This window comes from Podarcis bocagei (assembly GCF_964188305.1).
Source record: "Podarcis bocagei genome assembly, chromosome: 9".
NCBI classification, from domain to species: Eukaryota; Metazoa; Chordata; class Lepidosauria; order Squamata; family Lacertidae; genus Podarcis; species Podarcis bocagei.
In genome coordinates, this window is record NC_138134.1 from 77,208,967 (window position 1) to 77,279,029 (window position 70,063).

The 70,063-nt window shown below is 48.2% G+C and overlaps 3 protein-coding genes and 4 long non-coding RNA genes across 8 annotated transcripts; 6 read left to right on the plus strand and 1 right to left on the minus strand.

Moving 5' to 3' along the window:
• The first annotated feature begins 8,241 nt into the window (after positions 1–8,241).
• On the plus strand, positions 8,242–12,586 carry LOC308594135. The gene is made up of 2 exons (XR_014011355.1): positions 8,242–8,604; positions 12,334–12,586. It is a non-coding gene; the product is annotated as an uncharacterized lncRNA (long non-coding RNA).
• Positions 12,587–18,508: 5,922 nt separating this feature from the next.
• LOC308594355 (uncharacterized protein) lies at positions 18,509–25,534 on the plus strand. Its single transcript, XM_081207481.1, has 3 exons — positions 18,509–18,630; positions 22,320–22,539; positions 25,255–25,534. The coding sequence occupies exons 2-3, from the start codon at positions 22,331–22,333 to the stop codon at positions 25,493–25,495; spliced, it is 450 nt and encodes a 149-aa protein (XP_081063607.1). The 5' UTR covers positions 18,509–18,630; positions 22,320–22,330; the 3' UTR covers positions 25,496–25,534.
• A 4,265-nt stretch (positions 25,535–29,799) lies between these two features.
• LOC308594376 lies at positions 29,800–33,429 on the plus strand. Of its 2 annotated transcripts, XR_014011401.1 has the most exons (3): positions 29,800–30,064; positions 30,175–30,266; positions 32,983–33,429. It is a non-coding gene; the product is annotated as an uncharacterized lncRNA (long non-coding RNA). The 2 variants fall into 2 exon arrangements; XR_014011402.1 differs by lacking the exon at positions 30,175–30,266.
• A 1,131-nt stretch (positions 33,430–34,560) lies between these two features.
• LOC308594362 (uncharacterized protein) lies at positions 34,561–43,297 on the plus strand. The gene is made up of 2 exons (XM_081207489.1): positions 34,561–34,714; positions 42,894–43,297. The coding sequence occupies exon 2, from the start codon at positions 42,904–42,906 to the stop codon at positions 43,264–43,266; it is 363 nt and encodes a 120-aa protein (XP_081063615.1). The 5' UTR covers positions 34,561–34,714; positions 42,894–42,903; the 3' UTR covers positions 43,267–43,297.
• Positions 43,298–51,007: 7,710 nt separating this feature from the next.
• Positions 51,008–53,234, plus strand: LOC308594358 (uncharacterized protein). The gene is made up of 2 exons (XM_081207484.1): positions 51,008–51,160; positions 52,798–53,234. The coding sequence occupies exons 1-2, from the start codon at positions 51,138–51,140 to the stop codon at positions 53,186–53,188; spliced, it is 414 nt and encodes a 137-aa protein (XP_081063610.1). The 5' UTR covers positions 51,008–51,137; the 3' UTR covers positions 53,189–53,234.
• A 641-nt stretch (positions 53,235–53,875) lies between these two features.
• LOC308594426 lies at positions 53,876–54,625 on the minus strand. The gene is made up of 2 exons (XR_014011467.1): positions 54,495–54,625; positions 53,876–54,061 (listed from the first exon to the last, which is right to left on the minus strand). It is a non-coding gene; the product is annotated as an uncharacterized lncRNA (long non-coding RNA).
• A 68-nt stretch (positions 54,626–54,693) lies between these two features.
• Positions 54,694–59,540, plus strand: LOC308594375. The gene is made up of 2 exons (XR_014011400.1): positions 54,694–54,851; positions 59,072–59,540. It is a non-coding gene; the product is annotated as an uncharacterized lncRNA (long non-coding RNA).
• Positions 59,541–70,063: the final 10,523 nt, after the last annotated feature.

Consider the following 70,063-nt stretch of genomic DNA (forward strand, 5'->3'; position numbering starts at 1 on the left):
CTCTGTTAATCTAGCCAGTTCAATATACTCTAACAGTTTGTCTTGCCATTCCTTTTTTGTTGGTCCCAGCTCACATAGGACCACGTTAGCCAGCGTTCAGGTTAAAAGAGTCTTTATTGGATTACAGCTTCCATTTCCAAACTGCAATATGCAGCCCTACTTCTTCTAGGTCAGACCGGCGAAGACCCGTCTGAGTCTCCGCCTCTAGCACACCAGCTTAATACCCTAGCCTTGCTCCACCTCCTGCGCCTTTCCCTCCGTCTCTGGGTCCTTCTGCCCCCCGGGGTCTCCTTTTTCCTACTCTCTTCTGACGCGGACCCCCCTGACCCTTCCGCCTCCTTGCGGCGGGCTTTGGGACCTGGTTCACTCTCTGGGCTGCTTACTGCGCCAGCTTCCGCTACATTTGAACTTGGCGCGCGCGCCCAACTCTCAACCTTCCTCTTGATCGTTTCGTCGCTCCCCGAGGTGGGCGTGACTACTCCTGACTCATGCCCTCCCTCCTTCTGAAAGCCTCCGGAACCCGATATCTGGTCCCCTTTCTCCCCGCTGTTCCCGTCTGGGTACGTGGGTCCCGATCTCCAACTGCTGCTCTCTGATTCCTCTCTGGACCCTTCTTCCTGGGGTGTCCCCCTGCTTTCCCCCCTTGCTCTGACTGCTGGCGCTCCCTTCTGGGAATCCTCGGACTCACTGGATAAGCTCGGCGATCTCGGTTCGTCATCCCCACTCATCTTTCCTTCGTATTCCTCCCCCTCGCTCTCTGTCTCCTCCCTTCTCTGCGTCTCTGCTTCTGAACCCCTGACATCCATCCCCCCCTCGAAGCCCCCCCTTCCCCCCTCCCCACTTTCAAGGGTGGTTGCAGGGTGCTCCATCATCACAGGAGTGAATGCCGGATACAGTTCGCTCCTCGTTGCTGGCCGCCAACTGAAGACCTCCGAGTCTTCCTCCTCGCGTTCGTCAACGGTGAGCTGCTCCGCCTCCATTTCAGTGCCGCCGTGCTCGAAACCGAGATCCTCCCCGCACACGTCCATGTCAGTCTCTGCGTCGGTCGCTTGACCTGGCATCTCCAGCCACCTCCGGCGCCACTGCTCCTCTGGCCGATCGTCCCACCAATACGAGGTGTCGGACGCCGAACCCTCCGGTGACCCCTCTGGGGAATGTGTGCGCTGTGCGGGCTCCCCGTCCGAGTCGAAGCCATGGAACGTGCTGGAGGAAAGTGTGGGCGTGAACAACCAGTCGTCGAAGAAGCCTGCTGGCATGGGTCTGTGTGGGAAAAGGGCATGAAACTCGTCCTTGAGCAGGGGTTCCTCCAAAGCGTAGTCTGGCACCCAGCTATTAGCACTGGCCCGGGTGCCCTCTCTGGCTAGGAGGTATTCCACTCCGTCTTCCCCCCATCTGGAGTCCAAAATCTCTGTGACTTCGTTGATGGGGTCCTGCTGTGGCAATCTTCCCGCCTCCGACCGCTCCTGAGACGGACTCGGTGCTGTTCCTGGTTCCTGGAACCTGTGAGGTGTCCTGTAGGGAGTGAGCACCGACCTGTGGAACACCGGATGCATCCTGGAACCCTCCGGGAGCACCAGCCTGAAAGCTACTGGGTTGATCTGCGCTTCGACTTGGTATGGACCGAGTTGCTTGTGCCCCAACTTCTTTTTGGCTAACGATCTGGTCGGCACTGCGTGGGCTGCCAACCAGACCCAGTCTCCCACTCGGATCTCTTCGCCAACCCGCCTGTGCTTGTCCGCTTGCACCTTGTATGCGTGCTTCGCTAGCTCCAGCTGCCGTCGGAGTTGATCGTGGACCTCCTGCAACTCAGACGCGAAAGCGTCCGCCGTCTGCGGTTCCCCTTCCCCCACTCTGTCCAGTCCCGGGAAGGTTCTGGGATTCCTCCCATTGTTGGCGAAGAACGGTGTCACCCCTGTGGACACGTGCTTCGTGTTGTTGTAGGCGAACTCGGCGAGCGGCAGGTAATCCACCCACGTCGCAGGCTGTTGATTGGCATAGCATCTCAGGTACTGCTGCATGATGGCATTGACCCTCTCCGCTTGCCCGTTGGTCTGCGGGTGTCTCGCTGATGTCAGGTTGATTTTGACGTTCAGGAAGCCCATCAGCTTCTGCCAGAAATTCGAGATGAACTGGCGACCGCGGTCGGACAGTATAGACCGCGGCAGCCCGTGCACTTTGAACACGTGATCTATGAACAGTTTGGCTGTTTGTTCTGCCGTGGCCACCTTCGCACACGGTATGAAGTGTGCCATCTTGGTGAACAAGTCCACCACCACTAGTACAGCCGTCTTGCCTCTCGAGCTGGGTAGATCCGTGACAAAGTCCAGGGCCACCCTCTCCCACGGTTCAAACGGCGTTTGCAGCGGTTCGAGCAGTCCCGCCGGTGGTTTGTGCACCGGCTTGGCCCTCTGGCAGGTGTCGCACCTCGCGACGTAGTCCGCGACTTCCCCTCTCAGTCTGGGCCACCAAAAGTCCCTTGCGACTAATTCCACCGTTTTTTCCGTGCCAAAGTGCCCGGCCGTGGGTGCGTCGTGCAACTGCTGCAGTACCTTGGCGCGAAGTTCATCTCCAGGCACGTAGATGGCCCCTTTACGTAAGAGCAAGCCGTCCCGTATCTGGAACTCGTCGCTCTTCGCCGTGCCCTTGTGCACCTCGGCCATCTTCGCCTGCGCGAATGAGTCGTCCTGCAACGCCCGCCGCACCGCCTCCAGGTCTACTGTGGCTGAAGCGCACGCCCACGCTGTTGGCGCGAAGATGTGCATGGCTGCCGCTGGCGTCGCCTCTTCGAGGTATTGCGGTTTTCGGGACAGTGCATCCGCCATGATGTTGGTGTCGCCTGGGACGTACTCTATTCGGAAATCGAAGTCAGCAAAGAACTCCGCCCAACGTATCTGCCTCTGGTTCAGGAACTTCGCCGTGCGCCAGTGCTCCAGATTCTTGTGGTCCGTGCAGACCTGCACCGTGTGCTTGGCGCCGATCAGGAAGTGCCTCCATGCTTTGAATGCTGCATGAATGGCAAGCAACTCCCTGTCCCAGATGGTGTAGTTCTGCTCCGACTTGCTGAGCTTTCTGGAGTAGAACGCTCCCTGTCTCCAGACCCCCTGTGGGTCCCTCTGCAGCAGGACAGCTCCCACTGCTCTATCGGACGCGTCTGTCTCTACCCGCATCGGTCTGCTGGGGTCGATATGCAGCAGTTGCTCTTCCGACGCGAAGAGACGCTTGAGTGCCTGAAAGGACTGCTCTGCCTGCTCCGTCCAGATGAATTTCTTTTTCTTGGAGCTTAGCGTGTCCGTAATAGCCGCCGTCTGCATCGCGAACCCTTTGATAAACTTGCGATAGAAGTTGGCGAAGCCGACAAACCGCTGGACCTCCTTCCGGTTGCGCGGGCTCTTCCAATCCAACACCGTTCGCACCTTGGCGCTGTCCATGGCTAGCCCCTTGTCCGACAACTTGTAACCCAAGAAATCCACCTCCGTCGTGTCGAACTGGCACTTCTCCAGTTTGGCGTACAGCCTATGCTGCTGCAACCTCTCCAGCACCTCCCGAACGTCTTGGTCATGCGCTTGCTGCGACTCGGAGAATATCAGGATGTCATCCAGAAAGCAGACGCACTTCTTGTAGAGGAGTCCCGCCAACACATGATGCATGAAAGCTTGAAAACAGTGAGAACCGTTTTGCAATCCAAACGGCATCACTCTGTACTCGTAGGTGCCCAGAGGCGTGAACATGGCTGTCTTCCACTCATCGCCCTCCCTCATGCGGATGAGATTGTACGCCCCTCGCAGGTCCAACTTGGTAAACACGCGTCCCTTGCGCACCGTCGCCAGTAGGTCGTCAATCCTGGGCATGGGGAAATCAGAGGGCTTGGTCATCTTGTTCAAGAGGCGAAAATCCACCACCAGCCTCTTTTGGGGCGTGTCCTTCTTCTTCACAAAGAAAACAGGACTGCCCCCTACTGCCCTGGACTCCCGGATGAAACCGCGCTCCAAATTGTGATCTATGAACTGTTTGAGTTCCTGTAGTTCATCCTCAGACATGGAATACAGCCTCCCCTTCGGTAGCGTCGCCCCTGGTAGGAGGTCAATCTTGCAGTCATATTGCCTGTGCGGTGGTAACTTGTCTGCCTCCTTCTCGCAGAAGACCTCCAGAAAGTCTGCGTATTTGTGGGGGACTGCTTGCAACGTTCCCAACTGCAGTTGTGATTCCTCCTCCTCTCCCTCCTGTCCGGGCAGGATGCAGTGTTCTGCGCAGTAAGAGGAGCCGAAGATCAGCTGTCGCTGGTACCAAGCCAGTGTCGGACTGTGCCTGTCCAGCCAACTCATGCCCAACACAATGGGTGTGTCCGACAGTCGTGTGACGTTAAAACTGATGACTTCCCTGTGGTTGCCAAGGCGCATCACCATTGGCGGCGTTTGCTTCACCACCTGCCCCCCCAGCAACTCTCTGCCATCCACTGTGACGACTTGCAGGGGCAGAGTGGCCGGCAATAGCTGTATAGCGTGCTGCTCCACAAAATCCTGTGCTATAAAGTCTGCGTTGCTTCCAGAATCCACAGAAAGCGGGACTTCGATAGTGACGCCATCGGGCAGCTGGAGAGATGCTGTGAGTTGCACTACTGGTTTGGGTGGGAGGGGGTCTGTGGGTTGCAAGATCGCTGGGGACTGCTTCAGTGATGCGTCTGGCTGGGCCCCAGTGCCTCTGTCTCCAGCCAGACATCGTCATTTCCCTGCTGGTGTTCGCTGTGTTGCGTGGCCGCTTTCACCGTTGCGGAGGCTGCAGTGTGCTTGGAGCTCCTCTGGGGACACTCTTTCGCCAAGTGTTGAGAGCTGTCGCATATATAACACTTCCTGGTCCCTCTAGGAGGTTTAGTCTTGACTGCCGCCGGTGCAGGGGCTCTGGTAGCTGACTGAGCCCTGGCTCCTCCCACCTCCATAGGTTCCACTCCCCCTCCTGGCGGAGGTGTAGATTGCGCACGCGTAGCGTCCCTGGGAACGAAAGAGAAACTTCTCGCTGCTTCGCGCCCTCCACGTCCTTCGTCTCTGCACCACGGACGTTCTTCCAGCCTCACCCCCACAGTCAGCGCCCTTTGGACCACCTCCTGCGTGCTCCGGGGCCTCTCCCTCCTCGCAATTTCGTCTTTAACAGCACTGCTTAATCCCTCCCAGAAGAGGTCTCTGACTGGGGGCGAATCCCGGTCCCATTCCAAGGCACTGACCAGCGCAAAAAAGCGGGCGTGATACTGGCGTACGCTCGCCCTTCCTTGTTTCAGTCCATGAATCTCCCGTCGGGCAAGATCCACGTCAATGGTAGATAAAAAGCACGCATCCATCGCTTTGATAAAGGCATCTGCATTCTGAAGCGCCGGATCTTTATCCCTCCACAAATTGCGTAGCCACGCTTTAGCATCCCCATGCAAATGGGATAGTATAAACCCCACTTTCTCTTCCTCATCCCTAAAGTCTTTCGCCAGCAGTTGCAGTGCGCACATTACGTCTGCTCGAAAATTGGGGTACTGTTGTAAATTCCCATCGAAGTGAGCCACAAGCCCTCCTGCTCTCCGTGCCAACCCAACCCCCTCCGGTCTGGGTCCTGGCTGCCCATGCTTAACCAATGCTTCAAACCTGGCGTGGAGATCTCTGTAGGCGGCTGCCGCATCCTCCTCCCTTTTCTTGGATGCCTGTACCTCCGCGTTCAATTGGGTCACTGCCTGTTGCAGCGCTAAAATTTTCTCTGCTTCCGTCATCTCTGCCAACCGTTGTGAGCTCGCTCCCAAACACCAAGTTCCTCCTCTCGCTGCTTCTGCCTCCGCTGCGAGGTATCAGGTGTCCGAAGCTTAAAAGAGACGGGTCTTACTGTCAGGGCTGCCACTCAGTCCCAGCTCACATAGGACCACGTTAGCCAGCGTTCAGGTTAAAAGAGTCTTTATTGGATTACAGCTTCCATTTCCAAACTGCAATATGCAGCCCTACTTCTTCTAGGTCAGACCGGCGAAGACCCGTCTGAGTCTCCGCCTCTAGCACACCAGCTTAATACCCTAGCCTTGCTCCACCTCCTGCGCCTTTCCCTCCGTCTCTGGGTCCTTCTGCCCCCCGGGGTCTCCTTTTTCCTACTCTCTTCTGACGCGGACCCCCCTGACCCTTCCGCCTCCTTGCGGCGGGCTTTGGGACCTGGTTCACTCTCTGGGCTGCTTACTGCGCCAGCTTCCGCTACATTTGAACTTGGCGCGCGCGCCCAACTCTCAACCTTCCTCTTGATCGTTTCGTCGCTCCCCGAGGTGGGCGTAACTACTCCTGACTCATGCCCTCCCTCCTTCTGAAAGCCTCCGGAACCCGATATCTGGTCCCCTTTCTCCCCGCTGTTCCCGTCTGGGTACGTGGGTCCCGATCTCCAACTGCTGCTCTCTGATTCCTCTCTGGACCCTTCTTCCTGGGGTGTCCCCCTGCTTTCCCCCCTTGCTCTGACTGCTGGCGCTCCCTTCTGGGAATCCTCGGACTCACTGGATAAGCTCGGCGATCTCGGTTCGTCATCCCCACTCATCTTTCCTTCGTATTCCTCCCCCTCGCTCTCTGTCTCCTCCCTTCTCTGCGTCTCTGCTTCTGAACCCCTGACAAATATCCACAAAGTCTCCTGCAGACATTAGTCAAAACAAGTCCAGGTATGTATTTTAGGATAATGTTTTGTGAAGTATTCTCTACATTTCCCCCATGCTTTTTGAAACTCTTGTCTAGTGTGGTCTCTAATTGCCTCTGTTAATCTAGCCAGTTCAATATACTCTAACAGTTTGTCTTGCCATTCCTTTTTTGTTGGCACAGTTTCTTTTTTCAGTTTTTAGCAATTAGGATCCTTGCTGCTCCTGTGGCATAGAGGAATATTTTCTTATCTTCTCTTGCTATACCTATGCCTGTTAGCCCTAGTAGAAAAACGTCTGTATTTTTCATAAAGTTAAACTTAAACATTTTTTTTAAGCTTAGAACTGTGTGGTTTTTGATCAGATTTTGAGCATCGTTTTTACTCCATCTCCCTCTCTCTGCAGTCTCCTCTGCCTCTCATGTTCCTCTCCGAATCTCTCCAAACAACTGTCTTCAAACAGAAGCCCATACCCACCAACATTCCTCCAATGAAAATGGGGACATCTTGGAGAAGGCAGGGTCCAAAAGGAAAGCAGAACAGTACGATGGGCACCAGCTTGGCTGCAGGAGTTGCCAGAAGGAGGCGTACAAGGCGCCACTCAGGGACTCTGGATTTGTGTGGTGACTACTCCTGAGACTCTTCTTCTCCTGAAGATATCCTGGGTGATTGCTGTGGGATGTGAAACACAAGAGCAGTCAAGTACAACATTCCTAGAGAGAACATGTTTACACATGGGGAGGAATGTTTGTCCAGCCATGGAAGGAATGTTCGTTTCCTTCTGGGCTGGGGCAGACTTTCTCTGCATGTGACTAGAGGTGGGCGTGGCCTCACCTGTGCAGGTAACGACAAAAGCACAGGGCAGGACAGTCACCTCTCTCTTTTTGACTACATGCATTGAAGAAGCAACATCTGCTTAGCCAAAGATGCTCTCTTGGCCAAGAGAGGACAAAGGGACTGTCTCCTTATGAGATAGTTTCCAAGTGTATGTTACTTTTCTAAGATAAGTCTGCCTTCTGGGATCCGATTGTGAACAGAATGTGAGTAAACTCATTTTATACTTTTATAGAAGACTGTGTTGTGTCTTATCTTTTATGAGGGAATAAGGGGAAAATACCAGAACAGTTATTATAGAGGCTTTAGCGAGCCTGAGCAAACGCATCCGCTGTGAGTTTAAAAAAGGGGAATGTTACTCTGCTAAATTGTGAGCTTGTTAACACGAGTTGGAAAGGCTATAATCAGACAATATATCCTTCTCCTGCATCCCTGAACATCCCACAATTGCCCTGAGCGAAGCCTCCAGAGGGCCACCATTGAGGCTCCCGCCTGGGTGTGCCAAACTGGGTCTTTGACCAGAGTAAAATAAAGCTTCGTTTCCGCCCTTTGCAAAGCAAAGGAGGTTTAGGGTCAGAGTTTTGCTTCTCCTAGCAAAACACCCCCTGACACGAACACTTTCAGAGAAAGAAAAAAGATTTAGGGGATTGTCCTGCATCACAGGCCGAGCCAGGGACGTTCTTCCTGAGTCCAAACCAAACCTGTCTTTTTAAGGACAGAAGTGGAGATGCGTTGCCCATGATGCAATTCCTCCAGTTTATGACATCAGAGGCAGACTCCCCACCCAATGCAGTCATGTTTCAAGGGGAAGGTTCACAGAACAGGCAGCCCCTGCCAGGGAATCCTGGGTGCGGCTGATGCTCAGCTTGGCTTGTTTACGCCAAATCTGGTCTGATTGCGGGGTCTTTTCTGCTCTATGAAGCCCGGAAGGTGGAGAGGGGTGCAAATGCTCAACTATCCTCTGCTCAAAGCAACCCAGTGCATCATCTCTGTGGGAGTCACCCAGAACCTGCTCTGGCACCCTTAAAATAAAGGCAACAAAACCTAAGGAAAGGAGGGGGTGATGAAGGAGTGGGCATGAGGCCAACTTGGCGGTGCAGGAGTTAAGGAAGGCACAGAGAAGATGCCCGGTTTCTGAAGGAGGTAAGCCCTGGGTTCTAGGCAGGTCCACAGATCCTAACTGCAAATATTTTAGAGCAAGCTGCAGCTAGCAGGCGGAGAGTCAAAAGCACTCTGCACATGTTTAGATGCCCTCTTTGTATTTGTTGTTGTTGTTTAGTTGTTTAGTCGTGTCCGACTCTTCGTGGCCTCATGGACCAGAGCACGCCAGGCACTCCTGTCTTCCACTGCCACCCGCAGTTTGGTCAAACTCATGCTGGTAGCTTCCAGAACACTGTCCCACCATCTAGTCCTCTGTCGTCCCCTTCTCCTTGTGCCCTCCATCTTTCCCAACATCAGGGTCTTTTCCAGGGAGTCTTCTCTTCTCATGAGGTGGCCAAAATATTGGAGCCTCAGCTTCACAATCTGTCCTTCCTGTGAGCACTCAGGGCTGATTTCCTTCAGAATGGATCAGTTTGATCTTCTTGCAGTCCATGGGACTCTCAAGAGTCTCCTCCAGCACCAGAATTCAAAGGCATCAATTCTTCGGCGATCAGCCTTCTTTATGGTCCAGCTCTCACTTCCATATACCACTACTGGGGAAACCAGAGCTTTAGATGCTCTCTTACTAATTTATTTCGCAAAATTTATATGCCGCTTAGTTGTAAATAAAAATAAAATAAAAACCTTAAAGCGGTTTACAAAAAAAAAAGATAAAAGAATAAGACAGGTTTGGTGCGATGGGTTAGTGCTGTTAACCAGAAGGTTGGTGGTTTAAGCCTATGAGAAGTAAAACACTGGTTCCTAAGATTTAAAATCCCAGGACCTTTTAAAATAAATTCTGGGTAAAATTGGTGAAACAGCAATATGTTATTGAGAATATACACTTCCCAGTGGGTGGCCCGAAAAAGCAGGCACACCCAATTTAATCAAAACATGAATATTTATTCCCTGTCTCCGAGCGCAATTAATAAGAGCAACATTTATTCTGAAAAGGCAATCAAAAAGCAACTTGAATTATTCCTCTCAGAGCCCAATCTGGGACAGCTCTGAGCAGGTTTCCTGCATTTCAGGGGGCTGGACTAGATGACTCTTGGGGTCCCATCCAACTCTACAACCCTATGAATAAAACTATCAATAAGAAAAATTGACAGCAATAATCTAAAACAGTCGAAAAGGTGAAATATCATCAGACTAGAAATAGATCACAACTCACAGCACCAACTTTCTTAACTTCTGGGTAGGCTGGTTTAAACAAAAGGGCTTTTTGCAGGTGCTGAAATGAGTACAGCCAAGACACCTGCCTGATTTCGATAGGCAGGGAGTTCCTGTGGGAATGTTGTGTAAAGTAGGAGAGGATACATTGATTAAATGTTATCTTTCCTCACTCACGCTAGTGAGTCATGTAGCAGAGCAGATTCCCCTCAATATAGCCGGAAGCTAGCTTGCAGGTTCTTTTGAATCTCTTTAGTTAAGCAATCCAGTCTGGCTTGCCCAGGTTGGATTATTCCTGGTAAATCCCCTTTTGATTCTTATATTCTTGTAAAGAAGCTGGTAAAATGCGGTCTTGACTATGCTACCACTCAGTGGATTTGTAACTGGCTGACTGACCAAACCCAAAGGGTGCTCATCAATGGTTCCTCTTCATCCTGGAGAAGAGTGACTAGTGGGGTGCCACAGGGTTCTGTCTTGGGCCCGGTCTTATTCAACATCTTTATCAACGACTTGGATGATGGACTCAAGGGCATCCTGATCAAATTTGCAGATGACACTAAACTGGGAGGGGTGGCTAACACCCCAGAGGACAGGAACACACTTCAAAACGACCTTGACAGATTAGAAAACTGGGCCAAAACAAACAAGATGAATTTTAACAGGGAGAAATGTAAAGTATTGCACTTGGGCAAAAAAAATGAGAGGCACAAATACAAGATGGGTGACACCTGGCTTGAGAGCAGTACATGTGAAAAGGATCTAGGAGTCTTGGTTGACCACAAACTTGACATGAGCCAACAGTGTGATGCGGCAGCTAAAAAAGCCAATGCAATTCTGGGCTGCATCAATAGGACTATAGCATCTAGATCAAGGGAAGTAATAGTGCCACTGTATTCTACTCTGGTCAGACCTCACCTGGAGTACTGTGTCCAGTTCTGGGCATCACAGTTCAAGAAGGACACTGACAAACTGGAACGTGTCCAGAGGAGGGCAACCAAAATGGTCAAAGGCCTGGAAACGATGCCTTATGAGGAACGGCTAAGGGAGCTGGGCATGTTTAGCCTGGAGAAGAGGAGGTTAAGGGGTGATATGATAGCCATGTTCAAATATATAAAAGGATGTCACATAGAGGAGGGAGAAAGGTTGTTTTCTGCTGCTCCAGAGAAGCGGACACGGAGCAATGGATCCAAACTACAAGAAAGAAGATTCCACCTAAACATTAGGAAGAACTTCCTGACAGTAAGAGCTGTTCGACAGTGGAATTTGCTGCCAAGGAGTGTGGTGGAGTCTCCTCCTTTGGAGGTCTTTAAGCAGAGGCTTGACATCCATATGTCAGGAGTGCTCTGATGGTGTTTCCTACTTGGCAGGGGGTTGGACTCGATGGCCCTTGTGGTCTCTTCCAACTCTAGGATTCTATGATCCCTCTCAAAAGAATAAAGACACAGCAGTCTTTCTTTGAAAGTAACAAGAAGTTTCCTTATATTTAGTTCACAGTATGATCCCTGAAGGCAGGCTTTGGCTTGCACAGTGGCACCTTGGGTTAATAATAATAATAATAATAATAATAATAATAATAATAATAATAATAATAATTTATTTATACCCCACCCTTCTGGCTGGGTTTCCCCGGCTACTCTGGGTGGCTTCCAACTGAATATTAAAAACAATACAGCATCACAGACGCTTCAGGTTACAGACGCTTCAGGTTACAGACTCCACTAACCCAGAAATAGGACCTCGGGTTAAGAACTTTGCTTCAGGATGAGAACAGAAATCACGCGGTGGCAGCAGCAGGAGGCCCCATTAGCTAAAGTGGTACCTCAGGTTAAGAACAGCTTCAGGTTAAGAACAGACCTCCAGAACGAATTAAGTTCTTAACCCAAGGTACCACTGTATTCAGCTTGAAGTGTGGGGATTTGGGAGCAGGTGGCAGGATGCTATGTGCACGCCAGGAAGGAAATGATGAGAATTCTGCCCCGATATGGGCTGAAAACTGCAACTTGTGCATGCATCCTGCAAGGGCTGGGTGAGGGTCCAAAGCTCTCCGAGGCAGACTGGTGGGCAGTGTGATTGTGATAGGAATTTTGAGGTCTTAGACATATGTTAAATGTTCATAAGTGTACCAACCAAGCACAGGAAGGCCGACCTGAAACCATTTTGATTCCCAAACTGAGCAAATGTTTTCTCTGCAAGGTCAAAGTGGGAAACCTCCCCATTGTCTCTTTCCTCACAAATCCTGTCTTAAAGACACATTTAAGATATGAATAGGGCGTGAGCCTGACTCTGTGAGGTTGGTGAGCCAAAAGGGAAGAAATAGAGCTTCCACATCCAGGGGCAGTCTACCCCTGAATACCAGGAGTGCGTGTGTGTTGGGACATACCATTTTCTCCTTCGCCGCAGGCACCAAGATTTCTTGAGCCAGCCCTGACTGCTGTGATCCAGGGGTCTTTCTTCCCAGACTCCTGGTCTTCCTGCTCCTCCTGCGGTGTTATGCCCAGAGCCTGAGGCGCCATCGCAGGCTTCTCACTCCAGCCTCCTCCCTGATCTCTCCACCTCCAGGGACGCCCCGACACCTTGAGAGAAGCTGCCCCCTGCCGCCTTCCCTGCCATGGACCTATTTGCCCGCTTTGAGGAGTTCCTGGACATCGTGGTGTGCTTGGGGTTCCTCTACTTCCTCTCCTACAGCTCCCTCTTCCTCTTCTACTTCCTCCTCCTCGTGCCTTTGGCCTTCATCTTTGAGGGAGAGGAGACATTGAGAGCAGCAACCTCCTTCCTGCAATCTCCAGCTCAATAAAGGGTGAATTTGAATACATGGCTCTTTGGGAAATGTGAGTTGCCGAGTCTGTAGTGCTGTCTGTCTAAAGCCGTCCAGCGGAGGCTGCTCCATGAGGGTGAATGGGGAAGGGTCTGGGGGCTGGCAGGTTAAGTTTGGTGGGCCAGGGAAATAGCCTGGTCCCATCTGTCTTATTGCTTTATTATTCATTTCATTAAAAAAAATGCTTGATTGCAAATATATGTACAACTAAAAGTTTTCTCCACCAGTGAGCGCCATCATTATTACAAGTATAAAAGCTAAAGTTAAAGGGACCCCTGACCATTAGGTCCAGTCGTGGCCGACTCTGGGGTTGCGGCGCTCATTTCACTTTATTGGCCAAGGGAGCCGGCGTACAGCTTCTGGATCATGTGGCCAGCATGACTAAGCCGCTTCTGGCGAACCAGAGCAGAGCATGGAAACGCCGTTTACCTTCCCGCTGGAGTGGTACCTATTTATCTACTTGCACTTTGAGGTACTTTTGAACTGCTAGGTTGGCAGGAGAAGGGACCGAGCAACAGGAGCTCACTCCATCGCGGGGACCTTTTGATCGGCAAGCCCTAGGCTCAGTGGTTTAACCCACAGCACCACCCGCGTCCCTAATTACAAGTATACATTCTATAAAATCTTAAATGAACCAGGCGTTTGCTTATACCGGTGAGACTGAGCGACCGTGTGCCTCAATATTTGTATAAGAAACGAAATTGTGCCACGCAGCCAAATAGCACTCATTTGAACTCTTCACTTCAGATACTTTTAGTTTATGAGAGACCTTTTCAAGGAGCGAAATCTGGCAAACGCTGAAGTACAAGCAGTCCAGATTACTGAGATTGAAAGTTTTCCAGGATTTGGTAATGGAGCCCTCTTCAGAGGCGAGAGAGAAGTTCTTCATTTTTCAGGTCCTTAGGAATATAAGCAGAAAAACCTGCTGGACCAAGCCAAGGACCCTTCTAGGCCAGTATCCTGTTCTCACAGTGGCCAAATACCCCGAAGAACTTAGGAATCCAGATAGACTGATTTGGACCTGGAGGTTCCATTAAAAGAGTCTTGCTGTTGGAACAGGCCAAGGGCCCATCTAAGTCCAGCATCCTCCCTCTTACAACAGCTGCCCAGGTGCCTGTGGGAAACAGGTAAGCAGGGTCCAAAAACAAGAGGCTTCTTCTCTCCTGTGGTTTCCAGCAATTGGTATCTGGAAGCATTTGCTGCTGTGGAGGCAGAAGATAGTCCTCTTGGCTAGCAGACATCAATAGACTTCTCCATGAATTTGTCCAAGATTCTTTTAAAGCCATCTATGTTCGCAGCCATCATTGGCTCCTGTGTCTGTGTTACTGAAGGGGAAGGAAAAGAAGCTCTTCGGCCCCTTAGTGCTTTATTATTATTACAAAAAAAATTATTAACAATTTCAACATAACAAAATTTCAAAACATATCATCTTCATTATTTCCCACCTCCCCAACGAACCCTCGCCTCACAAGACTTCTCTCAGCTCCTCTCTCTGATTTCTCAACACATTTTGTTCTCTGCATACTGTAAAATTGTATAAATCCTTATATTATCTGTCTACTATATTAGGTAAAGGTAAAGGGACCGCTGACCATTAGGTCCAGTCGTTGCCAACTCTGGTTACGGCGCTCATCTCGCTTTATTGGCCGAGGGAGCCGGCGTACAGCTTCCGGATCATGTGGCCAGCATGACTAAGCTGCTTCTGGGGAACCAGAGCAGTGCACGGAAACGGCGTTTACCTTCCTGACGGAGCGGTACCTATTTATCTACTTGCACTTTGACGTGCTTTCGAACTGCTAGGTTGGCAGGAGCAGGGACCGAGAAATGGGAGCTCACCCCGTCGCGGGGATTCGAACCGCCGACCTTCTGATCGGCAAGCCGTAGGCTCTCTGGTTTAGACCACAGTGTCACCAAAAGGTGGGGTATGAATAAATATATAATATACAGTATATAATAGTAGGAGAAGTGTCTGTGGGTTTTGTGAGCTGCTTGCGAAGGATCCATGGGCAGGTTTTTTTAAAATGAGCAATGCATCTGCTGATCCAAAATGCAAACAGGCAGAATGTGTGGTCCCTGTGCAAAGGAGTGGGAGACCAGCAGACAACCCACTTTCCATATGTAAGAGGGGCATTTGCTAGTTTCCCATTCCAATGCACCAAACGGATTTGGAAAATGTGGGATTTCAGGACCTTTCGCCTAGTGATACAGATGAAACACCCCTGGAAAATAGCTTGCGTTTGCTTGAACCTTGCAAAACTGGTTTCTCCCAAGTCTGATCATGGGGGGAAGAAAATGTACCTGGTGCCCAAGACAGAGTGAATCCATTTTTACAGAAGCTTGACAGCTCTAATTAAGGATTTGTGGGGTTTGGTGGGTTTTTTTTGCTCTTTGTGCTTTCCCCCCTTATGGACACAAGATGGCAACAGAGCTGCATGCGTCTTCCACATTTCAGCCCAGTTCAACGTATCCTTCTAACCATCTGAAGGTGGCACTAGACACATTGCTGGTGTTTTGCAGAAGGAATTGAACTGTATATATGAACTTCAGATCTGTGCAATTAAAGTGGATTCAAGCAAATTACCGCCCAGTCAGTCTGACATCAATACCAGGGAAGATTCTGGAGCAGATCATTAAGCAAACAGTCTGTGAGCACCTAGAAAGGAATGCTGTGATCACCAATAGTCAGCATGGATTTCTGAAAAATAAGTCATGTCAGACTAACCTGATCTCGTTTTTTGACAGAATTACAAGCCTGGTAGATGAAGGGAACGCAGTGGATGTAGCCTACCTTGATTTCAGCAAGGCATTTGACAAGGTGCCCCATGATATTCTTGTAAAGAAGCTGGTAAAATGCAGTCTTGACTATGCTACCACTCAGTGGATTTGTAACTGGCTGACTGACCGAACCCAAAGGGTGCTCATCAATGGTTCCTCTTCATCCTGGAGAAGAGTGACTAGTGGGGTGCCACAGGGTTCTGTCTTGGGCCCGGTCTTATTCAACATCTTTATCAACGACTTGGATGATGGACTCAAGGGCATCCTGATCAAATTTGCAGATGACACCAAACTGGGAGGGGTGGCAAACACCCCAGAGGACAGGATCACACTTCAAAACGACCTTGACAGATTAGAGAACTGGGCCAAAACAAACAAGATGAACTTTAACAGGGAGAAATGTAAAGTATTGCACTTGGGCAAAAAATAATAATGAGAGGCACAAATACAAGATGGGTGACACCTGGCTTGAGAGCAGTACATGTGAAAAGGATCTAGGAGTCTTGGTTGACCACAAACTTGACATGAGCCAACAGTGTGACGCGGCAGCTAAAAAAGCCAATGCAATTCTGGGCTGCATCAATAGGAGTATAGCATCTAGATCAAGGGAAGTAATAGTGCCACTGTATTCTGCTCTGGTCAGACCTCACCTGGAGTACTGTGTCCAGTTCTGGGCACCACAATTCAAGAAGGACACTGACAAACTGGAACGTGTCCAGAGGAGGGCAACCAAAATGGTCAAAGGCCTGGAAACGATGCCTTATGAGGAACGGCTAAGGGAGCTGGGCATGTTTAGCCTGGAGAAGAGGAGGTTAAGGGGTGATATGATAGCCATGTTCAAATATATAAAAGGATGTCACATAGAGGAGGGAGAAAGGTTGTTTTCTGCTGCTCCAGAGAAGCGGACACGGAGCAATGGATCCAAACTACAAGAAAGAAGATTCCACCTAAACATTAGGAAGAACTTCCTGACAGTAAGAGCTGTTCGACAGTGGAATTTGCTGCCAAGGAGTGTGTTGGAGTCTCCTACTTTGGAGGTCTTTAAGCAGAGGCTTGACAACCATATGTCAGGAGTGCTCTGATGGTGTTTCCTGCTTGGCAGGGGGTTGGACTCGATGGCCCTTGTGGTCTCTTCCAACTCTATGATTCTATGAAATCCACTTTTTATTTACCTGCTTCGAAAAAGCAGACTTGTAGTTTGGAAAGTGATAGATCAATGTATTGATGTCACGGACTGGTTAGACACAGGGGGTGGGCGTGGGCATAGACACCAGCTAGGGAACCCCCAAGAGAAGAAGGCTCAGAGCCAGGGGATTGGTGGTGGGATGACAATGGTCAGAGGGAGAAGAGGGAGCAGAATGGGAAGTGGAGGTGTCGGAAGCTGAAGAGGCAACAAGGTTTAGTGAGCAGGAAGAGGCTGTGGCAGAGAGCAGTCCAGAACCAGGGGCAGAAGCAGAGGCTAAAGAGGAGGGGGGCCAAGACGCAAAGTGGAGGCAGGCTGCTGAGGGTTGCAATATGTCCTCTTTTTCCAGGACTCGTCCTCTTTTAGAGGATTAAAATTTCTCTCCGGGCGGATTTATAAAATTTGGCAAAATGTCCTGGTTGTTTTGTTTTGTTTTGTTTACAGTAACCCAAGAAAAATTGTCTAGTGCATTAGACTCAGATCTAAGGCACCCGGCTAAGCTAGTCTGCAGCAGAGAATCACAGCAGAGCAACATCTGAAAGCATCTCCATCCTGTAAAAATCCCTTCTCTTGTGGCTGAAGTCAAAGGATGCTGGCTCAGTTACAAGATCTTCGAGGAGGAGTCTCAGAGGGCAAGAGTTAACACCCCCCCTGCCCTTAAAGAGAGCCCATATGTACATGTTAAACAGTTTAATAAATTGTTCTGTGCACACTTATTTTCACCAAGGTACTTTCATGTGGCAAGTGAAGGAGCAATATGTATTATTATTATTTTGTTGTTGAAAGTTAAGAACATTGCTACCAGCAATACATCACAGCTTCTATAGCCTACATATAGCAGGGGTATTTAAAATGAGAGTCGTCATCCATAGTTAAAAGTAGAAGTCGGCAAATGTGTCCTCTTTTTTGCTCTTCAAAATATGGCAGCCCTATGAGCTGAAGAAGCCAGGGGGTCTTCCCCCTCCTGCGGCGACCAGCTCCACTCCCCACTGGTCTCCCAGAACCCAAAGAGGTATGAAGAGGGCGGAGCAAAGATGGACAAGATAAAGGAGCCTCAGATTGTTTGGGAAGGGACTGGGGTAAGATCTGATGGGAAGTGTTGCTGCGCTAACTAATCTTGAGCTGTTTTGTTTCTTTGAATAAAGTCATCTTCACTGACACCTTGTGAATTATTGTTGACTGGGGACTCAGCTACATTAGTAAAGAAATGACGATCTGAATGCGCTATAAACATGCAACACCAGATGGCACAAGTGAGCAGGAAATTTTTATACACAATTCCTGATAGGTTCCCCCCTCTTTTGTTATAACGATCTAATTTCTGACTTATTTATAGTGGGGTCCCCCCCCGTGTGTAGATCAACCCCTGATTCCAACCCCCACCTTGACAATTGAAAAGTGTGGGATGAAGGAATGGTTATCCGTGAAATGTGTCAACAGATCGCAAGCCAACAAGGAGGAATGCTTGTTGTTATATAACACCTCCATAAACACATCAGGAAGAAGGCTAAATAAAGACGAAACGTAGTCTAATATCAGTGTTAGCTTGTGCAAGCTTCCTGGGTTTTGTGGAAATGTGATAAAGTTTTGCTGTGGATTTCAATCAGTTTTCAGTCTATCAGTGTTTTAATTTTTAAAAAGTTTTCCATTATTGTTGATTTTTCTTACTATGGATAATTGTACATTATTTTCTCCTCTTTTTTTTGGGGGGGGGGGGGTAAACCGCTGCAAGGTTTCGTTTTAGTTTTTACAATCCAGCAGCACATAGATGGTATACAGACAAATAAATAAGTATGTTTGCTTGATTTTCTGCAAGCCGCACTGAAAGGCCAGAGGAGCTGCGGTCAGACCAAAAAGTGACCACGCTTGCCTTTTATGCAGATGAGCCTAGCTGGTTCTGTTTGTGACCTCAGTGGGATGGATTGCTGAGGGGAGCAGCCAGGCAGCAGCCCAGCGGTCAGAAGGGGAGCGTGGTTGGGGGTTGGTGGGGTGGGGGAAAGAGATCAGGGGCACAGGAACATCTTTAGTGCCGGAAATAATGTGAGTGTCCAGCTGAATGGCCAAAATCTGCACGGACTGGGAGGTGAGCCTTGGAGGTGATGAGGAGCCATCCTTCTGAAGTCCTTCTTTGAAACACGGAGCCTACAGGTGGGCAGGATCATAGAATCATTGCAGAGTTGGAAGGGACCTTGAGGGTCATCTAGTCCAAACCCGCTGCAATCTCAGGAATCTCAGCTAAAGCACCCCTGACAGATGGCCACTCAACCTCTGCTTAGAAACCTCCAAGGAAGGAGAGTCCATAACTCCCCAAAGGGAGTCTATTCCACTGTTGAGCAGCTCTTACCGTCAGAAAGTTATTCCTGGTGTTTAGTTAGAATCGCCTTTCTTATAACTTGAATTGGTTCAGATCCTGCCCTCTGGAGCAGAGCAAAACAAGCTTGCTCCATCTTCCATGTGATGACCCTTTAGATATTTGAAGATGGCTATCATATCTCCCAAGGACGTGGGTCGTGCTGTGGGTTAAACCACAGAGCCTAGGACTTGCCGATCAGAAGGTCGGCGGTTCGAATCCCCACGACAGGGTGAGCTCCCGTTGCTCGGTCCCTGCTCCTGCCTACCTAGCAGTTCGAAAGCACATCAAAGTACAAGTAGATAAATTCAGGAGACATCTTAAGGCAGCCCTGTTCAGGGAAGTTTTTAACGTGTGATATTTTATTGTATTTTTGGTTTTGATGGAAGCCGCCCAGAGTGGCTGGGGAGGCCCATCCAGATGGGCGGGGTATAAATAATAAATTATTATTATTATTATTATTATTATTATTATTATTATTATTATTATTATTATTATTATTATTATTATTGGTACCGCTCCAGCGGGAAGGTAAACGGCGTTTCTGTGTGCCGCTCTGGTTCGCCAGAAGCGGCTTAGTCATGCTGGCCACATGACCCGGAAGCTGTATGCCGGCTCCCTCGGCCAATAAAGTGAGATGAGCGCCGCAACCCCAGAGTCAGCCATGACTTGACCTAATGGTCAGGGGTCCCTTTAACTTTAACTTTACCTTTATCAGTCTCCTCTTCTCCAGCCTAAACGTGCCCAACTCCTTCAACCATTCCTCATAAGGCTTAGTTTCCAGACCCTTGATCTTATTGGTTGCCCTCCTCTGCACACGTTCCAGCTTGTCAATATCCTCAAATTGTGGTGCCCAGAACTGGACACAGTATTCCAGGCGGCGTCTGAGCAAGGCAGAAAATAGTGGTATTATTCCTTCCATTGATCTGGACACTAGACTTCTGTTGATGCAGCCTAGAATATCAGTAGCTTTTTTTGCTGCTGCACCACCCTGTTGACTCATGTTAAGCTTGTGGTCCACCAAGACCCCTAGATCCTTTTCACACATGCTACTACTGTAGTAAGCCAGGTGTTCCCCATCTTATATTTGTACAGCTGGTTCTTGCTACCTAAGTGCAGAACCTAACACAACAATTAACACAAGAAAATCCTTAGCAGGGGTAGGATCTGACTCAATATTCAGTGGCAGTCATTGTTGGCAAAAGAGAGGCTGATCCCAAACTCTCAACAAAAACTAAGCATGCAACTTAATCCATGAGCTAGTGAAGACTAAGTTAGCTTGGCAGGAAAACTGGCGCTGGTATGGTAAATTTTGACGTGCATGTAGGAGCTTATCCTGACAGCCTCCCTAGGCCTTGCCCCAGGTAAAGGTAAAGGGACCCCTGACCATTAGGTCCAGTCGTGGCCGACTCTGGGGTTGCAGCGCTCATCTCGCTTTATTGACCAAGGGAGCCAGCATACAGCTTCTGGGTCATGTGGCCAGCATGACTAAGCCACTTCTGGCAAACCAGAGCGGCACACAGAAACGCTGTTTACCTTCCAGCCACTGCGGTACCTATTAATCTACTTGCACTTTGATGTGCTTTTGAACTGCTAAGTTGGCAGGAGCAGGGACCGAGCAACGGAAACCCCCCCATCGTGGGGATTCGAACCACCGACCTTCTGATCGGCAAGTCCTAGGCTCTGTGGTTTAACCCACAGCGCCACCTGCGTCCCAAAGGAGAGTTTAAAAATGCTGACCCAAATCCCGCCCCCTGCTGCAAAGAGCCCATGGCCCAATAGCTGATTTATCAGGGTTAGCATCACTGCAACTTTATGCAGCGTGTCTGAGAGTAAGTTCCATTAAACTCACCAGTCTCAGCTTCTGCCTGCCTAGGGTCCACTTGGAAAACACATTGAGCTTTCCCCAAGGATCTTCAGCCAGCTAAAATGCACACTCTAAGCTGCTAGCGTGAAGCGGGGACCCCATCAAAGGAAAGGGAAGATGTATCCAGCCTCTGATTCCCTCCCTGCTAATCTTTGTATCCATGCCTGATGACCAATACCTTTGGGGGAGTTGTTGATCACACATGAACAATACATTTACCCCCCCCCCCAAGAATCCTGGGAACTGTAGTTTGTGAAGGGTGCTAGAAACCCAAACCCTCAAACTACAGATGTGACCTCTGGTTCCCTATGGCTCAAATGCATGGCTTGCAACTACCAGGATTATTGTGGGCCCGATTCTGTGGAATGTCCTCCAGGCTGAGATCAGCTCTTCCTGGTTGAATGTTGGGTGTTTGATGAGGACTAGTTTTTAGTTCAGCAGACATTTCGAGGACATTATTTTATTTTTATTTGCATAACTTAAGCTTTCACCTGTGTTTTGGGTTCCTTTAAAACATCATTATTAGTTGACTGATGAATTGCTTTTATTGATTGTTCTGCAAACCACTTTGTGACCATTTATGGTGAAAATGAAAAGCAGTCCAGCAAATAATAAATGATAATAATGCTAATCATCTGCCACAACTTAAAGCCTCAACACCACCTCCTTCACCTGTAAAGGGTGTCCAGCAATTGCCCTATAGATGACATCGTCACTCCTTCTTTCGAAAGGGCTGTGCTCCCAGGGGTGGAAGGATCAGTTCATTTTGGTTCTCTCAGTTTTTCAATTTTACATGCAGCTCTCCACATTCCTGCAGCAACCTGAGATCTTTTTTTAATCCTCTTGAAAATTCTTCAGCATTCTATTGCCAATTTCTCCAGATAAACACATTTTTGTATGCAATTTTGGCTACGGTACATACTTCCCCAAGCAATTTCTCCCAGCGGAATGCAATTTTGTACAGTACAGTGGTACCTCGGGTTACATATGCTTCAGGTTACATATGCGTCAGCTTACAGACTCCGCTAACCCAGAAATAGTACCTCGGGTTAAGAACTTTGCTTCAGGATGAGAACAGAAATCGTGCTCTGGCGGCGCGGCAGCAGCAGGAGGCCCCATTAGTTAAGTGGTGCTTCAGGTTAAGAACAGTTTCAGGTTAAGAACGGACCTCCGGAACGAATTAAGTACTTAACCCGAGGTACCACTTACTTTCCTGAATATATTCATTTTCATGCACACTTTTACCTAATGCGTGGTGTGTGTTTTTTCCCCAAATGTTGGATAACTGCCTTGCAAAATTCAGATAAATGCGAACTTGAGCGGATGGCTGTGTTCTGCTTCCAATCTTGTTTCAGAAAGTGCAAATTTGATTGATCAGCCTTTAAATGCAAACACAGTTGAATCTGCCCCCTGCCACATCACTTGCGCTTAACCTTCAGAGCACCACTGGCATGCAGGGAGTTGGGTCCCTTCCCACTTTACAGTTCGATGATAGTCCTGACCTGATGGCCCCTCATTGGCTCCCTCTCTCATTCCTGCTTCTGCTTCCATGCAGGTAACACCACGATGCTTCTGCAGCCTCTTTCCAACCCTCCACACGCCCAGGGAGCGGGCGATGCCGTCCTCCAAGCAGGCTCCTTCCCCAAACTTGAGCGGCTCCTGAACGTTCTCTTGCTCCTGGCGGCTCTCCACTTCCTCATCCAGACGGCCATTTATTTCTCCTGCCTCTTCCTGATCCTGCCCATGGGGTTTGTCGTCTCCAACGTCATCTCTGGGTAAGTTGGAAGGGGAAGAGGGAGGGGAGCATCTTGCCAAATGCAAGGAGATTCTTTTAAGAACTTTCTGGTGGCAAGAGTTGTTGGGCAGTGGGACAGACGAGTTGGAAGGGATGCCCAGGGTCATCTAGTCCAACCCCAGCTATACAGGATTCTCAGCTAAAGAGCCCCAGACAGATGGTCATTCAACCTCCAAGGAAGGAGAGTCCACCACCTTCTGAGCTCGTCTGTCCCACTGCCCAACAACTCTTGCCACCAGAAAGTTCTTCCTAATGTTCAGTCGGAATCTGCAATCTTGTAATTTGAATCAAGTGTTTTGGGGCCTCCCCTCTGGAGCAGCAGAAAACTAGCTCGCTCCATCCTTCATGTGGCAGTCCTTCTGATATTTGAAGACCGCTCACAGATCTCCTCTCACTCTCTGTGGGAATGTTCAGGGAGGCAGGAGAGGATATATTGTTTAATAATATCCTTCATAACTTGCGTTAGCAAGTCCCTTTACTTAGCAGAGTGCATTCCCCTTTTAAACACACAGCGGTTTGCTTGTTGCAAGCTTGTTTAAGCTTCTCAATATAGCACTCCTGGTAATCCCCTTTTCTCTCCCTTTAAAGAATAGACACGACACAATATTGTGTAAAGTATTATAAAAGAAGTTTACTCACACATTTAGTTCACAGATGGACCCCTGAAGGCAAACTTAGTTACAGATATAGACATACATGTGAGTCAATCCCATATGGAGATAGTTTCTTTGTTGGCTGAAAGCTGAAAGCCAACAGAGCATCTCTAGCTAAAAAGAGCTGTTGCTTGTCCTTTTCGTTACCTGGACAGGTAAGGTCATGCCCACCTCTAGTCACATGCAAGAGGAAGTATGTCCCAATCAGGAGGAAACAGGAAGTTTTCTACTGACTGGAGCAAGCATCCCTCTGCAAGTCCACTCTAGGAAAACAAGGAGTGTTGTACTTGGCTGCTATCTATGTATCACATCCCACATCCTCTTCTCCAGGCTAAACATACCCAACTCCTGTGATCATTCCTCCAAAGGCTTGGTTTCTAGACCTTTGATCATCTTGGTCTCCCTCCTCTGCACACCTTCCAGCCTGTCAACATCCTTGTTAAATTGTGGTGCCCAGAACTTGACCCAGTAGAAAGCAGACTTAGAGCAAAGTCCATTCCCCAGAGCTTAACTGATGAGTGGATTGCATTAGATCACCTCTAGTTTCCTTTCTGCTCCCTCTTCCCCTGTTAGCTGGTACATCCACATTAGGCACAACCTGGAAGCTCGCATGTCCCTGCCAGTTTATTTCATTTTTGTTGCATTTTCATTTTCATTTACAAACTTGCACTCTTCGATATGCCTTAGAGACCTGCCTTGTGTAGGGATGTGAACAGATGCTGGGAGAAGATTTATTTATTTGCTATTATCCTTCCTTCTTCTCGTTTGTGAGTTCAGCAGAGTGCCATTCCTTTGCAGCTTAAAAGGAAGCTCAGATAGGCTAGTCCTAGCCTTTTAGTTTAAGTAATCCAGGATTCTTTAAGGCAGATTGGATTCTCCTGGTGTTCCCCCCCCCTTTTCCTCCTCTTAAAACCACAACCACACAGTCTTGTAAAAGGTAAAACAATAACATTCACTCACTCAGAGTTTCTGCTGCAGAATAACAGATACAACAGCTTTGTTCCGGCAGGCTTAAAATGGTAATTCAGTTACAAAGACATGCTTAGGTCTAGCTTAAGATGGAGTTTCTGAGCTGTAGCTCAGACTTAGCAGTTGCTCTCACATTTCTACCTTGGTGATGACAGGAAGAGTAAGAGAAGGGAAGGAAAATATACCCTCCCTGTGTCAAGGCACAGTGGGAGTGCTCTCACAAAGTTCTCTCTAGCAAACTTACAGGAAAACTCTGTGAACTTCAGCGTCTATCATGTGCCTATCTAGCAAATGCGCATTGTTGGTTTGACTGCATTTTAAATATCCTGCACCTTGAAAAGGTAAAGTTAAAGGGACCCCTGACCATTAGGTCCAGTCATAGCCGACTCTGGGGTTGCAGCGCTCATCTCACTTTATTGGCCGGGGGGCTGGGGTACAGCTTCCAGGTCATGTGGCCAGCATGACTAAGCCGCTTCTGGCGAACCAGAGCAGCGCATAGAAACGCCGTTTACCTTCCTGCCAGAGTGGTACCTATTTATCTACTTGCACTTTGATGTGCTTTGGAACTGCTAGCTTGGCAAGAGCAGGGACCGAGCAACGGGAGCTCACCCCGTCGTGGGGATTCGAACTGCCGACCTTCTGATCAGCAAGCCCTAGGCTCTGTGGTTTAACCCACAGCACCACCCACGTCCCTACAAAAGACATGCTTAGGTCTAGTTTAAGATGGAGTTTCTGAGCTGTAGCTCAGACTTAGCAGTTGCTCTCACATTTCTGCCTTGGTGATGACATGAAGAGTAAGAGAAGAGGATGTGCTCAGGAAGGGAAGGACAATATACCCTCACTGTGTCAGGGCACAGTGGGAGTGTCTCTGAAAAAGTTCTCTCTAGCTAACTTACAGGAAAACTCTGTGAGCTTTGGCGTCTATCATGTGCCTATCTAGCAAAAGCGCCTTGTTGGTTTGACTGCATTTTAAATACCCCACACCTTGAACCACTCTCTTATTTCAGAGTGGGTCTCTTTTGCTTCCAGCCACTTTGCAAATAGTCCCGCTTGCTTCTCCCTTCTGTCCTCAGGGCAAACACCATAATGGGCGCTGCATCTTCCGAGAACCTGAGGACGGGGCATGCCTTGTGCCAGGGGGCCGCAGGGGAGAGAGCCCCGCAGACGTCCTTCCACCTTTACGTCCAGGGGATCGAGGATCTGGTGATGTCCTTGGCGGTCGCTTACTTCCTGGTCCGTGTTGGGCTGATCTTCTGCAACCTCGTCTTCATCCTGCCCTTGATCTTCTTCCTCAGTGAAAGGAGCTGCTCTTGAGAGGAGCAACCACGAATAAAGGGAGAGCTTGGAAACATTGGTCCTGTGTAGAGCTGCTCTTTGGCAGGTGGGCCGGGCTGTTGTGCTGGGAATGGAGAGGCTCAGGTCCATGGGCCAGATGCTGTTGTTTAGGCTTTTAGTCGTGTCTGACTCTTCGTGACCCCCTGGACCAGAGCACGCCAGGCACTCCTGTCTTCCACTGCCTCCCGCAGTTTGGTCAAACTGTTGTCTTTGTCCATGGAGTTTTCTTGGCCGGGATACTGGAGTGGCTTGCCGGTTCCTGCTCCAGGTGGATCACGTTTGGTCTAAACTCTCCACTATGACCTGTCCATCTTGGGTGGCCCTGCATGGAATAGCTCATAGCTTCTCTAAGTTATTCAAGCCCCTTTCGCCACAGCAAGGCAGTGATCCATGGAGGGGATGGGTCAGATGAGGCCCCCCCCCAAACCTTTGCACCTGGCCCATGGGACTCTCTAAAGGCCACACCCTCTTGCCAGTCCTTCACCATGCCCCCCTTGAGTGAATTTTCCTGTCTGGAACTGTCTAAGAGCCCTCTGGCAGTAAATCACACTGTTCAAAGTTGGTGTTAACTTACGGTTACAAGATTTTTTTCCAGTGAATCTGGGGACACCTTTTTTTTTTTTTTTAACAGAGTAGCAACAGGGAGTCAGTATAGTGGTACCTTGGGTTAAGAACTTAATTCGTTCCGGAGGTCCGTTCTTAACCTGAAACTGTTCTTAATCTAAAGCACCGCTTTAGCTAATGGGGCCTCCTGCTGCTGCTGTGCCGCTGCTGCACAATTTCTGTTCTCAACCTAAAGTTCTTAACCTGAGGTACTATTTCTGGGTTAGCGGAGTCGGTAACCTGAAGCATCTGTAACCTGAGGTACCACTGTAGTGCGGATGGTGAGGCAAAAGACCCTGGGCCCAAGCACACATGCATTTTGTATAAAGGTGCAAAGCCCTTCTTTCACACCCTGTGAAACATAAATGCGCAGAGTTTATAAAAAACTGGGCACTGCCTGTCCATGACTCCTGAGCCTCCCCCAATCTCCTGCCCCCTTCCTCCTTTGTTTTAACTGATCAGGGGAGGATCAGGAGCCATGGGTGGGTGGCTATTGCCAAGTTTTTAAAAAACGCTGCGCATTTATGTTTCACAGGGTGTGAAAGAAAGGCTTTGCACCTTGCCTGACAGAGAAACCATGTGCCCTGCACCCCCCTGGGCAGCGCCTGCCCGCCAGTGACTCCCGAGCCTTCCCCGATCTGTCAAAACAAAAAGGGAAGGGGGCAGGAGATCTGTACCACCGGATGTCCCTGGTTCCCCTTTGGCAGTGGCGGCGGGAGTGAGCAGCTCCTGAAGCCAGCCAGAGCCAATTGCGCTACCAGGCTGGCTCCGGGCTGCTGAGGCTGCCACTGCCATGTTTCCTGGGGACAGATTTGCAAATCTGGGGACTGTCTCCAGGAACCGGGGACATCTGGTAACCTTAAGTTAACTCTTTACAGGGGTACCTCGGGTTACAGATGCTTCAGGTTACAGACGCTTCAGGTTACAGACTCCGCTAACCCAGAAATAATACCTTGGGTTAAGAACTTTGCTTCAGGATGAGAACAGAAATCACGTGGTGGTGGCAGCAGGAGGCCCCATTAGCTAAAGTGGTGCTTCAGTTTAAGAACAGTTTCAGGTTAAGAACGGACCTCCAGAACGAATTAAGTTCTTAACCCAAGGTACCACTGTATTAGCAAAAAACAGGATCTCTGCAGACTTGGTTGAGTGTCAGGCCTAATGAGCGCAGCCGTTCATCCCCAGCAGGTCTTGTCCCACGAACCTGAAAGTCCTCGCCTGCCAACAGCTGCCTAGGTCTCCTATTCTCCAGAGCTTTCCCCAAGCATTCAGAGACTGCGCCTGTGTACACCCTACCCCTGCTCTTCCTGTTTCAGCCCTCTTCTGGTCCTGGGGGACAAGCGGAGAGGGGAGCTTTTCTCGGCAGGAGGGGGTGACACCCGTGACTCTGCACCATCTCTGCCTCTTGGCCTCCCTCCTCTCCTGGCCTGCTTCATTTTCTGCCTCTGAGTCTGGGCTGCTCTCTGCCACAGACTCTCCCAGCTCACTAAGCCCTGTTACCTCCTCAGCTTCTGACGCCTCCTCACCCCAGTCTTCTCCCTCTGACCGACCTCTCATCGTCCCACCACCAACCTCCAGGTTCTGAGCCTTCTTCCCTCGGGGGTTCCTCAGCTGGTGCCTCCCACTGCTCCTCTGCATTCAGCCAGTCCATGACAGTTTCTATATTCCTCTGTTCATCTTGCCCAGTAAGATAAAGGGAAAGGGACCCCTGACCATTAGGTCTAGTCATGACCGACTTTGGGGTTCCAGTGCTCATCTCGCTTTACTGGCTGAGGGAGCCGGCGTACAGCTTCCGGGTCATGTGGCCAGCATGACTAAGCCGCTTCTGGCAAACCAGAGCAGCGCACGGAAACGCCGTTTACCTTCCCGCCGGAGTGGTACCTATTTATCTACTTGCACTTTGACGTGCTTTCGAACTGCTAGGTTGGCAGGAGCAGGGACCGAGCAACGGGAGCTCACCCCGTTGCGGGGATTTGAACCACCAACCTTCTGATTGGAAGTCCTAGGCTCTGTGGTTTAATCCACAGCTCCACCCGCGTCCCAGTACCTGACCCCTAATGTGGTGCCTATGAGCAACACAGTGCCCTCAGGCACCTGCAAGGCCTGCTTCTAATTTTTAAAAATGGTGTTCTTTGGTTTGTTTTATTGACTGAGGGCAGGCCTTCTTCTCAGCCGGAACTCAGTTCTGGCACCTCTCAGGCGGGCGCCATTGCCATTATAAGAGAACAAGAGAGGTGTTGCTGGTGAGTTCTGGCGCCTCTTTTTCTAGAACTATAACACTAGTCACCTTTTTGGGGGTGGGGATATTGCCTGCTCTTTGTTTGCTTGTGGGTTCTTTTGGGTTGCATTTGTAGGTAGCCATCAATAGCCCTCTCCTCCATGAAGAAGCATTGAATTGTCCACTGTGAGGAACTTTGTTAGCTCAAAAATGGAAAGTACCAGAGTTACCAGCAATAGAGGAGTGGCAGACGAAGATGGTTGATTATGCGGAACTAGCAAAACTGACCTGTAGAATCCGAAATCAGGAGGAAGCAAAATTCCAAAAAGACCGGAGTAAATTTATGGAGTACATAAATAATAACTGTAGAAATTTGAAGACTCTGGCAGGACTGAAATAAACCTTACGATGTAGATAGGACTGGATACAATAAGAAACGGTGGGAAAGTAACTGACATAAGAAAACCTGTTGAAGGGAGGGAAGGAAGTCAATCCTCAGCAGAGTGTGGGGAAAGAATGTGGGTTAACGATTGTTGAATTTTACTGTATTTTGTTTGTTTGTATTAAATGAAACACAAATAAAAAGCATTTTTTTTAAAAAAAATGTCCATTGTGAGAACAGGATGCTGGACTAGATGGGCCATTGGCCTGATCCTGCAGGCTCTTTTCGTGTTCTCAAGACCGAATGTCCTCCTTCTGCTGTGTATGTGCCACTAAGGTCTGTTCCTATTGCACCTGCTCCTAGCAGCACAGAAGCATCAAGGGAAGATCAAGGGAAGTAATAGTGCCACTGTATTCTGCTCTGGTCAGACCTCACCTGGAGTACTGTGTCCAGTTCTGGGCACCACAGTTCAAGAAGGACACTGACAAACTGGAACGTGTCCAGAGGAGGGCAACCAAAATGGTCAAAGGCCTGGAAACGATGCCTTATGAGGAACGGCTAAGGGAGCTGGGCATGTTTAGCCTGGAGAAGAGGAGGTTAAGGGGTGATATGATAGCCATGTTCAAATATATAAAAGGATGTCACATAGAGGAGGGAGAAAGGTTGTTTTCTGCTGCTCCAGAGAAGCGGACACGGAGCAATGGATCCAAACTACAAGAAAGAAGATTCCACCTAAACATTAGGAAGAACTTCCTGACAGTAAGAGCTGTTCGACAGTTGCTGCCAAGGAGTGTGGTGGAGTCTCCTACTTTGGAGGTCTTTAAGCAGAGGCTTGACAACCATATGTCAGGAGTGCTCTGATGGTGTTTCCTGCTTGGCAGGGAGTTGGACTCGATGGCCCTTGTGGTCTCTTCCAACTCTATGATTCTATGATTCTATAAGCATTTGCGCTCATGTTCTGAGCTTCCCAGAGGCACCTGCAGGAGCCAGGCTCTCTGCTTAGAGTGACTCTTAGCTTCCAATTGGTGGCCTGTTTGATGACCTCACAGGTGGGTGGCGGCTTTGTCCTCTGCTTCACAATGGGAGCTCCCGGGGCAGGTGCGGACCAGGGTCTCCCGCCAAGCAATGGTGCCTTGACCAAGATGCTGCAGCCGCTGGACTCCTGGAGCTCTCTCCGGGCCACAGGTTAGCTGCAGACTGCAGGCTAAGAGGTTTGGAGCCTGGAGGTCAGAGGACAGCCTTCTGGGTGGGAATCTGGCACCGGGAAAGTCAGCAGAGCTGCCAGGTAGCACACTGCGGCTTCCGCCCAAGGATGTGGATTGTTGCATGCCTACCTAATCTCTGAAAGGTGAGCAACTTCCAGGGTTCCAGCAGTTACTCAGGGTTCTGCTTCCTTGGAATGAAGGTCAGCGGAGACAGTGGTAGATTTAGGATACATGGTTTTATTTTCACGTACAGACAACCTGGGCGTAAGATGGAGAGGCTCTAACATGGGACTGAAACTGCCTTGGTCGCGCTGGTCGATGATCTCCGGCGGGCTAGGGACAAAGGTGAGAGCTGTTTCCTAGTTCTGCTGGATCTCTCAACGGTGTTTGATACCACTGACCATAACATCCTTCTGGACTTTCTAGAGGGGCTGGGAGCTGGAGGCACTGTCATACAGTGGTTCCGCTCCTTCCTCCTGGGCCGTGTTCAGAAAGTGGTGGTGGGGGATGAGTGTTCAGACCCCTGGGCCCTCACTTATGGGGTGCCTCAGGGTTCCGTCCTCTCCCCCATGATTTTTAATATCTACATGCAGCCGCTGGGAGAGATCATCAGGGGCTTTGGGCTGGGTGTCCATCAATATGAGGATGATACCCAGCTCTACCTCTCTTTCAAATCAGAACCAGTGAAGCTGGTGAAGGTCTTGTGTGAGTGTCTGGAGGTGGTTGGAGGATGGATGGTGGCTAACAGATTGAGGTTGAATCCTGACAAGACAGAAGTACTGTTTTTGGGGAACAGGAGGTAGGCAGGTGTGGAGAACTCTCTGGTCCTGAATGGGGCAACTGTGCCCCTGAAGGACCAGGTGCGCAGCCTGGGAGCCAGTTTGGACTCACAGCTTTCCATGGAGGTGCAGGTCAATTCTGTATCCAGGGCAGCTGTCTGCCAGCTCCATCTGGTACGCAGGCTGAGATCCTATATGCCTCGCCAGAGTGGTGCATGCTTTGGTTATCTCCCGCTTGGACTACTGCAATGCGCTCTGTGTGGGGCTACCTTTGAAGGTGACTCAGAAACTACAACTAATCCAGAATGCGGCAGCTAGACTGGTGACTGGGAGTGGCCGCCGAGACCACATAACACCGGTCTTGAAAGACCTACATTGGCTCCCAGTACGTTTCCGAGCACATCTGGTGGGAGAGCCTTCTCGGTGGTGGCACCCGCCCTCTCACCAGATGTCAAAGAGAACAACAACTACCAGGCTTTTAGATGACATCTGAAGGCAGCCCTGTTTAGGGAAGTTTTTAATGTCTGGTGCTGTATTGCTTTTTAATATTCAGTTGGAAGCCGCCCAGAGTGGCTGGGGAAACCCAACCAGATGGGCAGGGTATAAATTATTATTATTATTATTATTATTATTATTATTATTATTATTAAACACAGATCTTGCTTCTCCATTAGTCACAGCTGTGGATCCAGCACAGAGCAAGGAGGTCTCTGTGTATCCAGCTTCCAACCAGCTCAGCTGTCACACACCACACCTGGCTATTCTTCTCCTACCTGGCAGCAGCTAGGTGAGGGTGTGTGTGTGAAGGAAAAGCCCACCCTTGTGGAAGAAATACTTATGCAACTTGGCTGCGAATGAGCTCTGGGAGGAATGGGAGATGAAATGGGATTTCCACCTGCAATCATGTCGACTAACATGCCAATGTGAGGAGGGGTGATTTTCAGCAGGACTGGTGGGTGAGAGAGGAGAGAATCTTATGCATTTCTTTCTACTACAACTTTGATGAAAACCACCCCATCCCAAGACGTAGTCCTATTGAAAACCATCTCTTTGCCTCCCTATGCTATGCCTGCCATTCATTCTTTTGAAAATCTTGTGCAATTGCAAGTTGGACCTCCAAGTCCAAACTAGGGGTGCAACAAAACTGGAAGGGTGAGGGGGTTCCTTCAAAAACAGAATGGCTGAACAAATTGGTAGAATTTGCTGAATTGGCTCAAATGACAAACAGGCTGAGAGGTAATGTTAACCAAAAATTTATTCAAAAATGGGACATGTTCAAGAACTACTTAAAAAAACAACAACCATATTTTTCACTCCATAGGACGCACTTTTCCCCCTCCAAAAATTAAGGGGAAATGTGTGTGCGTCCTAGGGAGCGAATGCAGGCTCCTTGGCCAAAAGATCATATATAATTATAGTGGTACTTCTGGATGCGAATGGGATCCGTTCCGGAGCCCTGTTCGCATCCTGATGCAAATGTAACAATGCGACTGCACGTCTGCATGTGTGTGGGTCATGTTTAGCCGCATGATGTCATTTTGAGCGTCTGTGCATGTGCGAGCGGCGAAACCCAGAAGTAACATGTCCGTTACTTCCGGGTCGCCATGGAGCGCAACCCAAAAATATTCTTCCCAAAGCTACTTCAACCCGAGGTATGACTGTATGTTATCTTATCAAGTAAATTAAATAAAAAATTAAAAGCAACCCCCCCCAAAAAAAACTAACTATGGGTGCACACTTTGATTGACTAAATCAGTCAGCCTGAGGCTTTCAGCCTGAGAAGAGCTATGCTGGCAGGGGGCTTATGAGAGTTGTAGTTTAAAACATGGCTGTGCTAGCCAGGACTCATGGAAGTTGTAGTCTAAAACATTCCTGTGTTGCAGGAGTTGGACTAGATGGCCCTTGGGCCAATTGTATTCTGTGGTTCTATATGGCTGTGCTGGCCAGGTCTCATGGGAGTTGTAGTCCAGCACATGGCTGTGCCGGTGTGGGGCTGATGGGTGCTGTAGTCCAAAGCATGGCCAGCTGGCAGGGGTTGATGGGAGTTGTAGTCCAAAACAATCCAGAGCAGCGGTTCTCAACCCGTGGGTCCCCAGATGTTGTTGGTCTACAACTCCCATCATCCCTGAGCTCTGGTCTTGCTAGCTAGGGGTGATGGGAGTTGTAGTCCAACAACATCTGGGGACCCACAGGTTGAGAACCGCTGATCCAGAGGATACCAGGCTAGGGAAAGCTGCCTCCGTCCAGTTCACCCATGGTTCCTCTTCCCCATTCATTTCCAGGGAATGCACGCCCCCCCAGCCCTGTGGACCATGGTGCTGCCTAGCAGAGGAAGAGCCTAGCGGAAGATCCCAGCCATGTGCGTGGCCACCTTTGTGATAGTGCTCTCAACCACTTACTACTTCTTGATGACCGACCGGTTCCATTCTGAGCTAATCGCCTCTACCCAGTTCCTCGGCCCCTTGGCTGCCCCGCTCCTTGATGTGCTGCGCATCACCTCCGACCTAGGGCGCCACATCGTCTACTTATTCATCTCTGGGGCCCTTGCCTTGCTGCTCTCTACGATCTCCTCGTGGGTGCAGGAAAAGGTGCTGGAGGAGACCAAGAACGTGGGCTTTTCCTTAGGGTTGTGAAATCAGCAGGGCTTGGAAACAGCCCTGTTGCAAAACAAGACAATGTGGGAGCTTTCTATTTGCCCCTAAACACTGCAATAAACATGCCTCCCCCTGCATGGTGTTCTTCTAGCGTTAAGTCTTGGGTTTTAACTCCTACATCTCCACTGTGGGTGGGTGGAAGATATTTAGCAGAGACAAAAGCTGGGGCTGCTAAAACGCCAAACAGCTCAGGGTGAAAAGGGATTTTGCCAGGAAAACCTGCTCTATAATGTTGAATTGGAACTAATCAATCACTTGGGTTTCCCATGGATTGTCGTTTGTTCCGATTTAGCAGTAAAGAGCAGGTCTTCATGCTCTGGGGCAAAAAAGAAAGAAGAAGAAGTGCTTGGACAGGGAGCTTTAAAGCACAGAGCCCAAGACTCCTTCATTTCAGGGTCCTGGATTTGAGACCTATGTTGGGCAAAAAATTTCTGCATTGCAGGGGGTTGGTATAGATGACCCTCATGGTCCCTCCCAAATCTACAATTCTATGATCTGTGCCTAGAAACACAGCAAAAAGCACGTCTGAATGAGCCCTGAAGACAGCTTTCTCTGGTCCTTTGTTGGTTTAGCGTTGCACCCCTCTTTGCCCAACAAATCTGAGTTGGTCTTTTTTTTAAAAAAAAATCCCATTACTAAAATTAGTCATGACGATTCAGGAGCAGATTAGTATTGGGTTTTTGGGGGTGGCTCCCCGCCCCCCCAAACCCTTCCCACTCAGAATCTTGGCTGAGTTTTCTGGCCAGAGCTGAATGAGATCCTAACCACTGCCACCACCCCATGGACCACAAGAGAGACATACCCATGAAGACAGTTCCCAGTTCCCATCTGGACCGCTAGGCTAGCCACATTAGGGTCTAGTTGGCTGTATGATGGAAGACCTCTGTGGGAGATTCTATTCCAGTAGTCACCCCATGATGACTTTCTGAAGGTTGACCTCTACTGCTTTTTCCATTGTACTTTTCTGGAGGAGGGTCGAAGGGCATTAGGTTCAATATTTGGCATCTTCAGGTGGGGCTGGAGACGTCCCCCATCTGAAACTCTGGGAAGCTCAGAACCTGGTCAACGGAGGAAAAATCTGAAGGAGAGAGCGGGGTCCAGCTTCCCTAACAGGAAGTCTTCTCCAGGGTGGCCACCAGACCCCAGCCAAAAGTTGAGGGCTTGCAGGGCTGCCATTACCCAGCCAGCTGGGTTTGTGACATCAGCAGTCAAGAAACAGAGTGCCCTCCCCAGGGCAGCCACTCCCATTAGGCCGGGATGTGGTGTGGGAGACATCTCTGCCCAATGAACGGGTCAATAATTCAGACACGAGGACGGGCCTGGGGGTAACATCTAATGCTGAGCTCAGTCTAGAAGGGAGGTAAGTTGGGGCTTTCCTGCCCTGGGAGCCTGAAGACCATACCGTGAATCCCATTGCTCATTTTTAGCCCTGGTATTATGAAGGGGCAAGGCTCATTCATCCCAGCATCCTGTTCTCACCAGATGCCCCAATGGGAAGCCTGCAAGCAACACACGAGTGAAAGAGCAACCTCCATTAGTGTCCAACAACTGGTATTTAGTGCTCAATCAGAGCAAATGTCAGTTTGAATTTTCTCTGGATTGCCATTTGCTCTGATTGAGCTTTAAAGAGCAGACTTTCATGGAGAATGCTACAGAGCAAAAAAAAAAAAAAGGGCACTTGCACACAGGGCTTTAAAGCATAGACTATGCCTGTAAAGGGGGCATGGGTGGCACTGTGGTCTAAACCACAGAGCCTAGGACTTGCCGATCGGAAGGTCGGCTGTTCGAATCCCCGTGACGGGGTGAGCTCCCGTTGCTCAGTCCCTGCTCCTGCCAACCTAGCAGTTCGAAAGCACTTCAAAATGCAAGTAGATAAAGAGGTACCACTCCAGCAGGAAGGTAAACGGTGTTTCCGTGCGCTGCTCTGGTTTGCCAGAAGTGGCTTAGTCATGCTGGCCACATGACCCGGAAGCTGTACACCGGCTCCCTCGGCCAATAAAACGAGATGAGCGCCACAACCCCAGAGCCGGTCACGACTGGGCCTAATGGTCAGGGGTCCCTTTACCTTTACTTTATGCCTGTAAAGAGCAGTGTGGATAAACCCTAACTTGGGATCCCGGTGTCTAAAATTAGTCGTTCTTGCTGTTATTAACAAGTCAGGGCAAATCCACATGGGGAGTCCTGCTGATTCCCTGTAAAGCATGCATGTACATGTGTGTGTCTGGATGTGTCGTAAAGTGCGTTATGGGTGCATAGGAGGAAGGTGCCAAACTCTCACACGTTTCTCCATCTTTCAAACACCTCCTTTCTCTTTGAGTAGTCATGAAGTCTCAGTGGGAGAACATAAGAGTCCAGCTGTTTGATCAGGCCAACAGCATCTTCTCACGATGGCCAACCGGATGCCTCTTCTGGGAAATTTGCAAGCAGGATTTGAGCCTAAGAGCCTTCTCCCCTCCTGTAGTTTCCGGCAACTGGTGCTCAGAAGTACTGCTGCCTCGGGCAGTGAGCTCTAGTGTCATGAAGGAGGGAGGAAAACCTTTCTCAGTCTGCTTCCTCCGTGCCACGCAGAATTTTATAAACTTCTATCACATTGCCTCTTAAATCCCCCTTTCTCGATTCTAAAAAGTCCCAAACGTTGCAACCTTTCTTCATCAGGGAGTCTCTCCATCCCCTTGATCATTTTTGTCACTCTTTTCTGAACCTTCTCCAACTCTGCAATGTCCTTTCTGAGGTGAGACAGCCAGAACTTGTGCACAGTACTGCAAATGTGGTCATGCTGTAGATTTGCACAATGGCATTATGTGTGATGGCCTGGGACTCAGACTCAGACTCAGAAACAGAAGAGTCTCAGATCCTTTGCCTCAGGCGTCATCTGAACCAAGTCTGGGGCCTGATTCTGAAGAGCCCCAGTCTGCACAGGTTCTCCTGCAACAAACACCAGCTGGGCCAAGTCAGGGGCCTGAGCCTGCCCTGGCTCCAGATGCGGGGATGACCTCGTTGCCTCCAGCTGGGCCATCACTTACAGCTGCTCCACTACCAGTTGGGTCAGGAGAGGCTGAGGCGGCCTCTAGGTCTAGTAACCCACTGACGTCTCCCGAGCTGCTGAGACTAAGGTCTGAGAGAAGGAGAGACCTGAGTACTTGCAGGAGGAGTGCTCACCTTCAGGTGAGACAGGGAGGTGAGTCGCCGGGGGATCAGGACCGGCCGTTACCCCGACAAAGATAAAAGGCTGTCGGACCTTGCCCCAGGTTGCAGGAGCAACATTGCTGTTTGCTAGAACCTGTCTGTGACTCTGTGCCTGACCCAGCCTGGTTTCCTGCCTTGACCCTGTTGGACTGACTCTTCGCGGAACCCTTGGATTCGGGACCGGACTTGGACCGCATTGCTCGGGTTTACCCCCAGGCCCAGCACATTATGATCCTGGCAGTTTTTGTTTTCAGTGCTTTTCCTAAGGATCCGTAGCATGGAATTTGCCTTTTTCACAGACTAAAAAGTCTGAAATGCTGCAACCTTTCTTCATATGGGTGCTACTTCCCTTATGTCTACCTGTCTACCTAGTTTAGCATCCTGTTCCATTGATAGTCAACCAGCTGCCTCTAGGAAGTCCACCAGTAGGATGTGTGCCAAATCAATCAGTATGAGCTGTTCAGCAATGGAATGGACTCCCTTGGGAGGTTGTAGACTCTCCCTCGTTGGAGGTTTTTAAGAAGAATTTGGTTGGCCATCTGCCACGTACAATCTAGCTGAGATCCTTGCATTGCAGGGGGTTGGACTAGATGACCCTCAGGGTCCCTTCCAACTCTTCTACAATTCTTTTTTTCCATTTTTGTATATAAATTTTTATTAGTTTTCAACAAATCATTTTCAACAATAATTGAACATATTTTAACATCTTATACAATTTTTTGACTTCCATCAATCTCATCTGAAAATTTTCCAGTCTAATCACTAAATATACATTTCTCACTTCCACTATTACATTTAACTCATAACTGATATCACTATTCTTTCTCTAATTTGCAATACTTCATACGTTTCTCCTTACAAAGCTTCTTGTAGTCCTACTAGTGTAATTTGTTGGTTACAGTTGCTCTTCAAATAGTTCGTATATTTCTTCCAATCTTCTGTGAAACTCTGGTCCCGCAGGTTTCGAATCCTTCCTGTCATTTTAGCTAATTCTGTGTAGTCCATTAATTTCGTCTGCCATTCTTCTTTCATCGGAATTTCAATACTCTTGCCGCTGTTGTTGCATACAAAAACAATTTAACATCTTGCCTATTAATATCCTCACCTATAATACCAAGTAAAAAAGCTTCTGGTTTTTTAAAAAATGTATACTTCAACATTTTTTTCATCTCATTATATATCATTTCCCAGAAGTTTTTTTCACTTTCTTACATTCCCACCACATATGGTAAAATGTTCCTTCCTTTTCTTTACATTTCCAACACTTACTACAGTGGTGCCCCGCAAGACGAATGCCTCGCAAGACAGAAAACTCGCTAGACGAAAGAGTTTTCCGTTTTGGAGGTGCTTCGCAAAACGAATCTCCTATGGGCTTGCTTCGCAAGATGAAAATGTCTTGCGAGTTCCTGCGGGTTTTCCCCCTCCCCCCCTTTTCTAAGCCGCTAAGCCGCTTATCAGCTGATCCGATAAGCTGATAAGCCGCTAAAAGCCGCTAAAAGCCGCTAATAGCGCTAATAGCGCTAATCCGCTAATCCGTCAATGGGCTTGCTTCGCAAGACGAAAAAACCGCTAGACGAAGAGAATCACAGAACAGATTCTTTTCGTCTTGCGAGGCACCACTGTATTTGTCTTATACATTCCAGCTAATTTCACAGGTGTACTATACCATCTATACATCATTTTCATCATGTTCTCTTTCAAGGCATTACAAGCTATAATCTTCTCCCACCTGCGGTCCCCAGCACCTGGTGTTCAGAGACCGATTTCCTTCAAAATTAGGGACGGCATCTAGCCATCATTACTAGGAGCCCTTGGCAGCCATAGAAAATATGACTGCTTTTGGGTGGGTTGGGTAAGGCTAGGTCCTAGAACCATGGCTGGATCTAAACACATAAAAAAAACACCGTTTCAGGAAAACGCATTGTAAACTTCATTATGGGAAATCAAGTTGGCGGAAGATGGGACTCCATGGCGCCATCTGGTGTCACAGTATTATGACATATTTAAAATGTTATTTCTTTACTTATGTAGCTGAGTCCCATGAGCTGGAAAAGATCCGGTGCTTTAACTCACTTTAATTGGGTAAACCTAAATTTCCCCTGCATCCTTGAACCCCTCCTACAGAACAGCGCCAGTCCAGAGACACCCTTATTCCCAGGTAATATAATATCCTGGCAGTAGTTTAAAACAGTGCCAATACCGCGTATATTAAATCCAGCAGTTATCAAAACACGACTTTAAAATAGCAGCAGTTTTAAGGGCAGAGCATTAAAACATTAATTAAAAGCAGCTTGGAGCAGAGAAGTCTTCAGGGCCCGTTTAAAAAACTGACAAGAGAAAGCACCAGATTCACTGCTTAGGAGTGCTAGAAGATGTCAACTAAATGAGACTGTTTCCTGCCACCCTAATATCCAAGAGATGAGAGACTCCATGGGTTCCAGGCCTTTACTCAGGGTTCTGTTTCCTTGGAATGACGAAGACTGTGGTGTCTTTAGAATGTATGGCTTTATTCACACATATCCACACGGACAGTCTCTATGGGAGCTTTCTTCACGCACCAGGCTGGTTGGCAGACCAATTCTGCATTACAACGGTGTCTGCGAAGGTGGCATGAAGGCTGGCAGTGTTAACCATGCCATGAGGGAATCCCTTGCAGACAACCGCAGTCCCTGCGGTGACCAGTCAGGTGACCAGAGGTGGAATGACCTCTGGGAGGAGCACAGAGAGAAGAAACAGCATAGTACATCTGCAGCAGCACAACCGGACGCCTCCATCTGCCCCAGCTGCAACAAAACATGTCTCTCCCAGAATCTTTTCATATGCAATAGCTGCCACAAGGTTATTGATTGCAAAAAAATGGAAATCAGAAGAAGTACGAACATTGAAAGATAGGCAACATAATTTTTTTGAAATGATTGAATTAGCAAAAATGACGGCAACAATTAGAATGCAATCTAATCAAAATCTCAAACAGGAATGGAAATGTGTAGAAGAATACATGACCAAAAGATGCAACAACAAGAATTTATTGACATGTATAGACTGATTTCACAAAGTTAAGTTAAGCTAAGCAGATATATAAGAATGAATGTTTAATTATTAAGATACAAAAATGCAATCTCAATAATAAAGTTACAAAATAATAACAAGGAAGTCACACACAGGTGGAGGGAAGACACAGGGCAAGAAATAAGAAATGGATAAATGTTGGTACATAATGAAATGTGAAAATGTGAATTTACGAATATAATGTATATGTATCACTATGTAAAGATTTCATATATGTATTGCAACATTAATAATAAAACAACAACAACAACAACAACAACAAATGTCTCTCCCATATCAGTTTCTACAGCCACAGCAGGGGCTGTAACTCTCCAATGGTTTGGCTTTACCCCCAGAGGTACACTCCATTGTCTCCCGAGACAGATAGGTGCCAAGAACTATGCCTAGATGGAAGATCAGCACTCATACCACACTGGTCAAAGTTCTCTTACCTAGCAGATAGGAGAGTCAGAAGGATGGCAATTCGAATCCATGCAATGGGGTGAGCTCCCATTGCTTTGTCCCAGCTTCTGCCAACCTAGCAGTTTGAAAGCACACCAGTGAAAGTAGATAAAAAGGTACTGCTGCGGTGGAAAGGTAAATGGCGTTTCCATGCGCTCTGGTTTCCGTCACGGTGTTCCATTGTGCCAGAGGTGGTTTAGTCATGCTGGCCACATGACCCGGGAAGCTGTCTGTGGACAAATGCGGGCTCCCTTGACCTGAAAAATGAGATGAGCGCCGCACCCCATAGTCACCTTTGACTGGACCTAACCATCCAGGGGTCATTTACCTTATACCAGGGGTCAGCAAACTTTTTCAGCAGGGGGCCGGTTCACTGTCCCACAGACCTGGTGGGGGGCCGGGCTATATTTTGAAAAAAATAATAATGAATGAATTCCTATGCCCCACAAATGACCCAGAGATGCATTTTAAATAAAAGGACACATTCTACTCATGTAGAAACATGCTGATTCCCGGACTGTCCATGGGCCGGATTTAGAAGGCGATTGGGCTGGATCCGGCCCCCGGGCCTTAGTATGCCTACGCATGCCTTATACCATTTACCCAGTGGTCCCCCCCTCCACTAAAAAAACGTTTAGGGGGTACACTCTCATTTTGACTCAAGAAAACCACCATTTTATAGCTCAAATCGGGGAGAATAAATACAGTAAATGGACAAAAGTACAAAGGTTCACAAAATGTTTAGGGGTATGTGTACCCCTGAATTCCCCCAAAAGAAAGCACTGACCTTACCTTGCAGCTAGGTGATGGAGTGGAAGAAAGAGCCACCAATCAGCCTTGGAGGGGGGCATCATCACTTAGCTGCAGCCCTTGCAAACTGACTCATTATTTTGGGATGCCGATGAGGACACTTAAGTGGCCAGCTAAGTTCACTGACGAGGGCAGTAACCTCCATCAGATTCCAACCCTCTCAGGGCACAAGACCCCAAGAACTGGGAGGGACTCGGGATGTCCTCCAGGCTGACCCCCCAAAAAACCCCCTCAACCATGCAGATTTTTAAATTCTAAGTAAAGCAAGGAAACTATGGCCCTTCCTGTTTTGTTGGACCACATTTCCCATCATCCTTGACCACTGGCCATGTGACCTGAGGCTCATGGGAGCTGAAGTCTTTCCAACAAGATCTGGAGAGACACGGATTTAAACGATCTCCCTCCTTCGAAATTGCCAAGGGCGGGGGGACAGAGACGAAAAGGGCTTTTAGTCCCCAAAGCACTAGAATAATCTTCCATAAGAAATAGAAATGCAATAAAATTGATTAAACTTGTTAAAAGAAGGTGCCAAAACAAGCAATTAGGACCATTCAGGAACAGAATTGAAAACAGAACTGCCAATATCATAATGCCGTTATACAAATCTCTGGTGCGGTTGCATTTGGGTTTCTGGTTGCCTCGCCTCAAAACTGATATCGTAGAGATGGGAAAAGGTTCAGAAAAGGGCAACTGATCAAGGGGGTGGAGCAACTCTGCTCTATGAGGAAAGGTTGTAGCTTTGGGAACTTTTTCGTTTATAGAAAAGGTGAGTCAGAAGAGACATGATACAAATTTATAAAATTATACACGGATAGCGAAAAGGGTTTCTCCCTCTCTCGTAACAACAGGATTTGCAGACACCCCCAAAGAAGTTGAAGAACTACCGACGAAAGAAGAATGGAGGATGAAGTTGATGGACTATGCAGAATTAGATAAATTAACAGGAAGGATTCGAAACCTGCAGGATCAGAGAGTCTTAGAGGACTTAAATATATGAACTATTTGAAAAGTAATTGCGACAAACTGATTACGCTAGTAGGACCGCAAGAAGTTTTGTAAGGTGGTTAATCTGAAATATTACAAGAAAGACTATGAAAAGAATTATTAGTTAAGGACAATTAAATGCAATATAGAAATTAAGAAATGCAGAATAAGTGATAAAGAACGGAAAATCATCAGAGGTGTTGACGGAAGTCTATAACATTGTACATGATGAGAAGATATGTTGTATGACTGTTGGAACTGATATGTTAAAAAATCAATAAAAATGTATATATATATAAAAGAAGTTGAATGCTGGAAGATTCGGGACAGATAAAAGAAAGGACTTATTCATGCAGCACAAAGTTAAACTATGGAACTCCTTGCCAATGGAGGCAGTGATGGCCACCAAGTTGGGTGGTTTCAAAAGAGGATTTGACAAATTGGTGGCTATCAATTGGCTACTAGCCAGGGTGGCTATGCTCTGTCTCCACAATGGGAGGCAGAAATGCTGAACTGTATACAAACCTTTCATTTCCATAGATGGGGCACCACAACCAGAAAGACACTCTTTCCAGTCTCTACCTGCCCTGGCTCAGAAGGCAGATGTTGTCCCTTCAGAGAGCCCTGGGGAGAAGAGATTCCCAGTTGCCTGCCTCCTCTCTTGGTATCTTTGAAACAGCTCAGTGAAAACGTAAAAAACAGGGTTTTGTGTTGGCTATTTTTCTGAGTCACGCAGAGAGATGCAGCGGCTTCACCCTCGAAGCCTTAGCGATGAAGTAGATTCCACACACAAGACTCTTTGCTTGCAGGGTGCCAACTATTAACGAGCAGTTTTGTTTATGCATGTCAAGTCCAATGCAATGCATTTCTCTCCCTTGAGCCCAAGAGAGGGTTTTCTTGCTTCCCAAACTCCTTCATAGCAACACATAAGTTACAAGATTTTGCAGCTGTTGCAGAGGTTTTCCTCTCCCCCCATGTACAATTTATTATTTACAGAATGCATCTTCTAACCGATACAGTACAAATACTTATATTTTGTGCCTCCCCAGGGGGATCGCCATGGCTCGCCAGAATCCCTCGCAACATCAGCCGTCGGAGCTGTCGCCGGTTGAGCCGACTCCCGGCTGCAAAGCGGTGGCGCTGCCCACTGCGTGCAGCGGGTTCCTGGGGTCCTTCCTCAACGGCGTCAAGATGGTCCTGAGCATCATCTTGTTCCTGGGCCTCTGCGCCTTCACGGCCTACGTTGCCTTGCTCTGCACCGCCCTGCTGTTTGCGGCCGTCCAGGTCCTCTTCAGCACCCTCATCCCGTCGGCTCTCCTCATCCTGCAGTTCCTGCTCTCCGCCATGCTGCTCCTCTTCTGCCTGCAGTGGATGAGCGAGATCTTGTCACAGCAGTTCCATGTCCATGACCCGGTTTTGTGAGATCTTCGGGAAATACAAGCACCAAGGAGGACTGGGCTTGGCTTGGCTGTTTTTCTTCTTCCTGAGGCAGAGTGGGGTGAGGGGTGCAAGTCTGGAGTGTGTGCGTGTGTGTGTGTGTGTGACCCTCCAGTCCAGAGGTAGCCAACATTTTCTCTGTTAAGGGCCTTATTCCCTCAGTGGCAGGGTGGGTAAGAGCAACAAGTCAACAAGAACTCTTCCTCCCACCCTTCCTCCTTCCTTCCTTCCTTCCTTCCTTCCTTCCTTCCTTCCTTCCTTCCTTCCTTCCTTCCTTCCTCTCTCTCTCTCTCTCTGTCTGTCTCTCTCTCCTTTCTTCCTTTCTCCTTCCTTCCTTCCTTCCTTCCTTCCTTCCTTCCTTCCTTCCTTCCTTCCTTCCTTCCTTCCTTCCCCATCTCTCTCCCCCAATGCTTCTATCTCTTTCTGCCACCCAGGGGTGCCAACTTGGATAAAACATTGGGGTGGGGGCAGGTGAACCCCACATTGCACAATCAATCACATGATGCAGCACATGAGACCATTTGAATGGCAATGGCCATCAATTGGGGGGCCTGTCCCCCTCAAATATTTTATGGGGGGCAAAGTGGTGTCTCCTCCCCTCCCTGTAGTGTATTTGGGACCCCAGAACTCCCCCAAAGAGGGGGAAGCTGGAAAGTGAAATTAACAAGGTCATCCACTTCAAAACTGCAGAGATGAGCTCTCTGGTTTCCCTGGGGTGACCCTCTTAAGCATTCTTTAAAAATCATTTTTAATAGTTTTCCGATAAAACCATCAAATTAACAAATCCATCAAATCATAATCCAATTAAAAATAATAAAATAAAATAAAAAACCAGCCAAATTACAATCCAAATTATTTATTATTAATCATGATAGTAGATAATAGATAAAAGATGATAATAAATAGGTTTCTTTATGAGGCTGGGCATAGAAAACAATTGTAGGTATAGAAAAGTAGAAAAAGGAACATACCAATCGCCTCCGTAAAGCCAAACACCATTGATGAGAATCTCTTTGAAGTCCGAGCTTAAACACCAGGGACTATGCAATTCTGTAGATTTTTTCTCAGTCTTCTTCGGTCCAGACTATGTCTGTTTATTTTCCAAATCTAATTATTTTATCAAACAGATATTTCCGGCTTGTGAGTGTGACTTCGGAGAGTTCCAGCCATGCTGTGCTCTGGGAACCAGCATCCTGCTGCTTGCACCTTAGTGCCAGCTGACAATCTCGGACGGTCTGCGGGTCTACGAGACAGACCTCCCCCACCCTGGGGAGTCTGCCAGGGCTAATTACCCCCATGTTGTTGTTTAGTCGTTTAGTCGTGTCCGACTCTTTGTGACCCCCTGGACCAGAGCACGCCAGGCACTCCTGTCTTCCACTGCCTCCCGCAGTTTGGTCAAACTCATGCTGGTAGCTTCAAGAACACTGTCCCACCATCTCGTCCTCTGTCGTCCCCTTCTCCTTGCGCCCTCCATCCTTCCCAACATCAGGGTCTTTTCCAGGGAGTCTTCTCTTCTCATGAGGTGGCCAAAGTCTTGGAGCCTCAGCTTCAGAATCTGTCCTTCCAGTGAGCACTCAGGGCTGATTTCCTTCAGACTGGATAGGTTGGATCTTCTTGCATTCCATGGGACTCTCAAGAGTCTCCTCCAGCACCAGAATTCAAAAGCATCAATTTTTCGGCGATCAGCCTTCTTTATGGTCCAGCTCTCACTTCCATACATCACTACTGGGAAAACCATAGCTTTAACTATACAGACCTTTGTTGGCAAGGTGATGTCTCTGCTTTTTAAGATGCTGTCTAGGTTTGTCATTGCTTTTCTCCCAAGAAGCGGGCGTCTTTTAATTTTGTGGCTGCTGTCACCATCTGCAGTAATCATGGAGCCCAAGAAAGTAAAATCTCTCACTGCCTCCATATCTTCCCCTTCTATTTGCCAGGAGGTGATGGGCTCAGTGGCCATGATCTTAGTTTGTTTGATGTTGAGCTTCAGACCATATTTTGCGCTCTCCTCTTTCACCCTGAATTACTGCCACGGCTGAGGTCCGATTGGGTGGGAGGCAGCCGTTTCTCACCACCGGAAACAGGAAGCCAGTGGGTCTACATTGTTTTCAAACTTGTTTCAGGGTGGACAACCATTCCACTGGAGCACCTGTGGAGAACTTTTGGTTTTCTGGATATCGCTGAACTACAACTCCCATGATCCCTGGTTCTTGGCTTCCTGGGGCTGATGGGAGTTGTCGTTCAGGGATATCTGGAGGGCCAGAGGCACCCCACACCTGAATGAGAAGATTCCTTTAGAACAGGGGACCGTTGTCTATAATGCAACATTCCTGCGCACCACCTCACTCAAAGCAGGTGTGGAATGTCTTACCTGAGTGACAACCTTTCTCCTGGCTGATTGAAAGCATCTTCTTTTTCAAAAACCGAGTCAGGGGAGCACTTCCAAAAGTAGATCATGCCTCACAATGGTATGGGTTGCACAATCCCTGTCCCACGCCCATAATATTTTAAATATATTGCTTGCTGCTATTTTTCTTTAATATCTTTTTTGTGGAAAAAAAGAATCACTGCTGACCCTGTTAAGCATGGAAATGCTGGTTTCTTCCACTCTGCGATGCGCAACATCACACGAATGACCCAAAGGCAGTAATAATACGAATATTTATATATATATTTCATTTATTTATTACATTTACAACCTCACCCAGCCTCCCAAAGGACAAACTGGTGATAAAACAATAAATGCATTTTGAAAGCTAGCCTAGTACAGCTGAAGCTCGGGAAAGGGCTCAGCTTTAATGATGGCTCTTTGGAGAGGAAGGTCTTCAGTCGGTGCTGAAACGGCAACAGTGATGCTGCCTGCCTGATGTTCAAGTGGAGAGGAGTTCCAAAGGGTTCGTGCCAAGACACCAAAGGCGCAATCTCTACATTGCAGGGGACTGGTCTCCTGATAAGGTGGCATCAGCAGAAGGCTCTCACCTTCAATTTGGGCATGTTAGGGGTGAGATGATATTTTACGTATTCAGCTTCCATGCTTCATATGGCTTACAGTGGTACCTTGGTTCTCAAACGCCTTGGTACTCAAACAATGCAAAATCAGAAGTAAGTGTTCCGGTTTGCGAACTTTTTTCGGAAGCCGAACGTGCTCCGTTTTAGGTGTTACGCTTCCTATTTGAGTGCCACACTTCCGTTTTGAGTGTTACACTGAGGTCTGTCTGCTTTTGCTATTTATTTTGCATTTTTACAGTGGTACCTGTGGTTGCGAACAGGATCCGTTCTGGAGCCCCGTTCGCAATCTGAGCAGGACGCAACCCGTGTCTGCGCGGGTTGCGATTCGCCGCTTATGCGCATGCGCGTGATGCCATTTTGAGCGTCTGCGCATGCGCGAGTGGTGAAACCCGGAATTAACCCTTTACGGTACTTCCGGGTCGCCATGGGACGCAACCTGAAAATGCTCAACCTGAAGCAAACACAACATGAGGTATGACTTTATTTTTGTGGCTCTGTTTTTTTTTTTTGTGTGTGACTGTATGAAACCCAGTTCAGCTACTGATTGATTGTGTGACTGCAGTACATTGTTTATTGCTTTCATTTTATGGATCCGTGGTCTTGTCAGACAGTAAAATTCATGTTAAATTGCTGTTTTAGGGGTTGCTTTCAAAAGTCTGGAATGGATTAATCCATTTTGCATTACTTTCTATGGGAAAGCGCGCCTTGGTTTTGGAATGCTTTGGTTTGGGAACGGACTTCCGGAATGGATTAAGTTTTGAGAACCAAGGTACCACTGTGCACTAAAACAGTGTTTCCCAACCTTTTTTGGGCAAAGGCACACTTGTTTCATGAAAAAAATCTCGCGGCACACCACCATTAGAAAATGTTTAAAAAATTAACTCTGTGTCTATATTGACTATATATAAAGTAACTCTCTTTAATAGGAATCAAATAAACACAAAGAAAGTATTTTATAATTACTTTATTATGAAATAGAAAGTTGCAGAATTTATTCAGCACACAGAAAATGGCCTTTTGGGGGGTGAATGTGGATGAAGCAGGAAGAGAACTTAAAAAAAAGGCATGCATGAAATCTAGCCCCAAACACACACACGCACACTTTCCCCAAAGTGGTTGATGACGCAGGATATTTCCACATGCTTCTAAAATGCAGATTAAATAAAACGAGAGAGAGAAGTGCACGCATTCACCTGCCAGCCTCGGAGCTGTGGAATGCAGCGACATGAAGCAATCTGTGTCCTTCCAGGCGCCAGCTCAGACCTGCCGTGCTGTTTCGTTCCCCCGGCGTCGCTGCCTTCATCCAGCCGGATGCCTCTCCTGCCCAAGGGACGTGTCAGCAGCCACCCGGCGTGGGGTAGAGGCAGGACGGCCCCACTTCCTGCTGCCCACAAGGCTTTGGGGTGAGAAACGCGGAGGGGCAGGAGAGTGGAGGTTGCCTTAATTGGAAAAAGCAGGGAGGTAGGCTGGTGTGCCGTGGGAGGGAGGCGGGCGAGTCGGGCGGCGAGCACACGCGGGGCGGCGAGCGAGCTCCCTCCCACATCCCATCGCCGCTCGCTTCGGCCGGCCTACTGGGCTGTCGCAGGCGGAAGGCCTGCGCATGCGCGAGGTTTTCGCGCCTTCCTCCAGTAGGCCAGCCGAAGCGAGCGGCGATGGGATGTGGGAGGGAGCTCGCTCGCCGCCCCGCGTGTGCTCGCCGCCGCCGCCCCGCCTCTCGCCGCCCGACTCGCCCGCCTCCCTCCCACGGCACACCAGTCAACGTCTCGCGGCACACTAGTGTGCCGCGGAACACCGGTTGGGAAACACTGCACTAAAATCAGTACACTGGACCTATCCTGTGTTATGTACTGAGTTGAATAGGATCCAAAAGGCAGCAGTCTGATTGGTCCACAGGAGCCACCCAATCCAGCTCCAGGTGGAAGTGAATCCACAACCTGATTGGCCTACAGGTGAATCCCAGAATTAGCCAATCATGTGGGGCCCATTGTGTAAATAATGTATATAAAGCAGACATTCTGGGGGAACTTCCATGAGCTGAATAAAGAGCATGAAATCCACTCTCGACTTTGAGTATATTTCATCCTGGTAGCCAGAGGTGCCAGCTTGCAAGGGCGATGGGTGGGTGGGTGGCAATGTTGCACACATAACATTGGGAGGAGCGGGGTGGAGCCAAGGTTTCAGAGACGTGGTTGAGTCAGATGCCGGGGAAGAGTCTGACATGGGAGATAAGAGAATGCAATCACAGTTAGAGCAAGAATGGGTTAGTTTGGCCCCGCTTTCTCCAGAGTTCCCAGTCGCAGACAGACAAGCAGCCTCAGAAGGGGAGGAAACAGACAGCCTTGAGGGGCTTGCTATGCAACCAGAAGGGAGGCAGCATGTGGAGGACTCCTCATTTGAGAGTGGAGGAGAAGTCCACCGCCCCTCTCCTCGTTCTAGGAGGGCTGAAAGGGTAATTACAACAGAAGTGCAAAAGAGAGGAAGACAGGGTGTTGGCACTCTCTGTGTTGCAGCAGGGGTGGAGATTCAGAGTGACCAACTCGTGACCAAACGCTGGGTGGCCTGGTGCTGCTCTCTGCGTGTAAATTGTAAATAAACGTACCATAAAACTGCCAGAGGCTCATTAGTTCTTGTTGGCCTTGCTCGTGTTGGCCTGAGATCCAGACACAAACATGGCGGCTGCATGGCTTCAATGGCTGGTGACTTCACCACCACCTCTTGGCACTGTCTCTTTCCCCTCCAAGGCAGAGGAGAAGGAGCCAGCCACCAGACCTGTGCTCCAGTCGGCTCCTTGCTCCCCCCCTCCATAAATGTTTTTATTAGCAATTTCAACATAACAACATATCAAAACATATCATATTAATTATTTTCTCCCCTTTCCCCCCCAAACCCTCCCTTCCCTCTTCCAAAGACTTCCCTCAGCTCCTCTCTCTGATTTCTCAGCACATATTATTCTCTGCATACTGTAACATTGTATAAATCTTTACATTATCTGTCTACCATGTTATTAATCAACAAATTTGTGTATGTTTATTCAAAACCTGCCAAGGAGTCCAATTCATTTTTTTGTCTTTTTAAGTAACTTGTGAAAAGTTCCCATTCTGCTTTAAAGTCACAGCTGTCCTTATCTCACAGTTTGTATGTCAGTTTAGCCAATTCTGTGTAGTTCATAAATTTCTCTCGCCGCTGTTCTTTTTTCGGGGTTTCCTCATTCTTCCATCCTTGTGCTATCAAGACTCTTGCTGCTGTTGTTGCATAGATAAATAAATTCTTTGTTTTCCTTGGCAGGTCTTGTCCTACAATCCCTAACAAAAATGCTTCTGGTTTTTTAACAAATGTCATTTTAAACATTTTCTTCAATTCATTATATATCATTCCGCCCCCCCCCCTTTAACTTCTCTACATTCCCACCACATATGATAAAAAGTCCCGTCTTTTTCTTTACACTTCCAACATGTATTTGACCCGTGCTTTTTGGATACCACCACCACCACCATGTATTATTTTTTTTATAAAATATTAATATTATGCAAAAAATTACACATAAAGAGAAAACAAACAAAAACTAACAAACACAAGCTAGCGAGAAAGTTAACAAAAAAGCAACCTGGAAAAAAGGAGAAAAAAAGAAAAAAGAAAAAAGAAAAGAAAATGATACAAAATACAAAAACCAGATAACTAAGAAATAGGAAAAAGAAGAGGGAAAAAATATTTTAAAAAAGAATAAATCCATTTTTCAGTATCTTTAAGCTCATTTGCTTATTTCCTTGACCTCCTCACACCTCCCCTTTTGTATTCCCGTTTTCAAATTCTTTTCAGCAAATCCTTACCCTCTTTCATTTATCTTTACTCTGTATCTTAACCTATTATAACTATATATTTTCATCCGTATAACTATCTATATTTACCTATTCTTATTAACCTTATTACCAAAACCACTTCTTTTCAGCCCAACATCATTTTAACATTCATTAATTTTACAGTATTTCTGCCACCACCACCATGTATTATTTACACCCAGCCCATCTGGGTGGCTTCTAACAGAATTAATGATAATAATAATAATAATAATAATAATAATAATAATAATAATAATAATAGGAAAAAACATCAGACATTAAAAGCTTCCCTAAACAGGGCTGCCTTTAGCTGTCTTCTAAAAGTCAGATAGTTGTTTATTTCCTTGACATCTGATGGGTGTTCCACAAGGAGGGCACCACTACCAAGAAGGCCCTCTGCCTGGTTCCCTGTAGCTTCACTTCTTGCAGTGAGGAAACTGCCAGAAGGCCCTCGGAGCTGGACCTCAGTGTCCGGGCTGAACGATGGGGGTGGAGACACTCCTTCAGGTATACTGGGCCAAAGCCGTTTTGGGGTGGGGAGCATCCCCTAGCCCAAAATGAAGGGGATCTCAGAATGGGCTCGACCCCCAGGAGTTGGTACCCCTGCTGGTACAGGGAACCAGGGAACAGGGAACCAGTGCAATTCTTTCACCAGCAAGGGAATGTGGTAGAACATATGGAAAACAGGGACACTTAGAGGGTCTGTGAATGGGTCTCACTCTGTATATGGCAGCTTCCTGTGATCCTGTGCCTTTGATCTAACTGGGTGAAGGAGCTGAGATGCTTCCACCACCTGGCCCCTTTTAGCCAGCCTCTGGGCTACCCAACCTAATTTATGACATCAGCGCCAGGTGATGTGGTCATCAGCTTGCTTGTCCCACCGGGATAATGGACCTTGCAGAGGCCACAAGAGCTGTTTGGCTGGCAAGAGCTGGAGCCCAGCTGAGAGGGGAAAGATCTGGATGAAGGAATGAAGACAGGCTGCGTGTGGGAGGACAACACCCAGGGATAGAAATGGCTCGTTCAGAAGGCAGTCGGTGAGTAGGAGATTGCCGCGGTGCCTCTGTATGTGGAGCTCTTAGGGTGATTCTCAGTGGGCAAATCCCAACACAAGGACTCATAGATTCCAACAGATGACTGGAGCCAGATGAATGCCAACAAAGTAGAGTGGCCTAGTTTATGTACAATCCCTGTATCACCTAAACAGGTGAACACGAGGCATGCTCAGAGTCCAAGGACACAGTGCGGCCAGGCCAAAATACCTCTCTTGGGCTTGCCAATCAGAAAGTTCAGTGGTTCGAATCCCCACAACAGGGTGAGCTCCCATTCCTCTGTCCCAGCTCCTGCAAACCTAGCAGTTCGAAAGCACACCAGTGCAAGTAGATAAATAGGTACCACTGTGGCAGGAAGGTAAACAGCGTTTCTGTGTGCTCTGGCTTCCATCACTGTGTCCCTTTGCGCCAGAAGCGGTTTAGTCCTGCTGGCCACATGACCCGGAAAGCTGTCTGTGGACAAATGCCAGCTCCCTCAGCCTGAAAGCGAGATGAGCGCCACAACTCCATAGTTGCCTTTGGCTTAACCATCCAGGGGTCCTTTACCTTTTTTGTGTGATGAATGTGGCCTGGGAGAGCTTTGAGGGCCAGCTGGAGAGGGCTGCATAATGTCTATGGAAGATCCGTTCCTCGATCCAGACCAGGATTCCGGAATACTTAGCCTGGGGAGCTAAATTCAGCCTCCTAGGACTGAGATTTCTCACTTCTGGTTTATACATACCCTCCAACATTCCTCAGATGAAAATAGGGATGTCCTATTCAACAGCAGCAGCAACAACAACAATTGTATTATTTATATCCCGCCCATCTGATTGGGTTTCCCCAGCCACTCTGGGCGGCTTCCAACATATATAAAAACTTATTAAAATTAAACATTAAAAACCTTCCCTGTACAGGGCTGCATTCATATGTCTTCTAAAGGTTGTATAGTTACTTACCTCCTTGGCTCGGGGGTCACATAACTCCAGACCCTCTAACATTTCTCCAATGAAAATAGGGATGTCCTAAGGTAACCTAGGGACGTGGGTGGTGCTGTGGTCTAAACCACTGAGCCTCTTGGGCTTGCTGATCAGAAGGTTGGCGGTTTGAATCCCCGCAACAGGGTGAGCTCCCGTTTTGAGTATTTTGCTTCTAGTTTGAGTGTCACACGTCCTTTTTGGGTGTTACACTGAGGTCTATCTGTTTTTGCCATTTATTTTGCGTTTTTGTTTTTGCGGCTCTCTTTTGTTGGTTTTTGTGACTGTGTGGAACCCAGTCCAGCTACCGATTGATTGATTGATTGTGTGACTGCCGCTCATTGCTTATTGCTTTCATTTTATGGATCAGTGGTCTCATCAGATAGTAAAATCCATGTTAAATTGCTGTTTTAGGGGTTGTTTTTAGAAGTCTGGGATGGATTAATCCATTTTGCATTACTTTCTATGGGAAAGCACACCTTGGTTTTGGAATGCTTTGGTTTTGGAACGGACTTCCAGGACGGATTAAGTTTGTGGACCAAGGTGCCACTGTAATTCACAATCCATTCCTTCTGTTTTGTTCCCTGTCGGCTGTTGCTTTATCACATACCCTCAAAGAGCAAACGAGGTCACGCGTTCCCTTGCCTCCTTTTCTGCCCCCTCTAGGCTGAATGTGTCACCCGAGGAGAAGGCCCCTCTGTCTGCGAGGTCGAAGACCTTCCTCGGCCTGCGTTCCATCGCAAGCAAGATCCTGGGGGCCCTGGAGCAGACGCTGCTCATCTTGGCCGTGCTGGTCTACAGCATCTTCCTGGCGGAGATCATGTTCCACGTTGTCGTCTCCCTCTCCATCCCACTCGCTGTCTTGCATGACCGCATGGTCCCTGCTTCCCTGGTCTTCATGGATGCCTTGGCTCCCGCCACAGAAGTCTTCTACAACGAAGTGCTTGGGGCCCTTCTGATTTTCCTGGGTGCCTTGCTGCTGCCGCTGACCGCCGGCTGCTGCCTGCACCTCTTCCTGCTCCCCAGCTATTTCAGGCTGCTGCGGCTGGCCTGGTGAAGATGGCGGTCCTGAGAATCCAGCTCAATACAAGCAACATGAACCAGCCGCGTGGTCTGAGCTCCTGCTTGCGTGGCGAGTTCCGCCACCCCCCCAGTGGAAATAATGACACATGACATGATTATTAAGGTTAATGGGCTAAATAAGGCCACAACTTTATTGGTTACAGGGGATGAGCGGTATTGGCTTAGGCATTGGTCCTAACCGACTATATCCAGCTTCAGCCCGTCCGCTTGAAGTCTGGGAAGGGTTAACCACCAGTAGGGGGAGCCCTGCTGATGCACATCAACTAGGAACTCCCCCAGGGTCACTGCTATGGGGCGTGCGTGCCTTAGGCCCTCACCTCCCCAGGCTTCAGACAGGGCCACGCCCCCCGGAATCCATTAACGGACATTAACGGGGCAGGTGATGGCGCTACCTCCCCTTTTCCACCTACAGAACAATACCAATGCCTAATCGCCAATACCAAGAAAGTTGTGACGGTTTGCTACCAGGTAGGCGAAAACCAGGGATGCGGGTGGTGCTGTGGGTTAAACCACAGAGCCTAGGACTTGCTGATCAGAAGGTTGCAGGCTGCTAAAGCTTTTGTCCTGTTTAACCCACTTGCAAAGCACCCTCCTCTCTCTATTCCTCTTGCAACGAACAGACTACACACTGCTAAATAAGTTTAAACGCTTTACTTACAAATTCAAATGTCAGATTCATGCATTTATTCAAGCAGCAGCAAGGAGAACACAGGCAGAATACTCTTGAATAGGAAATACAGCAACATAGCTTCAAACACATGCTCTGAGCTTGCAGCTTGCTTAGACACATCTTCCATGGTCAGTTACATGTTGTGGAGATAGAGGGAAGAGAAGGTTTCACTTCCACCTACGGTACATTGGAGAAGATGGGGTTGACCTAGCTGTGTCTAGGAATTTCACTCCGTGGTCTTAACCCCTTCATGCACTAACTAGTCTCGTACTTAGTTATGTTTGACTGCAATTTACCCAAAACAGTAGGATGGACATTCAACAATGCCTGTTGCTCAACAGTGCAACAGGCTGCCTCAAAAGATAGTGGACTCTCTGTTTCATTAGGGGCCTTTACAAACAGAGGCTGAATGCGTCAGGAATTAGGGATTAGCAGATTTCCTACAACAATCACCAGGAAACCATGCTCATGTTGGGACAACTTGGAACTGTATTGGCCTTTTGTGCCTCAGAATCACACAGTTGGCTCAAGAATGCAGCCATGCTGACTTTGAATCTTCTCAGGTTGGGTGGCATCTCTCTGAAGGGCCGGCGACCCACATGAGACTTACCACCAAAGCCTAAACCATTGAACACCCATGTCCAGTGGCTTTTAGCACCATCTCAAACAGCAGTGACAATGCTCTGCTGGACTTGCCTCCCAGTGCCCTTTCCTCACTTCCTGCCAGCCTGGAGTCAGCTGGGCCTTCCAATAAGACCACACCCATTTGTGACATCACCGGAAGGAAGCATGACAGGGTGACAGAGGTGCCATGCTCACACAGCCCTGGCAGGGGCCCAAGGCTGTTGAGGAACCATGGCAGGAGAGAGGGCTCCACTCATTTGGAAGACGGACAGAGGTCGGGCGTGAGGTCAGGCAGGCAGGCCAATGGGACAGCAGGCAAGGTGCAGATGGTGTGAGGAACAAGGTGGGTCCACTTCACTGCATCGGGCAAGTCAGGTTAGAAGCAGGAAGGATCCCTCTCACCTGTTTGCCTTTTGCTCTCTAGCATTGTTGCCACTCCCCGGTCCCCGAGTCCTGGGACTTCACAGAGTAGTAGTAGTAGTAGTAATAATAATAATAATAATAATTGTAGGGATAATAATAATTGTAGGGATGATCGCTGGGTGCGGAGCACACTCCCTGCCCACAGGCAGCCTCAGTTGTGTGCATGCGTGACCTTGGGGTGTGGGGCACACTCCCCCTCACAGATAAAGCCACAGCTTTCTGAACATCTTGCCCTCTGTCTAACCTTTTGCAGTCTCAGTAGTCTGTGGTGTCCTGTCTGTAACCTTTGTCTCTGAGACCTTTGTCTCAGGTGGAAACAGGTGCCAAAATAGCTTTGTACCACTCCACGATCTCGGGACTGGCAGACTTGTAAAGGCCACAGCCCAAAATGTATCTGCCTGGGTTTGCATATTGTGTCAATAAAAGGAGCCTCCACAGAGCTGGCCGGCAGCTTGCTTGCAGCTCACCTGCGTGCAGCTCACCTGCATTATCAACTCCTGCCTCATGTCCTTCACTTCAATAATAATAATAAATTTTATTTATACCCCGACCTCCCCAGCCAGAGCCAGGCTCACCAATAAAATCACAGTAAAAACATAATAGGGGAAAAAGAGGGGGGGAAACCCCCAATTTAAAATACAGGTTAAAATGCAATTTAAAATGCAGTCTCAATTTAAAGTAGCTGATAAATCAAGACCATAAGGGGAGGGAAACATAAGGGTCAGACTGAGTCCAAACCAAAGGCCAGGCAGAACAGCTCTGTCTTGCAGGCCCTGCGGAAAGATGTCAAGTCCTTCAGGGCCCTAGTCTCTTGTGACAGAGCGTTCCACCAGATCGGGGCCAGTGCTGAAAAGGCCCTGGACCTAGTTGAAACCAATCTAACCACCTTGCAACTTGGGACCTCCAAAATGTTGTCATTTGTGGACCTTAAGGTCCTCCACGGGGCATACCAGGAGAGGCGGTCCCGTAGGTACATGGGTCCTAGGCCACATAGGACTTTAAAGGTCAAAACCTTTAGCCATAGCATTGTAGGTACTCCCAGGAGCCATCTAGTCCAAACCCCTGCAGTGCAGGAATCCCAGCTGAAGAACTCCTGACAAATGGCCACTTTCCCCTGCGGTTTAGCACTGAATTGGAACAAATGGCCGTTGAGTGGACGAGCCCTTTCAGAAAGTTGGCTTGACTCAAAGAATCAGGCAGGAGATGCCTTGCCCAGTGCTTGTTATTATTACCTGGTTTGGGGAATCTTCTCTATCTGGCTAAATTACTGCCTGGGAGACAGGTGTGGAGAACCTTTGGCACCTGCAGAGGTAGCTGACCCACACCTCCAGGTGTTGCTAAGCTCATCTCTAAACTACAACTCTAAACACATTGGGGATGATGGGAGTTGTAGTTCAGCAACATCTGTTTGGCCAGAGTCTCCCCACCCCTGCCTCGCAGGTTCTCGAGCAGAGATACACAATCTCTCCTTCCTCATAGGCTTTTAAGCAGAGGTTGGATGGTCATCTATCATGAATGCTTCAGTTGAGATTCCTGCATTGCAGGGGGTTGGACTAGATGACCCCCAGGTCCCTTCCAGCTCTGCAATTCTATGATTCCATGAATAATGATCAGAAAGAAAAGGGGAGGCGATGAAGGACTGGAGATTTATGGCTTTTCAGTGGTGGTGATGAACCAAGGACTTATTGGAAGAGGTGTCGTGATCAGGGGGCGAATAAAGGCGTCATGACACCTGGGGCTGGGTGTCGCTACATAGGGTACATATGCGGCGCCGCTATGTACGACGCATGCGTTGTACGTAGTGATGCTGCACATGAGCTGTACATAGCGGTTTGCGGGCACCGGCGCTCCAGTGCCGTATGGACGGTGCTAGGATCCTCTGCTTGCAGCTGTAGCAGTAAAGGAGGCCGCTGGAGCACCGCCGCCAGCAGACCGCTATGTACAGCGCATGTGCATCGTCGTTTGTACAACGCATGCATGCGATGCCGCACATGTGCTGTATGTAGCAGTTTGCTGCCAGCGTTGGGATCCTGTGCTTGCGAATGCAGCCGTGAACAGAGGATCCTCCATATGTGGCTGGGGTGGCGTGATTGTTGCTTGCGCCGCCACGAGCCCCCGTGGCATGCCTTCTTGTCACCCCCCCCAAACATAGCACCTGGGGCGCACTGCCCCCCGCCCCCTGTTGCGATGCCACTGGTCGTGATCTGGGGTCATAGGGGGTTGAAGACCCACTCCTGTTTCTACAGCAGGGTTCCCAATTCCAAGGTTCTAGAGCCACCCATTCAGCAAGAAAGGGGATTTTCTTTAGCCACTGAGAGGAAGCCTTCTCACCCCTTGTGCTGATGGGAGCCAATCAGAGTGGAAGGAGGGGAGTCAGCCACTGAGGATTGGCTCCTAGGGTCACGCTGGAGAAAGTGTTTGGGAAGAACATTGCTGAGTTGTTTTTCTGTATGCTGCAAAGCCACAGTGGCGTAGCATGGGTTGTCAGCACCCGGGGCAAGGCAAGTAATTTGCACCCCCTAACCCGTGGATTTGCGCTCCCTAACCCTAACCCCCAGATGTTGCGCCCGGTGCGGCCGGCCCCCCCTGCACCCCCCACCCTACGCCACTGCAAAGCCAAGTACTGAGGAACACTGAAAACACAAGGTGCTTCCATTTCAAGAAAAACGGTGCTCAAGTTCTGCTACGTATAGTGGAATTTCAAGGGAAATACAAGTCTATTAGGAAAAAAGAGATTGGAGCGCTCCAAATCATATGTCCATGTACATGCATGGAAAATAGTGGCTCTAGCTGAAAGGCAACATGTGGAAAGGCAACATCTGCAGAGGTGGTTGCAGTGCATCCCTAATTATCATTATTGTATAATTATGAGATATGGGTACGATCTTAGAAGCTCGTATAATTTTAGAAGGGGATGTGGCTGTGGCTATAAAGTAGAGGAACCTTTCGTTCCTGAACTTACCACTGCTCTAGTGCTTATTGGTTGCAAATGTTTGGAAATCTGTAACGTCATTGTATACAAGTATAGAGACTGATACAGGCCACAGGATTCAGTATCCAGAGAATTCCAGAATCAAGGCATGTTTAAATCCTAGGTGGAATCTACATGCATATAAAAACCGTTCTGAAAATGCTTTTCAAAATAACAATAATATTGAATTTCCCTCCAGTAGCACCTTAAAGACCAACTAAGTTAGTTCTTGGTATGAGCTTTTGTGTGCAAGCACACTTCTTCAGATACACTGAAACAAAAGTTGCCAGATCCTTCTATATAGTGAGAAGGTGGCAGATCTGCCAATCTCCCATTCCCACCACCCTTCTGAGTAATACCCCTCCCCACCTTCTCACTATATAGAAGGATCTGGCAACTTCTGTTTCAGTGTATCTGAAGAAGTGTGCATGCACACGAAAGCTTATACCAAGAACTAACTTAGTTGGTCTTTAAGGTGCTACTGGAAGGAATTTTTTTATTTTGACTATGGCAGACCAACACGGCTACCTATCTGTAATTGAATTTCTCATAAGGCTCACTATCACCATCTAGTGCCACATTGCATATTGCACTTAAAGCACACCTGAAACATTTTATATGCAGCTGTATAGCTGAGGGACGCGGGTGGCGCTGTGGGTAAAACCTCAGCGCCTAGGACTTGCCAATCGCATGGTCGGCGGTTCCAATCCCCACGGCGGGGTGAGCTCCCGTCTTTCGGTCCCAGCTCCTGCCCACCTAGCAGTTCGAAAGCACCCTTAAGTACAAGTAGATAAATAGGTACCGCTTTATAGCGGGAAGGTAAACAGTGTTTCCGTGTGCTGCGCTGGTGCAGGCTCGCCAGAGCAGCTTCGTCACGCTGGCCACGTGACCCGGAAGTGTCTCCGGACAGCGCTGGCCCCTGGCCTCTTAAGTGAGATGGGCGCACAACCCTAGAGTCGGACACGACTGGCCTGTACGGGCAGGGGTACCTTTACCTTTACCTAGCTGAGTCCCTACCCTTCATTTTGTTTAGAATTTCAGGATGGCGTCCAATCAGTTATATCACCGCAAAATGTAGACACGGCGGGAAGCGGATGGGCAACTGTCTTTCCTCCAACCCATGTTTCGTGCTCCCATGATCCTCCAGTCCTCTCTCTCCTCCCTTGCAGGGACAGTGCCACAGCTGAGGAGTCTCCACAGCCAACTGCCCACACCAAGTGAGCTCCCAGGCAGACCCTTTGGCAGAGCATGGCCCTCCGCATCACTGTGAGAGGCATCTTCCGCTGCTTCCGGAAGCTTCTCTCCATCATCTTCACGCTCCTCTTCTGCGACCTCCTCCTCCGCATAAGCTTCGTCCTCCTCTTCTTCCTCCTCCTCCCCTTCTTCATCATCTACGACCATGTGATCCCTTCCATCGTCTTGTTCGCCAGGTCGACTCGGCCCATCTTGGACACCTTCTTCGGGCGGCTGCTTCCCTCGCTCTTCGCCTTTGTCCTCTCCCTGGTCCCTCCCATCCTCATCTTCTTCTTCACAAAGAGGATCCTAATACCGGTCTCCATCAAAATCTTCCAGCTCACATGGTAAACGGCCCTCCTGGCCGAACTTCTCCGAATAAAACAGTCCTAAGTTATAACCTCACGATGGATCTCCTTTCCCGTTGAGATTGCAGGGTGCTGAGGAGGCAAAGGGAGATTCGTGTATCGCCTTGCGAGCTCTGAAATGTCAGGGATTGGATCCAAAAGGCCCCACAGCTATGAGAAGAAAGAGTTGCACATTTTGGGGCTGGGAGCTCAGGCAGAGCGACTGAGGGGGGCTGAGGGGGACGTGATTGGCATGATCCAGGCACCAAACCGGGCAGCACTGGGTCTGAAGGGCACCCGAGCCAGCAAGCACCTCGCAGGCGCCCTCCAGCTGGAAGGCAGCTGGGAGGATGGCGGTTCGGGTGCCCCGCAAGCCCAGCGCCAGGGGGCAGGAATGTGCCTGCTCCATCCTTCTTGGCTGCCAGAGGGTGGCTGGGGGAGGGGAACGCAGCAGTTCAGGGGCATTGTGAGCCAGGCCCTGCGGTGTTTTTGTGAGCAGCGCATAATAATAATAATAATAATAATAATAATAATAATAATAATAACAACAACAACAATTTATTATTTGTACCCTGCCCATCTGGCTGGATTTCCCCAGCCACTCAGGGCGACTTCCAACAAAGATTAAAAGTACATTAATGTCACACATTAAAAACTTCCCTGAACAGGGCTGCCTTCAGATGTCTTCTAAATGTCAGGTAGTTGTTTATCTCTTTGACATCTGGTGGGAGGGCGTTCCACAGGGTGGGCGCCACTACCGAGAAGGCCCTCTGTCTGGTTCCCTGTAGCTTTGCTTCTCACAATGAGGGAACCGCTAGAAGGCCCTCGGCGCTGGACCTCAGTGTCCGGACAGAACAATGGGGGTGGAGACGCTTCTTCAGGCATACTGGGCCGAGGCCGTTTAGGGCTTCAAAGGTCAGCACCAACACTTTGAATTGTGCTTGGAAACGTACTGGCAGCCAATGCAGATCTCTCAGGACTGGTGTTATGTGGTCCCGGCAGCCACTCGCAGTCACCAGTCTAGCTGCCACATTCTGGATTAATTGCAGTTTCCGGGTCACCTTCAAAGTTAGCCCCACTTAGAGAGCATTGCAGTAGTCTACGCAGGAGATAACCAGAGCATGCACCACTCTGGCGAGACAGTCTGCGGGCAGGGAGGGTCTCATCCTGCGTACCAGATGGAGCTGGGAGACAGCTGCTCTGGACACAGAATTAACCCTCAGGGTCCCTTCCAACCCTTCAATGCTGTGATTCTAAAGCTCAGTCGGAGCAAACGGCAACCTGCAGAAAAGCTGAATTGCCGTTTGTGGAGCTTCAGCTTTTAAGAGTGGGTTTCCTCAGGAAAAAACTCCAGGGCAAAATGAATAAATGGGATTAAACCAACGTTCCGACACTGAGATTTAAGCTGTCGTCTGTGCCTGGAAAAAGACGGGCAAGATATTAATGTGGTTAAGCCCGTTTGTGTTGATCCTTCTGGCCCAGGAGTCAAGCAAGGCGCTTTCTGCGGGTGCTATATGGCAGAGTGGCTTCCAGGGGGCAGGATGGTGCCACTTTGCAGAGCTGAGCTAAGCAGGCTGTCCCTGGGGCAAGGCAGGCGATGGAAGACACATCAACAAGAGTTTGGCAGAAGAGGAGGAGGAGGAGAAGGAGGTACGCAGCCGGCTAATGTGTCCCCTGCCAGACTCTGTGTCTGATCCGGTTACCGCTCTCTAATTGGGACCCTCCAGACTCCAGTGGTGTTTTGGATGACTTCAGAAATGGCAGGAGGGATGTCCCTGGGGAGGCCGTGCTGCGCTCCCAGGTGACCAATTTAAGCTTCCCCAAGGAGGATCGGGGAACAAGAAAACAAGCCATGGAACATTTGGCAAAAGGGCTGGGGCAGAGGAGGCGAGGAGCCACAGCAAAAGTAATAGAGCGAAAGATTGTGCATAGACCTGCGCGGGGTTTGAAAAGGAAGTTGTAGGGCCACGCACTGTGGGGAGAGCCTGGGCAACACGCACACATGCACACACAACACTCTTTGTGCCTCATGACATAGGGCTATGCTTTGCCTGCAAGATCACAGGCAGCAGCGCTTCTGAATGCCATATGCTGGGGAAGGGAGAGAGCTCTTGTGTTCAAATCCTGCTTGCTACAGGCATGTACACAAAACAAAAGAATTACCGTGAAAATCCCCGAAACGAGAAGTAATCGACTATAGAATTGAATTAAATAACAAAAATTTAAAAAATTAAGGAAAAGTTAACCTAGAATTAAAGACTTAACGAGATGCCGGCTACAAAACTCATTTCACTGAACAAATCAGTTTCCTCAGAAGGAAATAAGGAAAATATAAACCTTAAATGATTTAAAGTGATATCAAACAAACTCAAGAGCAGGGCTGAAACGCTTCCTTGAGTTTACAAAAAAGGTATCAAAACCTCAATGACAAGTTTTACAAGTCGATTACTTCTCATTTCAGGGATTTTCACGGTAATTCTTTTGTTTTGTGTAATTTCTTGGTTCCGTGACTGTCTTTTTTTCACTGCTACAGGCATGTGGCTGGCCACCCGGAGATCTGGCCACTGGTCCAGGTGGGCGACTGGCCTCATCCGCCAGGCTCCTCTAATGTTCTAACCAGGGGCATTCTTCTAGAAAAAGAGTTGCTGGACCTCACCACGAAGGCCTCTCTTGTTCTCTTATAATAATGGCAATGGCGCCCATCTAGTCCAGCGCTCTCTTCTCAGATGCCTGTGGGAATCCTGTAAGCAGAATTCGATCATGAGAGCATCTCTCCCATCCTGTGGCCCCCAGCAAAGGGTATTCAGAAGCGCTGTTGCCACAGTCAGAGGCAGAGCCAAGCCGTCCTGGCTGATAGCCATTGATAGCTCTTTCTCCTCTTCCATGGATTTGCCCAATCTTTTAAAGTCTTCTGGGTTGGTGGCCATTACTGCCTCCATAATTTAACTACATGCTGCATAGTTTATCTGTCTCGAATCTTCCAACTTTCAGTTTTATTGGCTGCCCATAAGTTCTAGGTGGCGCTGTGGTCTAAACCACTGAGCCTCTTGGGCTTGCCAATCGGAAAGTCGGCGGTTCGAACCCCCGTGACGGGGTGAGCTCCTGTTGCTCAGTCCCAGCACCTGCCAACCTAGCAGTTCGAAAGCACAACAGTGCAAGTAGATAAATAGGTACCGCTCCAGCGGGAAGGTAAATGGTGTTTCCGTGCACTCTGGAACTCATCACAGTTTCCCATTGTGCCAGATGCGGTTTAGTCATGCTGGCCACATGACCTGGAAAGCTGTCTGTGGACAAAGCCTGAAAGCGAGATGAGCGCCGCACCCCATGGTCACCTTTGACTGGACTTAACTGTCCAGGGGTCCACCCCCATTGTTCTGCCTGGACACTGAGGTCCAGCTCCGAGGGCCTTCTGGCAGTTCCCTCACTGCGAGAAGCCAAGTTACAGGGAACCATTAGGAAGAACTAATCATTAGGAAGAACCTAAACATTAGGAAGAACTTCCTGACAGTAAGAGCTGTTCGACAGTGGAATTTGCTGCCAAGGAGTGTGGTGGAGTCTCCTTCTTTGGAGGTCTTTAAGCAGAGGCTTGACAACCATATGTCAGGAGTGCTCTGATGGTGTTTCCTGCTTGGCAGGGGGTTGGACTCGATGGCCCTTGTGGTCTCTTCCAACTCTATGATTCTATGATTCTATGATTCTATGATTCTAACCAGGCAGAGGGCCTTCTTGGTAGTGGCGCCCGCCCTGTGGAACACCCTCCCACCAGATGTCAAAAAGAAAAACAACTACCAGACTTCTAGAAGACATCTGAAGGCAGCTCTGTTTAGGGAAGCTTTCAGACCATTGTATTTTAATATTCTGTTGAAAGCCGCCCAGAGTGGCTGGGGAAACCCAGCCAGATGGGCAGGGTATAAATAAATTATTATTATTATTATTATTATTATTATTATTATTATTATTATTATTATTAACCTTTCCCCCTCTAGATGAGGAGAGGGCTATTCATGGCTACTAGCCACAATGGCTCTGCTCTGCACCCAGAGGCAGCAATGCTACTGAATACCCGTTTTTGGAAACCACAGGAGAGATGGTCTTGTGTTCGAATCCTGCTCGCGGGTTTCCCACAAGCATCTGGTTGTCTGTTGTGAGAAGAGAAGACTGGACTAGACGGGTCATGGGCCTGATTGAGCTGGCTCCTCTTATCTCTTTAACCAGGGGTCGGCAATTTTTTTAGCCGCGGGCTGGTCCTCTGTCCCTCAGACCTTGTGGCGGGCCGGAGAAGCAGCACTGGGGGGTGGGGTGGGACTGGAAGAAGAGGCGAGGGGGGCAAGTAGTCCTCCTCCCCAACCCCCAGCTCCAGCCCCAGCCGCTGGACTTACCTTCCAGGGGCTGCCGCCACCGCCACCACCACCGCTGCTTTTGCTTCTCGTGGGTAGGCAGAGAGAGCTCGTCCACTCCACTCTCTGGCCCACTGGAGCACCAGGGCGGCAATGGCGGAGGGAAGATGAGCGGCGTGAAAGGGCTCGATCCGGAGAGGGGCTGCTTAAAGTGGTGCTCAGCTGGCTCAGCCCATCCCCCTTCCTCCTCTAGGCAGGGCAGGGAGATGCCAGGAGGAGGGAGGGAGGAGGCGCTGCCAGGAGGAGGGAGGGGGGAAATGAATCCCCACGCCAATCTACGGACAGTCTGCAGGCTGGATCCTGAAGGCCATTGGGCCTGATTGAACCATAGAATTGGAAGGGACCCCAAGGGTCATCTAGTCCAACCCCCTGCAATACAGGAATATTTGAGGCTTCAATCCATGACCCTGAGATTAAGAGTCTCATGCTTTACCAAATGAGCTAAATATAATAATAATAATAATAATAATAATAATAATAATAATAATAATAATAATAATACATTTTATTTATATTCCACCCTCCCCAGCCGAAGCCGGGCTCAGAGCATCTAACAACAATAAAAGTAACATGGCATTCTAAAATCAAGTCGTTCTAAAATCAATTCAAAATCAAATTCATGGCAACCATTGGGCTAGAGTTCTGTGAGGATTACTGAAGGAGGGGGTCAGACTGTGCCTTGGCCAAAGGCCTGGTGGAACAGCTCTGTCTTGCGGGCCCTGCGGAAAGATGTCAAGTCCCGCAGGGCCCTAGTCTCTTGTGACAGAGCGTTCCACCAGATTGGAGCCACAGCCGAAAAAGCCCTGGCTCTGGTTGAGGCCAGCCTAACCTCCCTGTGGCCCGGGACCTCCAAGATGTTTTTGTTTGAAGACCGTAAGGTCCTCCATGGGACATACCAGGAGACATACCCTGTAGGTACGAGGGTCCTAGGCAGTGAAAGGCTTTAAAGGTTAAAACCAGCACCTTAAACCTGATCCTGTACTCCACCGGGAGCCAGTGCAGCTGGTATAGCTTCTCTTTGCATGTAGGCTGTCCAGGAAATCATATTCTGCGGATTCCACCACGCCAGCCTTTCCTCCTATGACTCTGCCCTGTCCTGTTGACGAGTCAAAAGCTTAAGGCCTAGGACCCTCGTACCTACGGGACCGCCTCTCTCAGTATGCCCCACGGAGGACCTTAAGGTCCATAAATAGCAACACCCTAGAGGTCCCGGGCCCTAAGGAAGTCAGATTAGCCTCAACCAGGGCCAGGGCCTTTTCAACACTGGCCCCTGCTTGGTGGAATGCTCTGTCTCATGAGATCAGGGCCCTGCAGGATCTGATTTCTTTCCGCCTGGCCTTTGGCTTGGAGTCAATTTGATTCCCTCCCCCTCTTTTTTCCTTTCTCCTCCTGTGATGTTTCAATGTTTTAATGGTGTATTTTAATCTTGTTTTTAAGTTGTATTCATTCAACTTCTTTTTATTACTGCTTGTTAGCTGCCCTGAGCCCGGCCTTGGCTGGTGAGGGCGGGGTATAAATAAAATTTATTATTAGTAGTATTATTAAAAAGAAGCAAGCGAGACTTCCGGAGGCGGCGCGCTCAGCAATGGCGGTCCTCTTCAGTTGCTGAAGAGGGGCTCCGCGGAAAAGGGTCGTGCGCTGCGGCACAGCGACGACCCATTCAGACAAACCACGGGTAGAGTGAGCTCGTGGCCGTGGGGTTCGGCGGGCACCAGAAGCGACCTTGGATACGCAGAAGAGACCCCGTAAGGGGTATCGGAACGTGGAGGGGGTAGCGGTGCTGTGAATCCATCGCTCTTTCCACGGAAGCGAAGCCGCGCGGCTGCTGCTGATCAGCGCTGACCTTTCTTCCTTCAACAACTGAATTGAAACAACTTACTCGTGAGTAAGAAATCTAAAGTTTTATTTGGAATTAACTTGGCGAAATTCGGCTGAAAGCGGGAGACGCTAAAAAGGAAGTCAGTCTTCCGGCTCTGCTTAAAGTGCCAAGCAAAGACTCCTCTAAAGCGGAAGCATCGAAAGGAGCTTAAAAGAAGTTGGAATTTACTTTGCAAACTCGATCTAGACTGCTTAAATCTTAAAAAAAGTTATAACAGTTTTGTGAGTGGATTAAAACTGTGGTTTCTCTTCTTCCCCACCTGTGGATTACAAAGTTTCGAAACCCGGCTCCCGATCTGCCTGGATATAAGTTGTATCGGACTGCGGTAACTGTATATAAAACACAAAATTAGATCGGGCTACTTTGTATTTGGAAAAAAAAAAGGAACTGTTGCATGCACCTTTGTTAAGAACTATTACTCTCTGCAGTTAAAATTGAATGGAAGATCCCCCTGTTTTGGATGTTATTTAATTCTTTTTTTTTCTTTTTCTTTGTGGGAACTTAATGGTGGAAACTCTTTATCCTTCTCTCCCAAATTTGTTTTTGGGAGCTCCCCCTACTGGATTATAGAATTATTAGTCTCTGAGAACTGCCGGTTTTTTTTTCTGGATGTTTACTCTCTCTGGATTGTTTCCCATGGGATTTACAATTTGACCTTGATCCTGGGACAGCTGTGGAATGAGTGGCACACCAAAAACAAGGGCTGGAAAGAAAGCAAAACAATCTGAACTTGTGCAAACAACTTTGCCTGGACAGTTACGCAGATCGTCTGTTCCAATTGTGACAGGTCTGCAAGAAGGACAAATTATACAACCACCCTTAGGGGAGATGGCTGCTGGAGGGATAGATCCTGTTTCTAAAGAAATATTGGACCAACTGGCAGCATTGAATAAGAAAGCTGACGAACAGGCAGCTAGATTTGATGAACAATCTGCTAAATTCGACCAGGTGACAGCTTCTATTAATAAATTGACAGACCAGGTCACTAAAAATACACAGGCAATAAGCAATATTGAAAAGGCTACAACAGAAAACCGAAAATTAGTTGAAGAAGTAAATACAAAAACAGACGAAAACAAAAAGAGGATAGAGGAATTAAGAGGGGAGGTGAGGCCACTGAGTAGACAGGTAACTGAACAGCAAGCGTACCTGTCCCTGGCAGAATTGAAAAACAGGGAAAATAATCTCAGATTGAGAAATATTCCAGAATCAGAAAAAGAGGACTTGATTGGCTTTTTGACAACAGAAATCTCCAAATTTTGGGGATTGACAGAAGAGAAGGACTTTAAAATAGTCACCGCTTTTAGACTAGGAAGAGTGGCCAAGAAGGATAAACCAAGAGACTGCTTGATCATTTTGAGATCAAAGCAAGAAAAAGACAACATACTCGGCCTACATTTTAAAAACTCTTTGGTGATTCAGGGAAAGACGGCAGAAATCTTCAGAGATATACCAAAACAGCTTTTGGATTTAAGAACCACGTATAAAGACCTAGCAAGTCTATTGAGAAACAATAAAATCCCTTATAGGTGGGAATTCCCTCAAGGACTATCTTTTACCTTGAAAGAGAGGAAGGTAAGAATTAGAACAGCGGAGGAGCAAGAAAAGTTCCTAAACGATCACGGGGAGGACCTTCGGAAAGGAGTAGCAGGAGCCTGGCCACTTCCTCCGTTTGGTTCCAACCCGGTTCCACCTCCAGGTGAAGAAGACAAAGGAGACACCCCTACTGACAAATAAATTGATCCAGGATGTCTCTGCAGCTACTCAGTTGGAATATAAATGGCGCAAATTCTCCCGAAAAAAGGAAGAAGATTTTTCATATTTTAAGAAAAGAGCAATTGGACGTCATCTGTCTTCAAGAAACGCATGTGACCAGGCTCCACAGGAGAGTGTTAATTAACAAGAAACTAGGCCAAGAGTTTATTTCATCAGACAAGGTAAAAAAAAGAGGAGTAGTGATTTATGTAAAGGAGAACCTGGCACCAAAATTGGTATTTAAAGATGAACAAGGAAGAATTTTGGCGATTGAAATACAATCACAAGGAGAAAAATTTTTGATAGTTGGAATATATGCACCAAATGACGGGAAATCGGAATTTTATAAGAGACTGCATGAGACAATGCTGGATCATATTGACTATACCAACATCATTTTGATGGGAGATATGAATGGGGTAGTCTCTACTTACATGGATAAGTCACAAAACCAAAATCTGAACAAGGATGGCAGACTTCCAAAGACCTTCTTTGAACTTACAGACAATATGGATTTGATTGACATTTGGAGGACAAAGAACCCTCTAGGCATGGAGGGAACTTTCTTCTCTGAGGCCCATCTATCATGGACAAGAATCGACCAAATCTGGATATCAAGAGGACTGGCACCTAAGACAAAAAAAATAGAGACCTGTCCTAAAACTTGCTCCGACCATAATGCTTTGAAAATGGACTTGAGACTTACACCAGCTGGATCCTTCAGATGGAGAATGAATGACTACTTGTTTAGAGACCAGGAGATTGTGAAGAAGGCCCAAAAAACGCTGAAAGACTATTTTGAAATAAACTTGAATACTTCGGTGGATAAGAAGACAATCTGGGATGCGAGTAAAGCCGTTATGAGAGGGTTCCTGATACAACAGAACACTATCAAAAAGAAGCTCTGGAACGGTAAAAAGGACAAGATTTTGGAAAGAATAGGAGAGGGAGAAAGAAAATTGAGATTAAATCCAAAATCAAAAGAGGTCTTAAGAGAAATAAAATTTCATCAAGCACAATATACAAAATTGATAAACCAAGAAATCGAATGGAAAATTAAACAGATGAAACAAAGATCATTTGAATCGGCGAATAAATGTGGGAAGCTGCTGGCATGGCAGCTGAAGAAGAGACAAAAATTGAACTTTGTTACCAATCTGGAGGTTGAAGGAGAATGTATTCAGAAACCAGAAGAAATTAGAAAGTGTTTCCAGAGATACTTTAAAAAGTTGTACACCCAAGGACCACAAGCAGAGATTGAAATAAATAACTTCTTAAAAAGTCATGGCCTGCAAAAGCTAACACGAGACAAACAAACAACCCTGAACTGTAGAATAACACAACAGGAAATTGAAAGAGCCATTCAGAATTTGCAAATAGGCAAATCCCCGGGCCCAGATGGGCTTACCTCCAAATACTACAAGACTCTGATGGAATATTTGACACAGCCATTAATGGAGGTATGCAACCAGATCATGGAAGGGAAGGGGGCACCAGAATCGTGGAAAGAAGCATTCATCACTCTGATACCAAAATTGGAATCTGAAAAGACTCAACTCAGAAATTATCGTCCCATCTCACTCCTAAACGTGGATTACAAAATCTTTGCTGATATTTTAGCAAACAGACTGAAAAAAGTTTTGAATGAAGTAATTCACAAGGACCAAGCAGGCTTTCTCCCTGGTAGGCATTTGTCTGATAATACTAGGAATATTATTGATGTTTTGGAGCTACTTCAGACAAATATGAATACAAAAGCAGTCTTGATTTTTATAGATGCGGAGAAGGCCTTCGACAATATATCTTGGAAATTTATGAAGAAAAATTTGGAAGGGATGGGAGTGGGAAGGGCGTTTCAAAATAGTATTGAAGCAATCTATTCAGAACAAAAGGCTAAATTGATAGTAAACAGTGTGGTGACGGAGGAGTTTAAAATTGAAAAAGGGACACGACAGGGGTGCCCCCTATCACCCTTGTTATTTATTTCTGTCCTGGAGGTTTTACTGAACTTGATTAGGAGGGATCAGCTGGTGGAGGGAATACAGGTCGGAGAAAAGCAATACAAACTTAAGGCCTTTGCAGACGATTTGGTTTTGACACTACAGGAGCCAGAAACCAGTACAAAAAGAGCCCTTGAACTAATTTCTGAGTTTGGTCGGGTGGCGGGATTCAAGTTGAACAAACAAAAAACTAAGGTTCTGGCAAAAAACTTGACATCCGCAGAAATAGATGGGTTTCAGAAGGAAACAGAATTAAATGTGGTTACAAAAGTGAAATACCTGGGGGTTAACTTGACTGGGAGAAATTTGAATTTATTTAAGGATAACTATGAAAAATGCTGGTCAGAAATTAAAAAGGACTTGGAAACTTGGTCAAGATTGAAACTTACCTTGTCGGGAAGAATTGCTGCAGTAAAGATGAATGTATTGCCAAGAATGTTGTTCTTGTTTCAAACCCTTCAGATCGTGGACAGAGTGGAATGTTTTGGAAAGTGGCAGAGAGATATTATGAAATTTGTCTGGCAGGGCAAAAAGCCCCGAATAAAATTTA

Bases quoted from the DNA above. Each gene is read 5' to 3' on its own strand.
- LOC308594355 (XM_081207481.1), top strand. From the start codon at position 22,331: ATGCTTCTGCAGCCTCTTTCCAACCCTCCACACGCCCAGGGAGCGGGC. The intron at 22,540-25,254 runs GTAAGTTGGAAG...TTCTGTCCTCAG, and splicing joins GTCTCCAACGTCATCTCTGG to GGCAAACACCATAATGGGCG.
- LOC308594362 (XM_081207489.1), top strand. From the start codon at position 42,904: ATGGCTCGCCAGAATCCCTCGCAACATCAGCCGTCGGAGCTGTCGCCG.
- LOC308594358 (XM_081207484.1), top strand. From the start codon at position 51,138: ATGGCTCGTTCAGAAGGCAGTCG. The intron at 51,161-52,797 runs GTGAGTAGGAGA...TGCCCCCTCTAG, and splicing joins GCTCGTTCAGAAGGCAGTCG to GCTGAATGTGTCACCCGAGG.